This window comes from Hibiscus syriacus, unplaced genomic scaffold, assembly GCF_006381635.1.
Source record: "Hibiscus syriacus cultivar Baekdansim isolate YM2019G1 unplaced genomic scaffold, ASM638163v2 tig00112236_pilon, whole genome shotgun sequence".
NCBI classification, from domain to species: domain Eukaryota; kingdom Viridiplantae; phylum Streptophyta; class Magnoliopsida; order Malvales; family Malvaceae; genus Hibiscus; species Hibiscus syriacus.
The window spans coordinates 188,174-260,046 of NW_024063279.1; the positions used below are offsets into that span (position 1 = coordinate 188,174).

At 32.6% G+C, this 71,873-nt stretch overlaps 3 protein-coding genes across 3 annotated transcripts; all 3 read right to left on the reverse strand.

Annotated features, from left to right (window-relative positions):
• Positions 1 to 14,373: 14,373 nt before the first annotated feature.
• LOC120176340 (3-dehydrosphinganine reductase TSC10B-like) lies at positions 14,374 to 15,213 on the reverse strand. The gene is made up of 2 exons (XM_039182780.1): positions 14,808 to 15,213; positions 14,374 to 14,536 (listed from the first exon to the last, which is right to left on the reverse strand). The coding sequence occupies exons 1-2, from the start codon at positions 15,203 to 15,205 to the stop codon at positions 14,479 to 14,481; spliced, it is 456 nt and encodes a 151-aa protein (XP_039038711.1). The 5' UTR covers positions 15,206 to 15,213; the 3' UTR covers positions 14,374 to 14,478.
• Positions 15,214 to 25,659: 10,446 nt separating this feature from the next.
• On the reverse strand, positions 25,660 to 28,448 carry LOC120176362 (probable LL-diaminopimelate aminotransferase, chloroplastic). Its single transcript, XM_039182800.1, has 4 exons — positions 28,408 to 28,448; positions 26,386 to 26,659; positions 26,093 to 26,299; positions 25,660 to 26,019 (listed from the first exon to the last, which is right to left on the reverse strand). The coding sequence occupies exons 1-4, from the start codon at positions 28,446 to 28,448 to the stop codon at positions 25,660 to 25,662; spliced, it is 882 nt and encodes a 293-aa protein (XP_039038731.1).
• A 6,636-nt stretch (positions 28,449 to 35,084) lies between these two features.
• Positions 35,085 to 39,676, reverse strand: LOC120176381. Its single transcript, XM_039182812.1, has 7 exons — positions 39,391 to 39,676; positions 38,354 to 39,335; positions 37,599 to 37,654; positions 37,272 to 37,505; positions 36,883 to 37,174; positions 36,168 to 36,364; positions 35,085 to 35,439 (listed from the first exon to the last, which is right to left on the reverse strand). Exons 2-7 carry the CDS (start codon positions 39,305 to 39,307, stop codon positions 35,286 to 35,288), a joined length of 1,887 nt encoding a protein of 628 aa, XP_039038743.1. The 5' UTR covers positions 39,308 to 39,335; positions 39,391 to 39,676; the 3' UTR covers positions 35,085 to 35,285.
• Between the last annotated feature and the right edge of the window lie 32,197 nt (positions 39,677 to 71,873).

Below are 71,873 nucleotides of genomic sequence, written 5' to 3' on the forward strand. Positions count from 1 at the left end.
ATTTTAACAAGGTATGTAATCGAGTTGGTTGCAATTGCTTGATACATTATTAAAAGTTAAGGATTATTTAGATTATTTTTATTTAAGTTTGGATGCATTTTTCTTATTAAGGTGATACTAATGTATTTTATAAAATTATGTTTAAACTTCTTAAGCAAAAGTCAAGTACTTGAATCATATCGTTTAATAAAAATAATTAAATTGTTTGATAATTCATTTTTTTTAATCTCGAAAATTATAATTTTTTAATTTTACCAATACAATCACGACTAATAAATAATTAGATATAAAATAATTTGATGAATGCAAATTCTTTTTAAAAAAATTAATTTTTTAATATATTTTTTTAAAAAATTTCTAAATTTTCTAATTTCATTTTTGAAATTATTACTTAAAAATATTTTAAAAAATATCAAAAATAAAATATTAGTTATAATGAGAGTCAAATAAGATATTTCTTATTAATTTAGAATGACATGTCACCCCTTTAACAGTATTTAACGGTCAATATATATTTTTTAATAAAATATGGAATTTAATGTTTATTTTATAACTTTTAAAAATTCAATGACAAATGAAATCGTTTTAATAAACTTAATGATCATTTATGAATTTTTCTATATTTGTTTATATTAGTGGTGTATATCGATGTACATCATTAATGTACATCATTAATGGTGCATATCAATATGTTTCACTTTAAAGGGTTCTATGAATTATTATACACATATCTTTCATTTATGGTATGTATGGATAAATATTAATAAAGGAAATTGAACAGAAAGTTAAAGAAAATAAACTATACATTTAATTATCACTGAATTTATTATATCACATCATATTATATTTCGTCTAAATACATATCTTTCATTTATCTTAAATTTATACAAATATTAGTAAAATGAATAAAAGGTTAAAGAAAAGAAATGATACATTTAATTATCGATTGAATTTATCATATCAATTCATATAATTTTTCGTATCAGTCAATTAAATACATGTCTTTCATTTATCCTATTTAGATAAATGCTAATAAAGAAAAATAAATAAAACGTAAAAGACGATATATATTCTCATTTAAATTTATCGTGTCACTTTATAATTTATTTATATTCTGTTTCGATCGATAAAATAAATATATTAATTTATTTTATGTTTAAATAAGTATTAGTAAATGAAAATGAATAAAACGTTAAAAAGCAACCCATAATTCTCGTTTGATTAGTAAGTAATAAAAGAAATAAAAGGAAAGTAATTGTAATATATCTTGTTTGGGTAAACAATGGAAAACTTATTTTTTTTAAAAAAATCCGATTATATTCTATATATTGAAATATCATAGTAAAATTAAATTTCAAATTTAAAAATAATATTTTTTTAATAAAAGCATAATTAAAAAATGTCAGCATATTGACATATCCTAACTTAAAACAAGCCTATTTCATTATGTAAAAAAAACTTATTCATAAAAGTAACAACAACAAAATTCTTACCAAGTGAAGTTATTATTTTATTGGATACAAACACATATTAACTAAAGTCTATAACAAGTTGAAATTATTCTAATTACATTTTGTTACCATTTTATTTATTAACTAGTGTATTTAGATTCTTTTTTATTACAAAACAATGACGTAGGTTATTAAAACTCTAGTTTTCAAATTTAATGAGTAAAAATTTATAAATATAAAAGATAAGTGATTATTTCATAATTTACCCTATAGATATATATCATTAGATTATTGGTAAAGAAATCTCACTTGAAAAAGTTCATATATGGGTGATCTCATCGTTCTTTTCTTCAATGACCCTTCTTCATTCTCTCATCTGTTTATCCTACATTTCTGAATGCTAGTCAGTACAATGTCTTAGGTTGGTGTCAAACCACTAAAAAAAATACTCTTCTTCTTCAAAAAGAATCATCTGGGTTTTCTGAAATGGTTGTTCTCCTTCACAAGAAGCAAAGTTTCAACTTCTTCAGCGCAGAAAAAGAAAAGGTTTTTAACAGATAATTCAATCTATTGAGGATAAAAGGAAAACCGGTTTTTGTTGAGATTAGCGTGAGAGAGAGGAGATTTCATCTATCGCTGGAGAAGAATTGGTGGAGCTCAAATTCAGGCTTGCAGATGGAACTGACATTGGTCCGAGCAAGTACAGTTCAGCTACCAGAGTGGCATCTCTCAAAGAGAAAATACTTGCTCATCTTTAGCTTTTCATTTTCACCTGTTTATCAATTGTCTGTAACTGTACATAAAAGCTCATCAGAAATACTTTACCTGTTAGAATGCTACCGATATCTGAATTATTGTGGTGTTTATGTACAGAAACAACAACCGTGAATTAACTCCTGAAATTTTATCCAGAGTAACAGGATGATTCTCGAAAGAAATGCTGCTGTTTATGCACAATCTTGTAGCTGCCTAATGACAGAAATTTCTCCGTTATATTTGGACTCAGAGTCTAAAACTCAATACATTATTCTAAGGCCCACAGTTCATGTAGATAATGCTCCCAACTCACCAGCTTCCCCAACTATGACACTTGAATCAATATAAGCCTGTCCCAAAATTTGCTCCATCAATGTGGTTGCAAAAAGGTATATATATCTCGGTAGTTAAGAGAATGATTCTTATTCCTAAAGATCTTAGATTCGAACACCAACGACTACAATAAAGTGATTGAATGTTTATTATCAAACGGTTAAGAGTATTTAAAACATAATTACTATGTAATAAAAAAATAATTATAAATGTTACTTTCATTCAGTTATTCAATTTAATATTTATAATTAATAGTTTTGCTCAAGTCGGAAGTTGTAAGAGAATGTACTTTTCATGTAATACCCATAATATATACCTGTTATTAAAAAAATATTTTTATATAATTCACCGATAGATAGAAAAGACATACAAATTACACATGTAATATTACGACGAACATACAAAGAAGTCCAATTACGAGATTTATTTAAGATTATAGATTGGTATTTATTCTTTAAACAATTAAATGAGGTGAGGTTTATCTCCTTGATGTTTTTGAAGAAATTAATCACCGGACGCCTCTGGGCTCCTGAAAGCAAATCAAAGTAGAAAAACAACATCAATAAAGATTACTTGATTACAATGCTTCACATAAATTTTGTACACTTACTGGTTTTTTGTGTGGATTCTGGTGTTTTCGTATAAGCCCATAGAAGTTCCACAGTAAAAGCAGAGCCACAAAACGACAGAGACCGGCGAAAACCACTTCAATGGATGCCATAAAGAAACATCTCTGAGGGGAAAAGCCGGCAGTAGCTATGGTCATTAGCCGCCCATCAAACTTGCAGGAGATACTAAAAGTTGCGCTTTTAATGCCTTGAATTGTTTCCTTGGCAACTACTTCGGCTTTCGTAGGGGCTATTGCGGAATCCATTATGCTGCTTATCTCCGGCATTGTCTCCCATGCTTCAAATGTTTGTGTACAATTAATTCTTCTCTCATTCATAAACTTCAACTGTTACAAATTTACCACCTAATATATATATATATATATATATATATATATATATATATATATATATATATATGTATTTTATCATTTAGTTTACTAATTGGTTGCTTTTAATGAAAATAATACTTAAGTGTTAGATTTTACACAAAATTAATATCAATTTAATTTTTATTAATGGATTCATTTTAATAAAATAATAATAATAAAACTATTAAATTATATATAAAACTAATGTGATGATGTAAATGTATTCTATTAATTAAATAATATAGTGTTATGTCAATGTTCTTAAGATGTTATAAAAGTGATGCATACTTTTGTGTTAAAATAATATCATATTAATAATAAAAGTATAATAAACTCTTATATCAATGTTCTTAAGATGTTATATTTTGAGTTAAATTATAATTTGTGATTAAATTTAATTTTATTATAATTCTAGTGCTTAAAAATTATTTGATAATCATGTTTATTTAATAAAGTAAATATCTATTTTAGACAATAATTCTCATGGAATAAAAATTATTGGTGACTGTCGCAACCGTCTTTCGGTTGGGCCCCGGAATTGGGCTTCGACTTAGGAAAATGGATTGGAGTCGCCACCGATCATTTATTTAAAAATAAATGGGTTGATCGGATACCCTATTTCTTACCTGATCTGCGTCTTACCAGAAATATGTCGGGCTCGGGAGTCGGTTACGGTCAAGGAAGGATTAGCACCCTTGAACCGCCCTTTCGGTACTACGTAATTTCCAGTTGTCTTAATTAAGAAAAATAACAAGTTAAATTAAAAGGTAAAATTTCGACCCCAATTACTTACCCTTTATTGATTTGAAAATATCCTTAAAAAATCGAGAAATGTGTTAGATAAACAAGGTAAATAAAACAAATACGGTAAAAGGGAAAAATAAAATAAATAAAATAAATAAATAAGATAAAGAAAAAAATAGTAAAGTAATAATTATATATAGTAATATTTGAAAAAGGAAAAATATATATATATATACATCAAAGTATTAAAAATAGAAAAGTTACCCTCTCACTTCACCGAAAGTGAGGGGCTTTAGTCAGAAATAAGACAAAAAAATGGATCCTCTAGGTTAGTAATATATAATATAATGTTTAATAATAATAATGATAAAGACACAAGATTTTTTTAAAAAAAATAATATAATAATAATAAATAAATAAAACGAAAATAATATATATATATATAAAGTTATAAGATATATTATGTAAATAAAAAAAATTATCAAATAAAAATAATTAAGAATATATATATATAATAGGTATATAAATCAACCATTAAAGTATAAAAAATATATGACTAGATAAAGATAATTACAATATATATAATAATAATAGATTATAAGTAGAATATTAAAGAAATATATATATATATATACACATATAATAATAAACATAAATAATAAAAATAAATGAATAAAATATCCATATAATAAATAAAGGGACTAATATAGATTTTTTAAAAAGCTCTTCCCCTCCTTTAACCGAAAATCAAACCGGTTTTTCAAAATAAGCCTCGGGGTAGATCTAGGTTCGAAACTTCGAAACCCTACCCATTTTGGTCATCGGCTCAACCCACGTTTTGGGTTATTCGAACCAAATCTCAAGAAAAATAACGTGCACATGCAAAAGAAAGAAAAAAGAAAATGCTACCTTTTATTTCCTTTTCGAATCCTTTACAATAGCTTTGCCTTTGTATCTTCCCGTGCTTTCCTCTATGTTTTGTGTGTAAATCGTGTCCTCAAATGGTGAGTTACAATGGCTATTTAGAGTGCTTGTAGATCCTATCTTTAGAAATTTAAATAATAGTAGAACTCTATCCTATTTTTTGAATCCTAACAAAATTCTATCCTATCTTTAGGAGTTTGAATTCTAGTAGGACGAAAATGTATGTTGACAGCTACCCCTCTTTGCCCATAGTCGTGTAATGGGGATAGGGCAAAGATTAAAAGACACACTTTTCGTTCCGTGGAGTTGAAAATTGACTCTGATGTTTCAATAACTCCCTGTCGAATTGAGTTACGGATGACTCCTCCATTGTGAAGTCGAGTTCATCTTGAAATGATATGAAATTAAAGCCGTAGTTCGGAATTTGAATCAGCACGTGGCTTCCCGTTACCCTTCGGTCTTCTTCTCGGTTTAAAGACCTTGGATCGGAATCGAACTCAGAAATCTCCATTGACAGATAGCTTTTTCTTGACTTAAGCTATGCTGTTTGAAAATGGTTGCTTGTCACTAAGGCACGGCTAACCCATGTCCTCTTCTCGACTTGAAAACCTCGACTACAACCGGAAAGTAGTGTGATTGATGTGTCATCGAGCTGAATGGAGTCGAACTCGACAATTTTGATGGCAGATAATCTTTCTTTGAGTTGGATATCCTTCGTCGTGAAGTTGAAATCCAAGTAAGTAGCATTGTTCCAAGTCCAATATCCTCCGTCGTGAAGTTGAAATTGGCTCTGGAACCGGGAAATTGTTTGTTGACAACCATCCGTCCCTTCGTTGTGAAGTTGAACTTGTGTTGTCTCGAGTCCAATATCCTTCGTTGTGAAGTTGAAATTGAATCTGAATGAAATTTTGTTGACAAGCAGCGGTCCCTTCGTCGTGAAGTTGAACTTGCGTTGTCTGGAGTCCAATATCTTTCGTTGTGAAGTTGAAATTGGCTCTGGGATTGGGAAGTTGTTGTTGACAAACAGCGGTCCCTTCGTCGTGAAGTTGAACTTGCATTGTCTGGAGTCCAATATCCTTCGCTGTGAAGTTGAAATTGGCTCTGAATGAAATTTTGTTGACAAGCAGCGGTCCCTTCGTCGTGAAGTTGAACTTGCGTTGTCTGGAGTCCAATATCCTTCGTTGTGAAGTTGAAATTGGCTCTAAGATTGGAAAGTTGTTGTTGACAAGCAGCGGTCCCTCCGTCGTGAAGTTGAACTTGCATTGTCTGGAGTCCAATATCCTTCGCTGTGAAGTTGAAATTGGCTCTGAATGAAATTTTGTTGACAAGCAGCGGTCCCTTCATCGTGAAGTTGAACTTGCGTTGTCTGGAGTCCAATATCCTTCGTTGTGAAGTTGAAATTGGCTCTGAGATTGGAAAGTTGTTGTTGACAAGCAGCGGCCCCTTCGTCGTGAAGTTGAACTTGCATTGTCTGGAGTCCAATATCCTTCGTTGTGAAGTTGAAATTGGCTCTGAGATTGGGAAGTTGTTGTTGACAACCAGCGGTCCCTTCGTCGTGAAGTTGAACTTGCGTTGTCTGGAGTCCAATATCCTTCGCTGTGAAGTTGAAATTGGCTCTGAAATTGGGAAAATTGTTTATTGACAACCAGCGGTCCCTTCGTCGTGAAGTTGAACTTGCGTTGTCTGGAGTCCAATATCCTTCGTTGTGAAGTTGAAATTGGCTCTGAAATTGAGAAGTTGTTTGTTGACAACCAGCCGTCCCTTCGTTGTGAAGTTGAACTTGTGTTGTCTCGAGTGCCACGATATCCTCCGTCGTGGAGTTGAAATCGCGGATGGCCCCTTCGTTGTGAAGTTGAGCCTTGACTTGAATATCATTCGTCGTGAAGTTGAAATCCAAGTATTGTATGTTGCGGGGGACACAATTCCCTTCGCTGTGAAGTTGAAACCGTGGAGACCCCTTTATTGTGAAGTTTAGCTTCGAGCTAGATATCCTTCGTCGTGAAGTTGAAATCCACTCTCGAGCAAATTGTGTCGCTTTGAGTGCAATATCCTTCGCCGCGAAGTTGAAATTGACTCTAGCTAAAACCTGAAAAAGTTATGCATATATGTGATGCTATGGATGCAATGCTCTTAGGTGTGCCTAAAATGCATATGCAACATATGTTATCTTGGGGCTCTGGAGAGAAATCTCGATCTCCAGTTGCCTGTCTGGAATCTTGATTCTTGAATCTTCAAATTTTGATCTCTGATCTTGAATTCTTCAAATGTTCAAATCTGATGTGTACATTCTATTTTTGATTTGAGAAATGCTTCTCGACCATCTCAAGTATGTGCCTGAGCTGAGTGTAACAGTTCAGATGATGCTTCAAAAGAAGTTGTCTTGAAAGAGATAGAATTCGTTTCAAGGGAAACGATCTCAAAGATATCTGTTGTTTCAAGGGAAACGGTCTTAAGGGAGACAAAATTTGTTTTAAGAAAAACTGTCTCAAGAGAGACAAAACTTAGTTCCAAAAGAAATTGTCTCACGGGGAGATGAAATTAGTTCCAAGGAAAACATATTCAAAAATGATGCTTCAAGAGAAAACTATCTCAAGGGAGACAAAATTTTGTTTCAAGAGAAACTGTCTCAATAGAGACGAAATTCATTTCAAGGGAAATGTTTTCAATGTTTATGTTTCAAGAGAAACTATCTCAAGAGAGACGGAATTCATTTCAAGGGAAATGTTTTCAATGTTTATGTTTCAAGAGAAACTGTCTCAAGGGAGACAAAATTTTGTTTCAAGGGAAACTATCTCAAGAGAGACAAAATTCATTTCAAGGGAAATGTTTTCAATGTTTATGTTTCAAGAGAAACTGTCTCAATGGAGACGGAATTTTGTTTCAAGGGAAACTATCTCAAGAGAGACAAAACTCATTTCAATGGAAATGTTTTCAATGTTTATGTTTCAAGAGGAACTGTCTCAAGGGAGAAAAAATTTTGTTTCAAGGGAAACTGTCTCAATAGAGACAAAGTTTGTTTCAAGGGAAACTGTCTCAAGAGAGACAATGGTGAGCACGATTCCCTTCGTCGTGAAGTTGAAATCGTGGGTGGCCCCTTCGTCGTGAAGTTGAGCCAGGAATTGGATATCCTTCGTCGTGAAGTTGAAATCCAACTTGAAAATGCGAACTGGATCGGTTCTGAATTATCTCTCGAACTCGTCTGAAGTTGATTCTAAGATCTGTCGATCTTTCAATATGTCAAATTGGTTAAAGTGTAGCTTCTTTCTGCTGAGTTAAGCAACCAACATCAATCTTTAAAGGTGCTTTTGAATCGAGTATCCTTCGTCTTGAAGTCGAAACTTGACTCTAAAAGCTGCAAAAATTATGTATGTGGGGAAAAATGATGCTCTAAAATGTATGCATAAGATGCATATAACATGAATTGGTTATATTTTATCTCTTGAAAAATGCCTGATAATTCGCATTAGGATGTTGAATCCCCAAAGATGCCCAAAAAAATGCCCCAATATTTCATGTTGAATCTTCAAAGATGCCCCAAATGTTCCTCATTTCTTGTTTCAACATTGATTCTGAGCATGAGTTTTGTGTCTAAGAGTCACATGTCATTTACCAAGATCACTCTAGAGAGACTGTCTTGTTTGAAAAAATGTTTTTCTTTCTCTTTTAATATCAATTAAAAGAGTTTCAAAAAATGTTTAATCCCAAGTTTTAAAAATATTGCCCCTTTCACGGTTTTACAATTGAGACGAATCATAAAGCTAGAGTTCATTGTATATCAAAGAATTAATTACAATGTTAATCCTTCAATAAATTATAGCTATTTGACAAGTGTCAAGATCAAAGCTATCTTTGAGAGATGGTCAAGTAAGGAAAGGATAAAAAGTCTCAGGTCATTGTGTTTGGTCAAAGGTTTGGCATTTGATGCTCAAAGGTTTGGTATTTGATGCTCAAAGGATTGATGGGGTAGCTTGCATGCTTCTCTACTGGAAGTGTTCTCTGACTCCCAACCTTCATTGTCACACTCGGATTGTGCGATGCCTTATCAAGGAATTTGTGTGATCACCTCAGTTGCACAATTTTTATATTCGAGCCGCCTTTTCAGGTTTTCAACTCGAATCCTCCTTTGGTTTCAAGACGTTATTCATGATTTATGTCTTGAACCCCCCCTTTGTTATTTTTCTCTACCATACATTAATTACATTGTTTTTTTGCAAACAAAGATTAATCCTGATGGGCGGGATGAAATCTGAAGATAGTCTCTTCTGTTTAGAAATCTATGTATGATTAGAATGGACTTTTAAGGCACGTAATGTAGGCCAGGGTTCGTGGTTATGAAAGAAAAGGATAAATAGGCCCAAATAAGTGTTTCAGGGTATTGAACCAATGATCAATTCATTCTGATGACATCAATCTTGTCTTGCTCAAAATGTCTCTTTCTCTTGATGCTCTATGATCTTTGAGTGAAGGGATTCAGTGATTCGGGAATGATTGTGCTTGATCAATCTCATTGAAGCTTGATGCACCATTTGTCTTTAGGGAATTTTGCATGTGCTTTTTGTCCATTTTTTTTATTTTTGTTCTTTCTTTTTTGTTCTTGTTTTTTCCTTTTTTGCTTCTTTCCTTTTTTCTTTTTGCCCTTTTTGTTCTGATTGAATCATCGCACTTGGCATTTGGTTCACCTTTCGGTATCTCATCTGAATCAATGTCTTCACTCATGTGAGCAGATTTTCTCCACCTTGTCCCCTAGTGTGGAGGGTGATCCTTGGTTAGGGTTGAATCAGAAGAAAAAAATACTATAGGCTCAAAAGGGGACGCAAGGGATATATATTTTCTCCTGTTGTGAAGGGATAAAGAAAGAAAGCCGTTCATCATTTCATACATGTAAGTCTTCACAGAAGAGGTATCCCCAGGGGGATAGATTTTTAGGATTAATTCTATTCACATGAAAACAGTGCAATTAATGCATGATATAATTATTTCGAATGAATTATTTTTTCTGCTCCTTGCTCCCAACAGGTCTCAATGTTCAGGCTCCTGGCGAGATGCCCCAAACTGTATCTTGGAAGAATGCTGATGTTCAAATGAACAACTCAATGCCTTGGGTTTTAATGGTAAAAAAGGTTAATTTTGAGTCTAAAAAGATAGTTGTGTGATCTTATTGACTCAAAGAAAGGTGTGGGTGTATCAAAAAGATAAAGGTAATGTTCAAGAATTTCAAATGGAGGTAATGTCAAAATTTGGTTTTTTGATAATGACCATGAATTATTTTGGGTAAAGAATCAAGGTGTTTTATTCTAGGGTTTGAGACAGGGTAAGAAAGGTCTAATCTTGTCATATGTCAAAAATCTATAATTCTTGAAAGAATCCTTAATTCATTTAATATTCAAAGAACTAAAGATTAAAATTTGTTCAATTGCTCCACCTTAGAAAGTAACATGAATTCAATCGTTTAAAAGATGTGTTCAAACAAAATAATCCTCTAAGTGCAAATGGTATATGCCATGCCCCCTTCTTCGGCAAGCGCCTTACAGTTTTCAGAAGAATGTTTGGGAATCCTTATGTGGCAACAACTTCAACATCGTAGCCCTTAGGAGATGGGTACTCTTTTCTCAGATCATCTTGGCAGGCTTAGTCCTACAATCAGCTGATCCAGCTCCCCCTGTACTGATTTCAGTTTTTCTTTAATTGTTAAAATTTGGCTTCCATGTGGTGTAATGTGGTTAAGACCACTTCATCAAATCCTCCGTGATTTAATTTCATGTTTATGAAAATGCTTAAAAATGTAGATGAAGATGCAAAAATGCAAGAATGCATGAAATGTTCGAGGCATTGATCCAAGAAATGTGACTGTTATTATGAATAATCCTTATTGGGGACAAAAATATTTTATCTTTTAAGAGAAAAAATATCTTGACAGCTTCTGACATGTTGACTAGTCTTCTGCTTTCGTCTTTCACCGGTTGATTAACCTGTCGAACCGCTCCGGCCTCTCTGGATGAACCGTGAAAATGTTGAGTTGTTTTTTTGTACTGGTCCAAGAAGTCTGGAATGATCGCATCTCGAGCATTTACTTTTGTTGAGCCTGTTCCCAACGAATTCGTCATTGGAGCCCTTAATTGATAGGAACTATGTGAAGTTCATTAATCTGTTTCTTGAATTCGCCGATAATGGTCTCCAATTTCAGCTATCATTTTGCCATTGTTGTGTTCAAAGGGACTTCCGAGATACATAACCTTCATCTTGCCCCTGCAACCTCTGCCAGTCAGTTCTTCAAAGATAAGCTTTCATTGTGCTTGATGTAGACCTGGTTCATTTTGGGTCTTTTATAATGCAGCAGAGTGATATACTCTTCAATTGTGGGCACCACGTCTTCTGGATTGAATGTGACACATAGTCGCCTTGTAGACTATCCTCTGTATTTTCATCTCTTGTATTACAACCCCTCTGTCCATTAATGCAGATTATTCATGTTTGACAAACACGTTTTTGGTGGATCAACACCTCTTTCGAATGATGCAAATGATAAAAAAAATAAAATAAAATAAAGATGAAAAGAGTTAGTGAGGTGAAAAATAATCAAAAACGGTCATAAAAATGAAAGTCCTACCCCACATGATATCTACCTCACATGCTTATTATTCCTACCCGAACATGATCTCTATCCCGCAAGTTGATTTTGAACAAATCCTAATCGCATATTTATCTAGTTCGCATGCTTTGAACAGAAAGTAAAGCATGAAATAATTCTGGCATCCTAAGGTTTGAAATGAGGTTTTGGGGTAGGCTCTAATTCTTCAAAGTCTCCCGGTTTAGGTGCTAAAAATGGTACCCGAGTTCTCCTTGCTGGTGCCCCCTTGGGCTTGCCAGACCCTTAGTCCTAAACCCATCACAGGTTCATGTGGACTAAGTTAAACTCGAGAGGACACATTCCCTTATGTCTATGCGGAGAATAAATTCACACGAAGACATAAGGTATATGAATCCCGAAGGCTACTTGCTAGGCATATGCGGTGAATAAATTCACACGAATGCGTCGCTTTCACCCCCACTTAAAACGGGTTTGGAGCTCGGGTTTAGAGCCTTAGATGAAAAAAGACTTTAAGGGCTGAAATCATTGAGAAAACGGTTAGTACAACTATTTACGCGAAAAAATATAATCAAAAGTAAGCAATAAGGATCGAAATGTTACCTTAAAATTTAAACTTACCCTTTTCGTTGAAAAGACAACTGGAAATTATCTTAGCCTGACTCACTTACCTGTGTCCCCAGCGGAGTCGCCAAGCTGTCGCAACCGTCTTTCAGTTGGGCCCCAGAATTGGGCTTCGACTTAGGAAAATAGATTGGAGTCGCCACCGATCATTTATTTAAAAATAAATGGGTTGATCGGATACCCTATTTCTTACCTGATCTGCATCTTACCAGAAATATGTCGGGCTCGGGAGTCGGTTACGGTCAAGGAAGGATTAGCACCCTTGAACCGCCCTTTCGGTACTACGTAATTTCCAGTTGTCTTAATTAAGAAAAATAACAAGTTAAATTAAAAGGTAAAATTTCGACCCCAATTACTTACCCTTTATTGATTTGAAAATATCCTTAAAAAATCGAGAAATGTGTTAGATAAACAAGGTAAATAAAACAAATAAGGTAAAAGGGAAAAATAAAATAAATAAAATAAATAAATAAGATAAAGAAAAAATAGTAAAGTAATAATTATATATAGTAATATTTGAAAAAGGAAAAAAAATATATATATATACATCAAAGTATTAAAAATAGAAAAGTTACCCTCTCACTTCACCGAAAGTGAGGGGCTTTAGTCAGAAATAAGACAAAAAAATGGATCCTCTAGGTTAGTAATATATAATATAATGTTTAATAATAATAATGATAAAGACACAAGATTTTTTTTAAAAAAATAATATAATAATAATAAATAAATAAAACGAAAATAATATATATATATATATAAAAGTTATAAGATATATTATGTAAATAAAAAAAATTATCAAATAAAAATAATTAAGAATATATATATATTAATAATAGGTATATAAATCAACCATTAAAAGTATAAAAAATATATGACTAGATAAAGATAATTACAATATATATAATAATAGATTTATAAGTAGAATATTAAAGAATATATATATATATATATATATACACATATAATAATAATAACATAAATAATAAAAATAAATGAATAAAATATCCATATAATAAATAAAGGGACTAATATAGATTTTTTAAAAAGCTCTTCCCCTCCTTTAACCGAAAATCAAACCGGTTTTTCAAAATAAGCCTCGGGGTAGATCTAGGTTCGAAACTTCGAAACCCTACCCATTTTGGTCATCGGCGCAGCCCACGTTTTGGGTTATTCGAACCAAATCTCAAGAAAAATAACGTGCACATGCAAAAGAAAGAAAAAAGAAAATGCTACCTTTTATTTCCTTTTCGAATCCTTTACAATAGCTTTGCCTTTGTATCTTCCCGTGCTTTCCTCTATGTTTTGTGTGTAAATCGTGTCCTCAAATGGTGAGTTACAATGGCTATATAGAGTGCTTGTAGATCCTATCTTTAGGAATTTAAATAATAGTAGAACTCTATCCTATTTTTTGAATCCTAACAAAATTCTATCCTATCTTTAGGAGTTTGAATTCTAGTAGGACGAAAATGTATGTTGACAGTGACCAAGTATTTGACTCTATAAATAGAGATTATGTATTAAACTTTAGGGTTAAGTGAGAGAGAATTATTTTAGTGAGATGAAATCATTTTTTGAGATTTCTGTAACTTTTAGAGTTTATGTTACAGAGATAATTTTGTAGGGATGTTGAAATAGTGTTTCTGGGATCCATCCGGTTTTGGTATTTATTTTGGATTTTAGGATACATGTGATATCACGTATTTGTATTTTTCATATTTATTCATCTCGCTCGTGGAAGTAGCCAAGGGTGAACCACGTTAAATCTTATTTTTTTGTGTATGTCTTATTTTATGTTGATATCGCTTTGGTTATTTTTTTGCTCTCAAATTCCTAACATAAAATTTTGATATATAATTATTAATTGTATTAAAACTAAATTAATTTTAAAAAATAAAAATTTAATTTAATTTAATTTGAAAATGAAAGAATAAGAATTAAATTGATAAAATATAATTATTAAGATTAAAATTGTGCTTATAAAAAAACCATACCTCGTTGAATACCCGGAGTTTCAGTAAGGGGAGGGAAAACCACAGAGACATGAATATTATTCACCAAAACTTCCTGTTGCAATACTTCTGCTAATCCTCGAAGTCCAAATTTGGTGGCCGAATATGCCGTAGCACCATATGCACCCACCTATATTTATCATATTTTGTACATCATCAAAAAGAGCAACTTAAACTACAAATTTATATTTTTTATTTTTCCAAATGAAAAAAAAAAACCATTCAAGACTAATACGTCATTTGATTATTATTTAAAGAAAAATTATTTTTAGGTTGTTCGTTTATTTGCATAAAAATGGAATTTGTCATAATTAAGAAATTATTAAAACCTTTTTCTTTTGTTTTGCATAATATAATTGTTAAAAGCTAAAAGGTGGCAATTAAGCTGCAATTTATTAAACCTGGCCGGAGATTGAAGACACAAGAGCAATGGAGGCAGCCCCTTTGTGTTCTCTATCATTCTTTTCATCGACGGCAAAGCAGCTTTGATGACATTGAAACTTCCCATCAGGTTCACGTCTATCATCGACTTCACTACATCTAGTTCTTGTGTCTCAAGCTCCTCAACATAGTACACCCCATGGTTCACTACTAGAACATCAATGGGGCCGGCCTTATTTACAGCACGCTCAACGGCAACGTAGTCACGGACATCGGCAGAAAAGATCGACACCTCGACATCGCAAGCTTCACAGATTGATTGTTTGGCCTTTTCGAGCTGGTCCAGGGAGCGAGCCAGAAGGGAAATGCGTGCTCCCTCCGATGCGGCTTGTTTGGCAATGGCTAGGCCGATGCCCATTGAACCGCCTGTTACGAAAACGAGGCGGCCTTTGATAGGTATTTTAAACGGGCGGGGCTGAACTATGAAATACATTAGGAGGAGGAGAACGGGTAGGAGGAAGAGACCGAGGAGCAACATTGAAGTTAGTTTAGGGAAGAGAAATAATTAATGTTATGCAAGAATCTGTGCATATTGCACACGTATATAGGTTCAACTGTATTAACATTAGTAAATTAATTTTAGGGTAAAGTATAGTAATGGTCATTGAACTTTTCTAAAGCATTCATTTAGGTCCCCCAACTTTTAAAACTTGCAATACAGTCCCCCAACATTTAGTCCGTTTGCAATATGGTCCCCCCAACAGTTACGTTAGGGACCATATTGCAAACGGACTAAATGTTAAGGGACCATATTGCAAACAAACTAAATGTTGGGGGATTATATTGCAAGTTTTAAAAGTTGGGGACCTAAATGAAAGCTTTAGAAAAGTTCAATGACCATTACTATACTTTACCCTTATTTTTATTAGGTGGTTATGTATTGATATGTTTTTGATATGTTAGTTTTATATTCATGTTGTAAGTTATATAAATTGATAAGTATGTCACCTATGTGTGGTGCGTTATTATAGTTGGTAAGCATACAATAGGTAAAAGTAAGAGGTGTAGTGTTTTGTATGTTAAAGATATGTTTTGAATATATATATTTGCTATGTATGGTGATGGATTTTGTATGATTCACCATGTATGAGTATGTTGTTATGTTTATATTCTAATTTTAGTAGTGATAAATATTGTATATGACTTGCTCGATGGAAAATTTTATTGCATATTTGGTGTGTAATTAATTGATGTACAACCGAAAAGATGGGTGTAAGTGTGATGTGTTGAGTATGATTCTATGTGCATTTTATAGTCATGGCATATCCACATATCTTATACTAAATTTCATAAGGTTTAGGAGTGATTTGGGTCATCCGAGATTCATCCAAAGTGCTTAAAATATTATTTCTTACACAATTTCAATATTTTGAAGCATTTATGTATTAGTTCCTCAATTTTGATGAATTTTATAAATAAAAAAGTTCTTAAATGATTTAATTTGACTAGGGAATTTTATAATAATAATAAAAATGCTATAAGTATAGGATAAGTATTTAAAAGCTTTCAGTGACATCTTATTTCTTAGGTTATTGGTTCATTTTTTATTAGGAGTAAAATTTTACTTCCTCCTTTTCTTTAGTATAAATTGTTCAGTATAAAAGAAAAAAGAAATCGGAGAGTATTGATATTAATTGATGAGATAAATATTAAAAGTGTATATGAATTTAGTTCAAATATGTAATATAGTACATAAATTATAATAATATACAATTATATATAATAAACTCCAATATTAATTTTATTTGTACACATAAAGTTTTGATTTCTATTCAATTGTATATATTTTAAAAAGTAGTTATATATATTTTCTATATTAGATAAATAAAATTATTTTTGCATACAATGTATGAACATAAAATAATATTACATTGATAACTATATTAATACTTTTAATAAATATAATAATATTAACAATTTATGAAATTAAATTGGGATTTTATGTATATAATTGTATAAACTTCAAATCATGTATCATTTTATATATTTAACCGAAGCTCATATATAATTTTGGTATTTATCCCTATCAAAATATTAATATAATGTTTATTTAAAGTATAAAATTATTGTAAATTATCTTAAGTTTTATGAGCCAATTACTTCGTTAAAGTCTTGAAATATATTTACTTCTATTTATGGTGATTTTGTCACTACATCAAACATTTAAAGTAAAATAATGTTGTATCTTTAAAGAAGATTGTTAGGGAATTATTGTAATATAAATTTTAGGGTAAAGTATAGTAATGGTCACTGAACTTTTCTAAAACATTCATTTAAGTCCCCAAGCTTTTAAAAATTGTAATACAGTTCCCCAACATTTAGTCCGTTTGCAATATGGTCCCCCAACAGTTACGTCAGGGACCATATTGCAAACGGACTAAATGTTGAGGGACCATATTGCAAACAGAGTAAATGTTGGGAGATTGTATTGCAAGTTTTTAAAGTTGAGGGACCTAAATGAAAGCTTAAAAAAAGTTCAGTGACCATTACTATACTTTACCCTTAATTTTATGTATTTCTATAATATGTATTTATTTAATATGTTTTTATTTAATTTTCAAAAATATATTATATTTATTTATTATGACGTGAACAGGATGCCTAACAAAGAATCAATACTGATAACCAACAGGGGTTGGTTCAAGTCGTAAGTAACTTGATATCGTTTAAACAAAGTCTCGAATTTGAGTCATTGTGTATGCAGAAAAAAAAAACACTGATAATCATTTATGAGATTAAAAGAATAAAAGATGCCTTTTTCTATTTAATTATTATTAAATCCAAAAAATGAGGATTCTTCTCGGGATCTTATGAGGTGTTATACTCCAACAACGAGCAAAGCAGGTGAAACAACTCGTTTTGAAATATAAAAAAATTATAATCCTCATATAGAAGGCAGATGATAGTGTTTATGCAGTCAATTAAATCTTCTTCTAACTACCGTTGATAGGGGTTATATATTATAATCAAATATAGAATATACTTATTTTTTTAATTTGAGATTATTAAATTTATTTTGTGAAAAAAAGAAAATTATTAAATTTATCTTTAATCAATTATTTATTATTTTATTTATTTGAAAATTATTCTTTTTGTATAGCATGAAGTTTATACTAACAACAATGATTAAGATATAATAAAATAATATACAACATATCAAGGGCGAAACTAAGAAATGATTATATCAGAGGTTAAAGTATTTTATTTTTCGTATTTATAATTTTTTTAATTTGAAAAGGATTGGTAAAATTTTCTTTCTTTATTTTTAAAATTTTATATTTTTAATATTAATTAATATTTAATAAAAATAATGGACGGAGTCAAGGCTCCCCTTGGCACCATGATGTTCTGTCCTTGATGTCAACACGAATTTTAAATAAAAAATATATGCACATGTTATTGTCCCAAAAATACATATATACATAGTGGCTGAAGGTATAAAGGACTAGTGGGCATCATGATCTCTCCAGAAAAATATTAAAAAAATAAAATATAACAGTGTGTGTATATACATATTGTTTGAGTAATAGGAATAGGCTGACGTGGCTTACGTTTTTAAGGGGTAGTTTTGTTTATTATTAAATGGAACCATTCTCATTCAGCTTTGAATGCTAAACTGTTTAGCATTCAATATGTTTGATTCTCACATCTAAATGAAAACTATGCTAAATGAAACATCAAAACACTACTGAATGATTAAGCATTAAAGTACATTCTGAATCATTAAGCACCCGTTATTTTACCATAATATTTTTTTTCACATGTTGTCTTATTAAAAAATCATATCTTATAATATAATAAATCATTATGAAGGTAAAAATGAAAATATTTATAATTTAGATTGTACATTCAGAAACATTATTAAACAACATGTCATATTCAGAGTCAATTCATACAGAACCTTTGAATCATTCAGACTATTAAATCATTCAGCACTTAATCATTTTATTTTAATAAACAGCCCCTTAGTCTGCTGTAATTATGTTTCAGCTGCTGGCCTTTTCTGTTGTATTTGTGCTATATAAAGGACCTGGTATTCTGTATTTGGTTAAGGCTAAATGAAAATACAATTTGTTCAATATTGCGTTAATATTTTAGTTTAGTTTAGTTTAAAGACTTAACCGTCTTCTCTACTGTTTGGATTGTTTTGATATTCCGGTCATTGGAGTTTATGCTTTTCTTATATATATATATAACGGTGGAAGGTTTACAAAAATAGTGGAGGATATGGCCCAAAAATATTTAACAAATTTAAAAATATATTATAATATATATTAAATTATTAAGTTCAATTCTATAATATCGTGTATAATAAGTTATTAAATTTGATTAACTCAAAAAATATATATATTTTTAAAATTTAAAACTCATTTAAATATTATTTATTTTTTGAAAAGTTAACAATCACTTTTTGTAGTATTATTTTATTTTTAAATGAATAAAAATTTATTTTTTTATTATTTCTGATTTTAAGATATAAAAAATTATTTATGTTCTTTTATGATTAGTTGTTCATATTCTTTAAGTTGAAGACTTCAATCAAGTATTCAAGTATTGGACTTTTAGTTTCATTTAAATTAAAGGTAATTTTTTTAATATTTTTAATTCAATTTTTATTTTTATTTTTATTTCAAATATTTATATTTTTTCTTAAATTTTTATTTCCGATAATGAAAAAATAGACACACAAATATATATATATATATATATATATATATGGAAATATTTTAAAATACATCTAAATATCTTGATTATATAAATATAAATTTTGAAATTTATTGTTTAAGTTTGTATAGTGTGTGAATTTATTATAAAATTAAATTAATATATTTTTATAATTATATGTTATAGATTGTGTAAAATCATAAACAAAAAAAAGACTAGATTCTATTGTAAAAAAATGATTAGATTCCTTTTTCATAAAAAAGATGTTGATAGCATAGAAATTAAATGTTATAAAAAAACTCAAAACTTGGGCATTATATTTGTATTTAATTTTCCTTTTAAGTCTTCGGTTGTTGAGGTTAAAGACGTTAATATTTTATTTATAGCACGTGATCCTAGGTTACATAAGCCAATATAGGAATATTCGGTTAATTAACGAGATAAATTTTAATCAATATACATAAATTCTTTTATTAATATGATAATTTGATATATAGTTTACATTGATAGAAGTATTAAGATATTTTAACTAGTATACGTATGTTTTTTTAAATAGCCACCTCAAAAATTAATGTTGAGTTTCACTATTGTATACACATGAAGATTAGAAAGTTTAAATTTTTTCAACAATGACGACTTGATCTTATTAATAATGGAAGGAATTAAAATTACAACACATAAAAATAAAGAGATAAATTTGGAACAATAGTCTCCAAAATACTCAAACAAAAGTAAATAACAAACCTAAAAATACGAAGAAAATTAAAAGCTTCAATTGAGAATGACAACCAATATCAAAACCCAATAACCTTCATACAAACTCTGTGTCTCTGTCGAATGAGACTCTTGATGAAATGATAAAGGAGTGAAAAGTGAACCAAATAATCTGGCAGACTACTTCGCTACACAATTCAGATTACATCGGCAAACAACCTTTTACCAAAATAGGAGATCTGACTATACGTGACCACCGACTAACCAATTAGAAAATAAATGTTGTGATAGTTTATGTACAAGATCCAAAACAACTGAAAAAGTATGTGAAAAATGTATCAAAAATATGAGGATCGTTCCACAAGAGCAGAGGAATCGCATGTCACAAGAGTAGAGAAAAATCATGTCACAAGGATAGATATATTTATTCAAAATTAAAAAGACTCAAGAAAAAAATAATGGCATAATATAAAAATAAGAAAACTAGTATTAAGATTGGTGTCGGTGGCGGTTAAACAAAGATCAAAGAGAAAGAAGAAGGTGGCACAAAAATATTGAAACAAAATTAGGTTGAGGGAAAAGAGAGGGGCTAGGGTTTAAAATAAAATGATAGAAAAAATCAATTTAAATCAATTAATAAAGATTAGAATGATATCGCAGTTACTTTAACTAAGATGAGCTGTAAGAAACCTTTTAGCAATCCATACACATACACCTTCTGTCATTATAACTGATTCTCTAGTGCTTGTATCTTAGTATTAAGATTAAGGTATCACATACACTTTAACTATTATTAGGATTATGGAATTCTCAAATTACACATGAACTTTTATGATTCTTTAAAAAGTTTGTATCCTAATTTAAGAGATCAAAATTTTCAATAATAAAATATTTTAATATATTAATTGATAAAAATACATGTTCCCATCTAGTTTTTACTCTTAAAGGTCTGACATAATATTTTTTTTGTTACACTGACATAACATATTTTATGTTTTCAGTTTTATATAAAGTTTCTTTATTTACAATTTTAACAAATATCATGTTTATTTACTTTTTAAAATTTTAACAACACTTTAAAGATATTTATCATTGTCCTAAGACATCGTTTATTGTAACACCCATAACATGTATACATCTCGAAAATATGAGTTAAAGATGTTACAACAACTGATCATAGACACTTAAAAGTTTGTTTCATTTCAAAAACTTTCCTTTTTTAACTTTAAACTATTTCATCAATCGTGTAAAATCATAAAATAATATTTAAACGTTCAAAACGAATCCAGTTTTAAGCAATAATTAGGCAATTTAATGCTATATTCATAAACTGTTTAAAAACCTGCCAAAATATTGCTTAATTAGAAACCATTTTAAAAACATAAACGTACTTATGTATATTCTATTCAATTATGTCAACAAGTGTTAGCACAAGTGGTTGAGATTCAGGAATTTGAGCTTGTAAGGCTAAGTTCAAATCCCACCACCGTCACTCTTGGTGGGCAATCTGTAAAGTTCTATGTAAATCTCAATTGGGTCTTAGGTATGTCCTGGCCCTAGACTGGGGGAGCCACCCCTGACCTAAACTTTTGTGTATAAAAAACGATATATACTATTAATTATAAATACAAATATAACTAAACTAATAAAAAATAAATGGTCCTAGTTTACTATTACATACCATTTAAAACAATTCTGATAAAGCAACATACAAATATAATATACATGCTCAATAGGCTCCTCACTTCACGTTCCTTTCTCTATTTGAACCTACGCTTGAAAATTGTCACGAGCTAAGTAAAACTCAGTGAGGCAGTAACATTACTAACGTAAGGGAAAAAACATTAATATTATAATGTAATATAGACATAAAACTGTAATTTAAAGGAAAAAATTAAAACTTTCAAACCGAGCTATTTAAGTCGTTTTCCTCTTGAAAACCTGAAAATCATTATCTCATGATTTTTGATAAAATAACGTAAGTCAACATTAAAATATAACAAATAATTCTTATTCTTTTCATTCATACATATTTTAGAACTTTCATTTCATTTACATATTCTTTTCTTTCATATATTTGTAGTAACTTTCACATTTACTTTTATAGCCCAATGTATATGCAAGATAATGCAAGGTACGTGAGCCAGACGAGTGTGCACAATAAGCACTTCAGTGCTAACATCGTAATTAGAATATGCACTCCAAGTCATTCATATCATTTGCACCAACGGTGCTACACATAATGTACACAAATGTACCAGATCATAATCATAATCACTCCACCTCATGACATGCCAATTGTACCTACGCCTCTCAATGCAACATACAATGGGCTTTCAGAACATATCTTATTTGTTTCATAATCAATATTTCAAATTCAGAATTATTATTATTTTATCATTGTCAAAATAGAACTTGGGCAGTTCATACCCTAAGTCATCCATAAAACATTTATATAAACATTATGAAAATAATCCATAATTAAAATAGAAAACATACTTGAAAAATAATGAGATTAATTTATCGCAAGTCGTCCTCGTTAAAAAAACAAACAAACTGTACTCACTTTGACACTTTATGAATCAAAATTATAAGCCTTACTAAGCTTTGAGTTTAGTCCCTTGCTTTCGATTACTTCAACTATAAAATTTATCTAAATTTCATACTTTGACAGTTTGCACAACCTTCAAAAAGTATTATTTTGTATTAATCTACATACTTAAAAATTATTTTGTTTGTACCTTTGGAAACTATACTTGAATAAAAATCTAACCATATAAGGAACTTCTCTTAGTTCAACTTGTACAATTTATAGCAAATTTTCAAAGCTAACTTACATAAACTATTTTGAGCAGAATGTGTTGCTCTATTGTCTAACATATTCTCAATTAAAAATTCATAACTTTTTGTGTACACCTCGAAATTAGTAGACGTTTATTTTAAACGAAACTAGACTGATGTAAAAATCCAACGGTATAGAGTTCATCTTCTAATCACTTCTGTATAATTTATAGTGATTTTCTAAACTTATTGTTCAAATCAAAATTTCTAGACACTTACCTTAATTAGCGTCCGCTTATTCCATAATGATATTAGCTTACCAAATGAACTTATATGCATAAATCACAAATCAAATAATATTTAGGAGTCACTTCTTCCTATAGTAACTTCGTCACTGGCTCATCGCAAGCCAATGTTCGTTCAATAACATAAGTAAATATACACTCACCTTTGCCACACTATTGAACATTTTTTACGATAATCTTCTCAATCCCGCACTTTTTCCTTCCCTTTCAAGTTACTTGGATCACTAGATTTATCATGGTATGACGACGTCATATAATAACATAAAATATTCAAATTATATGTTAGTATTGAACTAACATAATCTAAGCTTAAATATAGGATTCGATAGAAATAAAATCGATGCCTAAATCAATATGAAACTAAATCATATTTCCATTATAATTTCAAACTTCTCAAAATATTCATTCAATTCCAAAAATATATTTATTGTCATCGTAAACCCTTCCAACTTTTTCCAATTCCACAATCAAGCCACAAATTATGAATTCTTTCTAGAATTCACCTTAACTTTTCCATTAACTTCATAATAACACTTCACCATTATGATCATTTCACCTTAATTACTAAAATTTCCAGCATCTTAATAAGATCCTCAAATCAATACTCTAACATTCCCAAACTTGAAATTTCATCCCAAAGTTTCTTAGACTTTTCGAATTCAACCATCCATCTTTATAAACTTGTAATTAAATCCCAACTCAATATTTAAATTCAAAAATTAGTGTACAAAAATAAATTTCCAGCATTTTAAGTTATTGTTTAAAATAATGCCAACACATTTTCAAACTTACAAACAAGTCCCCTAATTTATAGGACTTTTCGAATTCCACCATAAAAATTTACCAAATTTATAATTTGGTTCCAATCAACTTTCTAACTTAAAATTCCAGCATTTCAATATTAAAAATTAACATTGAACACCTACATTTTCACATTTATGCAATAATGTCCCACAATTCTGAAAACTTGCTAAATAGCCCTTTTACTAAGCTTCCAAATTGATCTCCAAATCACATAGAACACTTCTAATATCAATTCTAGATCATAGGAAAATTTTCACTATCCCCCCGCAAATTATCCCCTATGGTTGAATGCTTCATATTCTCTAGGGTAGACTCTTTGTTCAATTTCAATCATGAATTCAACTTCTTTACAACAAATGCATGTTATTATATTCATCACAACATCAAATTGCATCAAAATCCAATCTTTCCTTAAAACCCTAGCATGGATGAATCAACTACTAGGCTTTACAAATCATTTTAATTATCACACATGCCTTAGAATAAATCTTCAACATAAAAAACATAATAATCTTTCATCAATCATTCAAAATACATAAACCCTAATTCTCAATCTCATGAAATAGGCATGTTCACCATGTAATACCTATACCAAATGATAGAGAATTTCATGTAGATTAATTCTCTATCTAATAAATTAATCCAAAAATCAAGTATATAGCTTCAAAAATCAAAAATTAAATTTACCTTGGGGAGCTATGGTGGATTCGACCAAGAGAGCGTTTGAAACTAAAAATTTCTTTTTCTTGAATAATCTAGTATGATTTAATCATACACTTAGCTTAAAATCAATATAATTGAATATTAAATTCAATTAATGAGAATTTCCATTTTTACCATTAATGAACCTTGATAATTACTAAATGTCATTACATTATCCTCCACTAAAATATTCCATAGTCAAAGATAAACAAATTTGGCTTTGTCTTTCTACTTTGGCCATACAATTTTTAAAAAGTGCATTTTAGTCACTAAATTTCCATTGTTTGGCCAAATCTGAAAAAAAAAAATTACATTGTTTAACTAAATTTCTCTAATCTAAAATATGGAAATAATATTTACAACCCTTATCTATCATTTTTCAAATTTTCGTAAAATTTTGATTCAATCCCTAAACTTTTGGTCCCTAAACTTTTATAAAGTGTATATTTTATCCACCAAACTTTCAAAACTTACATTTTGGTCATTAACCAAAATTTGGGGCATTACATTTATAAATTTATTTTTTCTTATTGTGGTGTGCCAAATAATAACGTAAAAATTAATAAGATATAATTATATTTATATTTAAATAGAGAAGAGTTAGTGTATTTTTCATTAAACTAGATAAGTATTTTTCAAATGCTAGGGTAGATGAAATTTTAATCAAACCTCAAAGGTCTGTGTACTTTTCTCTATAAAATATAATACATAGGATAAATGAAAGAAAAAAAGTTATTTAGTATGTTTGATTTAACATTATGGTAAGAATTTAACATTCCTTCAACTTTGGAGACGTAAAAAAAAAAACTGAAAAATTCCCAGGAACATTGATTGGACAAAATCATTGTAATATAGAGATTAAATTCCCCCCCCCCTTTCCTCTTTCATCTTTTTGGAAATCAAATTGCACATATAGATACAATTTGAGTCGCCTTGAAGCCTCTAAAATGTGTTCTCTTTGGCCAAATGCACTGATTCTAATATACCCTTCGCCCGCAGGACCAAATCCCCTGCCTGGAACTGTCACTATGTTTGTTTTCTTGAGAATTTCAGTGAATACACTCCAGGAACTTGATCCTGGAAAGTGTAGCCATATATATGGTGCATTCTTCCCACCATACACATTCAAATCAAGTGATTCAAATCCATCAACCATAATTTTCGCATTCTCCATGTAGTAGTCAATGACATTACATAGTGCCTTCAACCAGGGGAGAAAAATGAACAATGCCGGGTTCGAGTAATATAAACTTTTCTCCAAAAGAGTGATTTACCTGGTAGCCATTGGTTGAAAGGCATGCAAGGCCTCCAGCCTGAGCAATACTTGATGCGCCATTAAAGCAAGTGCAAACAATGCGGTTGAAATCCTTTATAACAGGGAATCCGTTGGAGTATTTGAGCTCTTCAGGGACCACTGTCCATCCAAGTCTCACTCCTGTAAAACCAGCAAATTTGGAGAGGGATGAAATTTCAATGGCAACCTGCAATGAAACAAAGCCCTTGTCCACGTTAAGATTTGCATCAAATCTAGCTAATAAACTAAGACGGTCAAATAAAACTGACCAACCTCTTTGGCACCAGGAATCTCAAAGATCGACCTGGGGCTTATATCTCTGATATAAGCAGAATATGAGGAATCATAAACTATGATCGACTCATTGGATTTTGCAAACTCAACCAGTTGCTTTAGTTGCTGCCTAGATGCGGCATGGCCCATGGGATTGTTTGGAGAACAAAAGAAAATGATATCGGTCCTTGGAATCACGGATAGATCGGGGAAGAAATTATTCTCAGGCCCACAGTTCATGTCGATGATGTTCCCATACTTGCCCGTTCCTCTTCTAACTCACATTGTTGAAAGTCAAGCAATGCACCAAATTAAAATCAAAGTTTGGCACTGCCGAGTATGCTTGTTTCAACAAAGTTTGGCACCGATTATGCTTGGTTCAAAGTTTGGTATAATTTTGTTAAAAATTTAAATGGGTTAATTACACTTTAGTCATTGGACTTTAGGGTATTTTCAAATATTAGTCCCTAAGCTTCAACTATAAATACCCTAGCTCATTTAGCTTCAAAATCATCCAAAAATCTCAAATCATTTCTTTCTCTCAATACTAGAGAGCTTTCTTGTGAGTAGTGAGTGTTTTGTAAACACCTGTAGTTGATCGACGCTTATACAAATCACCAGCATAATCGGAATCAACATATCCAACCATACACTGACCAAGTGCTTCATCCTGTTCAAAAACTAAACCAACATCCACGGTTTGTTGGAGATACCGTAGAATCCATTTCACAGCTTGCCAATGTCCTTCTCCAGGATCATGCATGTACCTGCTCACAACTCCAACTGCTTGTGAAATGTCAGGACGCGTACACACCATTGCATACATCAAGCTCCCAACTACATTAGCATATGGAACTTTTGCCATATACACTCGTTCTTCGTTAGTTTTAGGAGATAATTGAGAACTAAGTTTTAAATGAGAAGCCAATGGGATACTTATATGTTTGGTATTTTCATTCATGCCAAAACATTGTAATACCTTTCTCAAATACTGCTTCTTTGTTAAACAAAGCTTCCCTCTCTGTCTATCTCTGTTTATCTCCATACCAAGAATCTTTTTGGCCTCACCTAGATCTTTCATCTCAAACTCTTGATTCAACTGAGCCTTTAATTTGTCTATCTCCTTTTGACTCTTCGAAGCGATCAACATATCGTCAACGTATAAGAGAAGATAAATTAAAGATCCATCTTTGAGCTTTTGCAAATACACACAATGATCATATTTGCTTCTATTATACTTTTGCCTCCTCATAAAGCTATCAAATCGCTTGTACCACTGCCTCGGAGATTGCTTTAATCCATATAGCGATTTGTTCAGCTTACAAACCCATTTCTCATAACCACCATCTTTGTATCCTTCTGGATGTGTGATATAGATCTCCTCTTCTAAATCACCGTGCAAGAAAGCCGTCTTTACATCAAGTTGAGCTAGCTCCAAATTAAACTGTGCTACCAAGGCCAACAATATTCTAATGGAGGAATGCTTCACAACAGGAGAAAATACTTTATTGTAGTCGATTCCCTCCTTTTGAGCGTAGCCTTTAGCTACCAACTGTGCCTTGTAGCGAACATCTTTCTTGTTATGAGATCCATCTTTCTTTACAAATACCCACTTGCATCCAATGGCTCTTTTACCTTTCGGTAATTGTGCCAGTTTCCAAGTGTCGTTCTTTTGGAGAGATTGCATTTCTTCATCCATGGCACTTTTCCACTTATCACTTTCCAAGCTTTGTATTGCTTCTTGGTAAGTGATAGGGATATCATCATCAACAACTGAAAGAGCATAGGCCACCATATCAACAAATCGAGCAGGTCTACGAATTTCTCTCCTTGGCCTTGTAACTACAAGTGTTTCTGGTGTCTCTAATGGTTCTTGGGTTTGAACCTCTTCATCTTCTGATTCTTCTATTGGAGTTGAAGAATCAGCTGCATCAACTTCTGGGATCATCATCTGCTGAAACTCCACCTGTTTTGGAGTATGCTCCACCTGCTGCGGAGTACTACTTGTCTGGACAGCTTCACTTGTTACCTTCTTTACTAGGGCGATTCATCAAAGGGAACATCTCTTCTACAAATTATCTTCTTGGTGTCTAAACACCAAAGGCGGAATCCCTTCACTCCATGGGTGATTCCCATAAAGAGAGCCTTCTTTGCTCTCGGATCAGGCTTGGATTCCTTCACATGATAATAAGCAGTGGATTCAAATACATGTAAGGAATCATAATCAGTAGCAGGTTTTCCAGACCATACCTCCAATGGTGTTTTCCTCCTATCGCTGATGACGGTAGACGATTAATGAGATGGCCAGCATATGTCACAGCCTCAGCCCAAAATGCCTTGCCTAACCCAGCATTAGACAACATACATCGAACTTTCTCCAATAGTGTTCGATTCATACGCTCTGCCACCCCATTCTGTTGTGGTGTATGTCTAACAGTGAAGTGTCGAACAATACCATACTCATGGTAAACGTCAAAGAATGTGTCACTTTTATATTCCCCTCCATTGTCCGTCCTAAGACGTTTGATCTTTCTACCAGTCTGGTTCTCGATCATATTTTCCATTTCAGGAAATTTGAAGCACTTCATCTTTATACTTCATCGGATACACCCAAACTCTTCTGGAAAAGTCATCTACAAAAGTTACAAAATAATGGTTTCCTCCCAAAGACGATGTCTTTAAAGGACCCCATACATCTGAGTGAATATAATCTACAATACCATTTGTATTATGTATAGTGGTTCCAAACTTCACTCTCTTCTTCTTTCCCAGAACACAATGCTCGCAAAAGTTCAATTTGTAAGCCTTTGCACCTTTCAACAATCCTTTCTTTGCCAGAATTTGCAAGGATTTCTCTCCAGCATGTCCCAACCGCATATGCCATAACTGGGTTGCATCCAAATCATCACCTCCGGAAGCTGCTGCAACTGCTCCAATAATTGTACTACCTTGGTAGTAATACAAATTATTTTTCCTGATGCCCTTCATCATCACAAGTGCGCCATATGTGACTTTTAAAACTCCATCTCTCATATTGACTACTGAGCCTTTGGATTCTAAGGCTCCCAACGAGATGAGATTTTTCTTCAAACTGGGCACGTATCGGACATCTGTCAGAACTCTGGTTGATCCATCTTGATTCTTCAATCGAATTGAACCTATCCCAACAGTTTTACAGGCATTGTCATTGCCCATATAAACAACTCCTGCATTTAGTTCCAGTAAATCAGAGAATCACTCCCGATTAGGGGACATATGATAGGTGCAACCCGAATCTAATATCCACTCATCGGAATGGAATGTTGTTGATGAAGCAACCAATGATATGTCAGATTCATGTGCATCATGCTCTGCAACACATGCATCTGGAGCAACTTTTCATTTCTTCTTCAGCTTCGGACAATCTTTCTTCCAATGGCCTTTCTCATGACAAAAGGCACATTCATCTTTTCCAGTCTGGACTTCGACTTTGATCTCCCTCTCCACTTTGGCTTTTGACTTTTCGAGTGACCTCTTTCCACCATGGCCTCTGCTGCTTCGTACTTGCTCTCCTTCTTGGTTTTCTTCCTGAGTTCATAACTATACAAAGCAGCAGTTACATCTTTAAGGGTAACATTATCCTTACAATGAAGTAACGTTGTCTCAAGGTGCTCAAATTCATCTGGAAGAGATGACAACAACATCAAAGCCAAATCTTCATCTTTGAAGGTTTCATCCATGCCCAATAAGTCTTCCACTAGCTCATTGAACGCAGTGATGTGTTCATTCATACTGGTGCCTGGTTGATAATCAAATCTAAACAATCTTTTCTTCATGTGGAGATGATTCTGAGAGCTTTTCTTCAGGAATTTTTCCTCCAAAGCTTTCCACATCTTACTTGCAGAAGTCTCGTTCTTGTAGCCATACTTCTGCTCCCTGGAAAGACAAGATCGAATCGTGATGCATGCTTAACGATTGATTGTTCCCCATTCTTTCTCCTCCATATATTCGGGCTTTTCTTCCTCAATGGCGATGTCTAGACCTTGTTGGAATAAAGCGTCTAACACCTCGCCTTGCCACATGCCAAAATGACTGGATCCATCGAACAACTCCACCGAGAAATTTGCATTTGACATCACCCTCCTCACCGGTCCAGATGAAGAGCTTGATGTCTCAACTGATCCGTATTTTGGCATTTTAATTCTAACGAACAATATTCAATATCACGAACTGTATCTTTTCAGTAACGGAACCACTAGGATAACCTCAACCGAAGCTCTGATACCAATTATTGGGGAAAACGGGTTATTTCCCACACAAACGTAGTTTTAAAATTGACCTAAAATGTCAAGATTAAAACCACCAAAGGTTGCACAACGGATAAACCTGTCAAACTATTGAATATTGAAACACAATAGAAAAGAACCGAATAAAAAACAATAAAGGAGAGAACACACCAAATTTACGAGGTTCGACGAGAATATCGTCTACTCCTCGGGCACCACACCGGATGATAACTTCACTATATCGCCAATATTACAACAAATGGAATTCTTTGGAATTCCCAAAGTGGGAGAATGAAGAATACAAGAGGAAGAGAGAACTTGTTTTTGGGATGATTTCTAATGGAAATACTTAGGCCTATTTATAGTTGAGTTTCAAGAACAATATGTTCAAAGTTTGGCCACCTACCAAAGAATTTTCCAATGTGTACAAGTTAGCCACCAAATATGAAATTCACATGTTCAAAGTTTGGCCACCAACCAAGATGAAATTTCCAATAAGTTGGCCACCAACCAAGATGAAATTTCCAACTTGTCAACTTAATTTCTAGACAAATCTAACAGTTACAAATAGGGAAGAATTTGAAGGAGAGGTTAAAGAAGATTGATATGTCAAAGGATCGCATCCGTTTGGATGGGTTAGAATCACACATAACGGCAAAATCGGCGGTGCCAGAGGTGGCTTCTCTGTCGATTCAGGAAACCAAAAAGTTGTTAAGGGTGGCGCAGCTGGAAGTGGTGAAAACGAGGCTAAGGGAGACTAGCATAACCTGGATTTCTTATTTGAACTTTTTCATATCTGCGGAGAGAGTTGTTCGGATCCGGAATAAAGACTGCAGTTTGCTAAATTGTTAGATAAATCTAGATCCGTTATCGTTCTAGGAAACGTAGTCGTTTTACGTCCTGATCAGGTAAATAAATTTTCAACCTAATAATTATCACTTGAAAGTTTCATTTGCAGATGAGATTCTATGCTTATTTTGGCAAGGTTTTGGATCTGAGATTTCATTGAGAGAGTGCGCGAGAAGAAGAAGAAAAGAAGATGAAGAGAAGGAAAAAGCTATAATATTATAAAGTTATCAGAGTTAAGTGCCACATCAACAAAAATTAACGAGAGTTAACGACAATGACCAAAATGAAAACCAACTAAAAGTTTGATGATTGTATTGTAAGTTTCAAAAGTTTAGTGACTAAAATGCAAACGCCCTAAAAGTTTGAGGACTATTTATATACTTTACCATTATTTTATTTAGGAATTTGTTATTTTATTTACTAAGAACTCTCTATAGGATTTTTAGTTTAATTCTTTTATCTTTATTATCATATTTTATTTAGGAATTAATTATTTTATTTACTTTGAACTCTTGAGTTATAAATACCCCTTAAGTTCAAGGGTCAAAAGACAGATTGAAATTTAATTTTCCTTGGTTAATTATTGAAGTTCTTCTTTTCTTTTATCTTTACTTTTCTTTAATTATTTTCTTTTCATAAGGTTAATCATGATCCAATCCACACCTAGCTAAACTTTCCAAAGGCTTTTGCAAAGCACAATTTTAATCATGAGAATTGGGCTTTGATCTTCATTCCTTCACACTGTATTCTTCGATTTTCAGAAAATTGTGAGTGGCAATCGAACATTCCCTTAAAAGAAAGTGCACGTTGATTTGAAGAATGTTTTTGCTTGAAGTTTGGAAGTCAAGTCGGTTGGTTGTAATTTAACTTCTTGTGAACAAACTTAGTAGCAATCCGCTAAGGGGAATCAAGATCGAATTTGATTCTCGATGAGATATTATAACTCGAGTCGGATTTTTCCAAAACTTAAAGTTGATTTGGATCTAACAACAATAGACGTGGTTAGACCAACAATGACCAGATTTCAGAGATACACTTGGAAATTTCGGTTAACCTAAGAGAAGAGTTAGCTACATGGGTTACACCCTTTTGACTGTTATTGGCGTACCACACGAAGGAAAAATTTTATTTCGATAATCGATTAAAATTTGAGACTAAATAAAGCCTGAGGCTATATCATCTTGATTGAGTTCTTTTACTTTATTTGCTTTATTTATTTTCTCATTATTATTTATTTTTATTATTATATTACTTCCATTATTTTTAAACTCTTATTTTTAATTTTATAGTTAAAACCTAATGATCGAAACAAGTAAATTATTTAAATTTCCTTAGTCGTGGTATATCAACCTCTACTTCTTTATACTATCTTTATTATTTATTTGAGATTAGAGTATTAATTTATTTGGCAAATTCGACTCTTGTCACCATTTGTGTAGTTTATATTTTTTAATTTTATATATTCACTGTGATTTGTCAACAATCCATTAAAAACCTAACAACAATTAACCCTCAATGACCACATATTCATTAATTAAAAACGAAAGTGACACATCTTGATAAAATAAAAATGAAAGTGGCCAAATATTTTTTTTAATTCATTGGAAAAAATAAACAAAACATAGACGAAAGTAATCCATCGTATTATTAACACATAATTATATGTATGTTTTTTGTTTTCGAATAATTAATATAGATATCAACTTAAAGAGTTTGAATGCAAATGCATGGCGTATCATGGGCTTCAAAAGGTCAAGCAGCTTGCGGACGCTTACTTTATACAGGAATTTCCACTTGTGAAACACGTGTTTAAATTAATGCTTACTTTCAGTTCAAATATTTCATTTTTATATGACGTAAACGTAAATATATATTAGAATTTCAATAATTTATAATATATTCGTGATTAAAATCTGGATACTAGGTAATATAAATAATAAATTATTAAAAGATGTAAAATTAATGAAAAAGAGAAAAACAAAAGATAATTATAACGACAATAATTAAAAGTATAGGAAAAAAATTAAACCACTCTAGTGTAGTTTTTTAGAGTGAAAATTGGAATGGACCAATAATAGATATAATTTATTTTTTAAAAATAAATTATTAAGGTAACCTTTAAAATATTTATTGTTTATTTCATAGTTTAAATTTTATGTTTTTCCTAATTGATTAAGTATCATTGAGGTAGGTAACACTACACTCAGTCATGTATATTAGTATTTGAGTCATGTGTAAATGTGTGTACACAATTACTTGCAGGGGTATTCAAAAATACCTAATTCGAATTATTTGACTCGTCAATCCACTGACCTAATATAAAATTATCGATTATTTTAGAGATAAATATCCAGTTTTGCAGGTCGAGTACCCAACCTGTTATTTTTAGCGAGTTTTCGGATTGGGTTAGGTTCACAAAATTATCTTAATCAGGTATCGATCGATCTGTCGACCTGGCTCTCCTTTTTATTTTATTACTATTTTTACTTTAAATTAAAAATTTTATTTTTAATTTTAAAATTATTTTATCCTAACATTCTAAATCTCTAATTTTTTTCAAATTGTTTCATCTTAACATTTAAACTGTTTCTTAGCTTATTTATTTTATTCTTAAATTATTTTAACTTTAGTTGTAAATTTATATTTTATTTTTTATTTATTTAAATTATATAATTTCAATTTATAAATTTTATGTTTATATTATGTATTATAAACTTCTAAAATTTATGTTTTTTATGATTTTTTTTTCTAAAAAATCAATATAAATAAAATAAAATAAACATTAACTAGGAACACGTGACCCAAAAATACGAGTATCCGAGTTTTACGAGTACCCAATTCACATGTACTTGCCTTTCACTGACCAGATCATGGGTAAAATTTTTGTAACCCAAAAATTTCGGGTACTTGACATTTTGGATACCCTACAATGTAGGTAACTGAATTTGAACACCCTTAATTACTTGTAATGAAGCATTTAAATAAATATATCATACATATAAAATTAAATAAAATATGATTTATATGTCTAACGAAAATATGTTTTTTTTAAATTTAATCTAATATTTAGACTTATATTAAGAATCCATCCATAGAGCTTAAGAATACAAATTTTGCAGCGAAAAAAATAGTAGAAAGTGGAAACCAAACTTAAATTAATTATATTTATGGATTATTATGTCTCCGAAATTTCTATTTTGACTGTGGTATATGAAATTAATTATTATTGGGTGATAATTATAATACATATCAATATGAAATTTGAAAAGAAACAATTATGTATAAAATTTATATTTTTCTTAAAAACTTATATTTAGTAGAATTAAACGGGAAAATGGTTGCAGGTGAAATGATAAAATGTATTTCAACGAAAGTTTTTTTATCTTTGATATTTTTTTATTTTCTAATTTAGTGCCAATTGATCTATGATATCAAATTCAGTTAGGAAATTTAATAACAGTATAAATACATTAAAAAAACTATGTAACAAACTAAATTCCAAAAATATATACAAATAAAAATAATAATGTATGTGAAGGTGTTGGGCAAATATTTTAAGATATTGTTCTTAATATCCAACAAGACTAAAAACTTTAAGCCACTTTGGTATTTTATTTGATAAAAGCTGCATCCTGGCTGACAGAAAAAGCTGTATGTATGTGTGTATCTTCAAGTTTCCACGACATAATAAATAGAGATTGCCCTTACTAAGATTATGTAAATCAGGTTAACCGTTGTGATCGTCGATCGAGTATAAGGGGAGTAGGAAAAAAACTAGTCAAAGGCCTAGCAGTTCAATCTCCAATCATACGGCTGGTATATCACCTTCAACTCACCACCAGCAATCATCTCCAGCAAAGCTTCAGACTCATATGGCTCTAAGTAATTCGAGGCATGTTTCAGTACCTCTAGCTCGGTCTTGCCAAAATCAACACTAAACCTGTTCGTCAATTAGTAGCAAGCAACAAAGTTATTTTTCCCTGAAGTATATAAATCAAGCTTACTGCATCATCCATCTACTGCTAATTCGAAGAAATATCAATTCACTGCAGCTTGGTGTTTGGTGCACAGTCCATGGCAGTATTGCACATCATTCGTTTACTGTTGAACTGAACTTCATCCGTACTGATATATAAAGGGAGGCTCTAATTGGTACCCGCTATTACCAACTCAATTTTGAAGTTTACCAAAATGTTAAACAAGACGATAGGATTGGTGTCATTTAGGTAATATGTCAAGCATCCATCTTATTATTACTATTTCCCTATGTTGTCCTGCATACATCGAGTTATATTAGCTCAAAAGAAAGCAGCGGTTTCTAGAAGTTCTTTTTTGCCTATGCCAATGAGTTTTAGAATTAAGGCTCTTAACCTTGTGGTCGTGAGAACGAGTCTAACGGTGGGCAATTCATAATTCTGACTGCCGGAGGTCTTCCACAGAAGCTGCTCTCAACCTGGCGTTGGGGGCAACCTACTACCTTACCTCCCCCTCACCCCATTACATATGGGAATAGGGTCAGCTAATTTTAATGAGTTTTAGAATGCTTATGTTAGTGTGCGTGTTTAGAGAAAATTTTAGAATCTGATTTTGTATTTCATAACAGTAAATAAAGGTCTAGGGAAGAAATATGATTTTTTTTCACCAAGAACTTGCTTGAAGTAAACTTACCATTTGAGGATCTTACTAGCATATGCAACCTTGCCGTTCATGTCAACAATAAGGCCACCAGCTCTTAAGAAATCCCGTGCTGCATCCATCAGCTCTTTGTCAATGTTCCCAGGAGAATAGCATCGAAGAGCAGGCCCTGATCGTGCACCAGAAACTAGGGCAAAGTGAACTAGAGGCTCAGGATATGGTAGAGCCACCTGAAAAAACATATAACAAAGAGTAAGATACTCTGAATTTCCACGAGGCATTCAACTCTTGAGGATGTTTTTTTTTCTTTTTTTTTTTTGGGGGGGGATTGGGGGGGGGGGGACGGGTTTGATAATGGGATGCTTTAACAAAACGAATTCAGGCCACACCCTTACAAGCCGGTTGTCAACATGATTAACTACATGCGAAAATTTACGAGGTGAAGTAAACATAATCAACAACCCCACAGCGCATTGCAAGGTCACTTCTTATGCAGGACCTTTGGGTCTTCCTTCTGAAACAACCGACTAAATTAGAAGAGCACCAAACTTTAAGGAACGAGAGAAATAGTCGCACAGATTCTGAAAGTTATATCCATTCCATAATTTCACTAAAGCTTTGTAGTTTTACCAGTTTGCATAATTAACAGTAAATCACATAATAAGCTAACCGAGAAATACAAGCATCCAAAACAGTGGATAGAATCACGCTACGCAACTGTAAGCATCAATTTCACTCACAATCATACCTGCGATCGTTTATCTTTTACACCAAATGGTCTCAAAAGATTGTATGGTGGCTTTTGATTTCCCCTTAAAATGCCATTCTGAATGGATGAAAGCGAGTATGTACACCCACCAACAACATACTTGAAATCTCCAAGCAGCTTCCTTCGTTCCAGTGGACCAGCAGGATGACCCCAGACTAATATTGCATGGATGGCCATCATATTGTACAAATTTATGAATAAGGCGAGCTTCTCCTCCCTTGCCATGTCCTGCACGTTCACTCGTTGGACCTCTTGAACAATTCTTAAGTACCTAAAAGTTTTTGCCATTAACAAAGAATGCTTGATCACCTAAAGGAAGTGAATAAACTTTACAAGATACTAGAGTCAGCAACATCATTGCCTCAAACCTTGCAAATTCCTCACTTTCATGAATACTTCTATAATCGATATGCCTTCCATCTTCTGATGCATAGGCTTCAAAAATTGCATAGGACAAAACTCTCAGCCTTGATGCAATTTCAGCAATGGGCTTCGGTTTCAGTTCAATTATACCCCCTGGAATGTTGTGACATTGAGATGACACAGTAGGATCATGTTCCAAGAACCGATACAAATGGTCACCATCCTCAAACAAATTCTCACTATTATTAAGCATCGCGGAAAAAAATGAGAATGATTTTCAACCACTAAAAGGGTTACAAAAAACAAAATAGACTGGGAGGACAGGGACTCACTCGAGAACATGTCGAAAAAAGAGCTCACTGGCAAGCTTTTGCCCGAATTCAATGGCCTGTGCCAAAATGAGAGAACAAGCAAAAGGGGAGGGGGGTTAGACGTAATATAATCACGTGTAAACATGTACAAACAGAGCAAGCACACAACCAAAAATTCTAAACTCAAAACCAGTGGTCCTCTGATTTGACCAGTTAAAAGCCAAAATCATGAAAATATAAAATCTCCAAAAGTCACCGATTTAAAACAGAAAAACAAGAGAATAAAGAAAAAGAGACTATTACTATTTTTCTTAAAAACGTTACCATGTGGTATCATAAAAATTAATGCTAAGGAATAAATTGGCATCTAAATATGTCTGCTTACCCATAAACTATCAAGTAAAGTACACTGTTGCTTTTTTTAATCAGACTGGAATAACATCAATAAAAGGTCTTATCTAGAGCACTTTTTAATATGCTACAATTAAATTGAAAGCCGTCTACTATAGTGAGAAGATGATATCATTTTCCAAGTTCAAAAATAGCAACACTATAACAAGCTGCAAAGAAATGTTTCCATGCCTTAACTTTGCATTTCACCATAGGAAGCAACTGAAAGAGCATTCTGATTGAGAAAAGTCTGATCCTAAGTCCTAACCCAATATGGCGAAAATAATAATAGTAATGATTGACAATGACCAGAAAGTATATAATCAGCACATGGCATTCACGATACCAATGGCAGTCTCATAAAACATAATTAAATCCAAACTAACCTCTTCCCTTTCCAGGTACTGATCTTCAGATAGAAAATCCACTGCTTCATAACCTAGGAAACAATTAGTGAACCTGCGCATCTTGTATAACCGATCCTTAACAACTATAGTTTCTTTCATTTTTCGAACAATTAGAGCTAGTTCATCAACAGACCCATCACCAGATACATCATCTTCACCAGAAAGAGGTGGTAAAGGAGCTTCAGTTGATGGTGCTTCAGCAATCAAAAAATCAATCTTCTCAAGAAACTTGCCAGACTCATCTAAGCCTTTCAGTTCACTCAAGCCTCCAATCAGCACTTCATTAAAGAAGACCTTAGGAACGGCACAAGACCCATAGACCTTCTCTAGCTCCAACTTTCTACTGGGATATATATCAATGTTGATCTCAACATATCTAAGCCTTTTCCTTTGCAAAAACAACCTAACTTCTCTGCAATCTTGGCATCCTAACCTTGTATATAATATAATTCTTCCTTTTATAGGTATAAGTGATTCTTCAAAGGTACTCTTCCCCTGATCAGCTTTGCTTCCTGAATCAGTATCAGGTGACACCTTAATGTAGTTTAAGGGATTCCAAGCAGATCTTTCTTCAGTCCTCGGCGACATTGCGATTTTCTCACCAAATTTAGAAGAATCTGAAGTGTCCTTATCGACATCAACGGTGGCATGTTCAACCACCTCTCTTTTTAGAGAAAGGCGATGCAGGACACTGGTCACTGCAGCACCCTTTACCTTAACAAAATTCTTAAGTGCCACTACTTTCTCAGGCCACATAGATCCCTCTTCCACTGGATCAGGATCCAAGGAATGAGTTGATGAACTCCGATTAGCCAGCATCTCAGGAACCTCTGTGCCATCAAAGACAAGTTCTGGCTCCTCCTCAGCAATATCTTTTGTACTTCCGTTCATTTCTTCTTGAACTTTGGAATCCAAATCCTCATCCTTATTCATCTTGTCAGTGTCACCTTGTTCAACAGCTCTAGATTCTGAGTCTGTATTCTGATCCAAGTAGTCATCTGAGCTGTATTGTCTATTACCCTCCTCTAACTTATTAAAATCGTCATTGTTGATGTTCATACTTTGCATCTCCTCCACGGGTTTTCCCTGATCTTCTTTGTGAATAGCATCAGTATTTCCCTCTAGTGTCTCATCCATTAGAGAATCAGTTATAATTTTGTAACTGGAATTACCCTTTCCCGCAATGTCAGAAAAAAATAAATATTGTCATTCAACTTGCAAAAACATGCCCCTAAAACCTTTTCACCAAGGATCGTTTCACAGATTCCTGTAAGAAGTTTACATATAGTCAAATTCAACAGAAGACCAAATCCAGTACAAATAAAAATTGGATATAAGACCTTTATACAGTACCATATACTGAGTCATATCTGAAAGTATAGAACCATACTAAAACTGCTTAACAAACAATAACAGTTTCACAAAGATTCATTACAGAAAAAAAAACCAGATAATATACTTTTAAAACAGGGGGGAAATCGCCGTCTAAATTTGGGTATAATAAGTTCTGATTCACTGATTTTCAGAAATATAAACATAATCCGAACCAAATCATGAGAATCAATTCATAATAAGAAATTGTCCCAAAGCACTAGATGCAATCCGGCAAGTCAAGCCCCGAAGGTTTAGTTTTTGACAATTCATAGTCACACAAGCCGGTCAAAACGGGATAAAAAAAATAGCAGCGCAGACAAATGCATCTGTGAGCAAAATTAAACTGGTAAAGAGTAAATACCAAAGAATTCAGTTCTTTCCACCACAGATGTTTCAAAATCAAATTACAAAAAGATTATAACTTTTAAGTTTTGCAGAGTTGGATTATGTTTTCATTTAATTATCACACTACTAAACACTCCAAAAAGAGGAAAATAATAATAAACACTGGGAAATTATCAATTGGATATCGCAACTTAATCGTAATGGAAAGGACGACAAATGAAAACAAGAGATGGAGAGAGAGCTTACAGATCCAGAGAGAGTCAAGAGTAAGAGTTAATTGAAAAAGAGTAGGAAAAATATTTTGGAGAGAGTTACAGAGCAAAAATATGAAGTTAAAACATAAGATTTGGAGTTACGATTCCATTGTTTTAATTTGAAGTTAGGAAATTAATAGGAAGCGGATGACTTACAGAGGAAGGTGCGAGCGGGAAATCCGTGAGCTTTTCTTTTCTTCGTTTTTGTTTTTTAGGACCTCCTTATTATGTTTTCAGAACCTGACTGGTTCAATCGATTGAATCGGTTTGATCGGTCAGAAAAATCGGACGACATCATAATTATTTAAAAAACTAAATAAAAATACCAAAAATATTTAATAAAAAATAATTTTTTATATCACGAGTCATATTCAAAGCAAGTCATAACATATATAAATTAAAAACCATAAAGTCAAGTGAAACAAAATGATTGAAATTAACTACAACATAATATTTAAGGTAAAACATATTAAATAATAAATATAATTATATAACTATAATTAAAAAAATAAATTTGTGACTAAAAAAATCATAACAAAATGATATTGTTTGGTTTAATTTTTTTTAAAAAAAGAATCTCACATGGCTAAGAAACATAGTAGAGCATCCCAAAAGTCTAAAGAGTAAAATTATGAGGAAAAAACAATCTCATATTGCTAAGAAACATAGAAGAGCATCACAACTAACTTCTATAAATAATAGAGGTAATTTGGCATTCAAAATCATGAAGCCTTTTGGTGAGCATTGAGTGAACTATTCTTTCACTTCAATTGAGCTTCTAATTTGTTTTTTAGTTCAAGCCTTTTTGAGTTCAAGTTTCAATATTATATTTTGAGTTCGAGTTGAACTTGATAATTTTTAACTTGTGAGTTTGAGTGGAGTTGAGCTTACTTTTAAAGTTTTCAAGTTCGAGTCGAGCTCAGCAATACTCGAGTTCGACTTAGCTCGTTTAACAAACGACGTTTGGTTTAATTTTTAAAAAACAAAAACAAAATTTCTGGTTTTTTTCGGTTTTCAGCCGGTCCGGTTCGAACGGTTCAACGGTTCTAGCCGGTTCACTAGTAGCGGTTTAACCGGTTTAGATTGAACCGAACTAGACAACGATTCTCGGTTGAATCGACCGATCTGGTCCGGTTTTCAAAACAATGCTCCTTATCCTTGAGTTTACTTTCAAGTCAAAATTACACATATATCATTATAAGAAGGGTAAATTACAAAGTTCATCCCTGAACTTTATTCTCTCCTATTTCACTTATCGAACTTTCAGTTTTTCAATTTGCTCACTGAACTTTACAGATTGATTTTTTTAATCACTCCTCTGTTAATTATCTAACAGCGTTATGATGTGGACAAATTAACTTATACTTTTTCTATTTATATTTATTTGACTTTTCAACATAAGATCTTTTATTATCTTCATCTTCCTTCATTATCGCCATATTCTTCTGATAAGATGCAGCGAAAACACTTGCAATATTTATTGTTCGTGGAATCTTAGATTATCTTAATGAATATAAGACATATGAAAGGTAGAGAGAGGAGAACCGACAAATAAAAGAGAGTTTTAGGGCTCGTGAATTAGAGTTTCTACAAAAGGCTGAGGAATATGAAATATAACACCTTTAACTCGTACAATGCTTAAATACGAGTTAAGCATGTCATACTGACTTTTATAACATTCCATACTTGAAAATCCATAAAAAAAAGTCTTTCCTTAACATTTGTAAAATTTAAAGCTTCTTACTAAAATCACTTATTCATATAAAATCAAAATATTATAAATTATCATATAAACCAAACCTGATTTTAGCTAGAGTTTTAATAGTTCATTACTAAATGATACTGCTTAAAAACTGTCTAATTTCAAAATATTTATTGATTCAAGTAAAATATATTTTCTATATAAAAAATAAAACTTAAATTCAAAATTTTATTTATAATATGTATCTTAGATATTTCATATTCGTATGCATGCCATCTAGAAAATTTAAGATAGTAGGATCTCATTGTAGATACTGTAACTTTCTTTGTTGATTGATGCCCACTCAACTCTTTACTTCACTTGCTCTTCTTTACCTGCGTGAAAATCAACACACACTTAGTGTGACATTATAAACAAACTAAGAAGATATAAAATATTAAACAACTTAACAACATCTAAACCATATATTTCCCTTTTATAAAACTTAAAAATATCATAATAATTAAAACATTAAACTTAAATTCAAAGAAAATCATTAAATATCCAAACCGACTTATTCAAGCCATTTTTCCTCATAAGAACCTAAAAATCATCATCTCATGATTTTGCTAGAACCATGATAATCAATAGTAGATTTAACAATCATGTCTTATTCTTTTTCATTCAGATACTTTTCAGAACTTTCACTTTCATATTTATTTACATAACCAGTACTTTCACATTTCATAATTCACTTTCTGATTCAGAACTTATTTCCATATTCATAACTTAATTTTTTCTGATTCGTAGCCCAATGCATATTTATGAGAATGCAAGGTACGTGAGTCATACATAATGTGCGCACTAGGCACTATACGGTGCCAATCATGATCATAAGATGCACTCCACGTGCAAACCATATCATGTGCACCAACGGTACCATACGTAATGTACACGAATGTACCATAACTTAACTTGAACTTTGCTCAACTTCCTGACATGCCAAGTGTACCTACGACTCTCAATGTAACATACAATAGGCTTTTCCATTAATTATTTTTATGTTATTGAATTATCAAAGATATCAATATATCAACACATCCAACCATTCATATAATAATGTAATGGTCAGTTCATACCCTGTTGAGTTAATCGATTGACGAATATGGCCAAGAGGGGGGGTGAATTGGCAATTAAAATTTTGGTGAAAGCTTTTGCAGAAAATTGAAAGAAATTTGCACAACGAATTAGAGTTGTTCGACTTTCTCAGCCAAAGTCTATGTCCACTACCTTAGCTATCCACACTAAGGATTTTCGACAAATTCACTAATTTGTCTTTCTTTTGAGGACAAAGAGTAACCTTACAAACCCTCAAGAATTATACCCCAAATTCTTGAGAACACTCTCTCCCAAAGAGAACAATACAAATTTGCAAACTTACAAGGAAATCCTCACAAGGTAGATTGTTTGCACAATTCTAGAACAAAGAAAAGAACACTCAAGAATGAATACAATTGAGCACAATAAGTGTTCTTGAAAGCAAAATAAATATTGAATGAAAAATAGGCTTGAAATGCTCAAACTTGAGGTTTGATGCTTTCTCTTTGATTTTCTCTTGATTCTAGTTGCTTGATGTTTCTTTTTTTTTTTATCAATGGCTTCTAAGCTTGCTTAAATACACCTTGAATCACTTTTTGAACGTTGGGGATCATTAATGAAGTTTTTGGAGCCGTTTAAGTGTGAAAACAATTAATATTTCTACTTGGAGCGTGGGGGGATCGATACCCCTCATGGGGAATCGGTTCCCTAAGTGTAAAATTCAAATATTTCGACCGTTGAACAGTGGGGGGAATCGGTACCCCCTGGGGGGAATCGGTTCCCTCCGAGCAAACAGGAAATCTCGGAGCCAAACCATTCAGGGGGGAATCGGTACCCCCTTGGGGGGAATCGGTTCCCTCTGAGCAATATGGAATTTTTGGCTTTGAAATGGTTCAAAATATTTTGTAAAATCGTTTTGAAATTATTTTAAGATTAAAACTTAATTTTACACTTGAGTAAGGATTTAAAATGAACTTTGAAATACTTTGAGTAATATTTTGATATTCGATTTAATATATCGAATATGCTTAGAAAAATCATTTTCAAAATTAAAATTCTTTTAATTTAATTTGTTATATCGAAACATCAAAATGTTTTCAAAAATCTCCCCCTTTTTGATATAACAAAACATTTTAAGATTTTCTAATTTCAAAATGAATTTTGATTTTGAAAAATACTACTCCCCCTTACTTTAACACTACTCCTCTTCAAAAACTCTTCAAAAAGCTTTTAATAACATTTCTCCCCCTTTTTGTTAAATCAAAAAGACCCGTAAAAGATTTTAAACAAGGTTTTGAAATCATTTAGTCAATTGATTATATATATAGTTTAAGCTGTCAAGATCACAATCAAGAGAAACGTTAGCCATTAGTTTCATAATCAATATTCATAAACAATGTGACATGGCAAAATTGGTCATATATATAATATGTTGTAAATTATGCAAGAATGAAGAAATTTAACCACACCAAATATATAAGTTTAAACATCCATAATCCATCAAATAAGTTCAAATATCCAACAACAAAAGGAAAACAATCCAAAAACATTCAAAATGTTTAAACAATAAGCTTTAAGTTCAAAGTACTAAAGCAAAACACAGAATCAAGCATCCGTAGGAGGATCGGGAGAAGGAAAACAAGCACGCATAGCGGCCATCTCATGAGTGAGTTCATTAATACGAGCGTTGATTGCTTCATTGTTTGCACGCATCTCCTGAAGAATTTCCAATTGTTGAGCTCCCATTGTGGATAAATGGGACTCTATAGAAGTAAAGCGCGAATCTATGGTAGCATATCGGAAATCGAATGTCTCCAAAAAAGATTGAAAATATGGAGGCATTTGATTCATTTGTTGTGCTTTCTCCTCGGGCTGCTCATGCTCATCTTCGGCTTCATCTATGTCTCGCATTAATTGTTCAAGCTCGAGATCGTCGTCAGCTTCTGGTGGAACTCGTGAAGAACTAGCTCCCAGAGTATTTTCAGAAGATCGAACCCATTCACCGGTTTCCATATCCTTTATCCATCCCGCTATCGTTAAGGAAAGAAGATTAATTTGTTTCTTTAAAGGAAAGACGGCATCTAGACATACTCTAAGTCCGGCTTTAGAAAATAGATTACTTAGAATGCAACCATAAACTAGAGAGGAACAAAGTTTCTTATTTGGCACTAAGTTTATGGTTTCAACGATTTCAGCAAAAATAATCTCAGGAAGATTTATTTTAATACTGTTTTGGAAACAATGTAACCACCAAAGATCTAAAGCACGAAGAGTAGAGTAACGACCTCCGGATGGTCGAAACCACCAAGAAATCATTAGATGAAGAAAACGATCATGAAGGTCTAAGACACTCGCAATATCCCTTCTTTTATAACGAGAACCTAAACCTGTTTTTCATTTGATATACCATCATTATCTAATCCTAATGCTTTGGCAATGTAAGCCGAGTCAATATGTAAGAATTGTCCTAGGAGGTAGGAACGAACTCCTATGGTTTCAGTTTGAGCTCGGTTTTTTACACAAAAGGCATTAGAATAAAAGATGCGAACAAGTTGATGGTAAACTATAGGTTCAAGGTCACAAAGTTTATCAAATTTCCACTATTGTAAAAGAGGAAGATATTTAAAATCGATATCTATCATAGCTTGACGAGAAGGGATACATTCTTATATAATTTTGTAAGAGTTAAAATATTGATAATACCAAAAACGATGATTTCTAGGACCAGGATGATTGAAGCACGAGTTTTGGATAGTCATATTAGGATCAATGGGATTAGGATTAGGAATTGGAATTTCAGGAATAGGAGGAGGATTTGGAGGTGGGTTGGATTGACGGTTTGAGCGACTAGATGATGACCTAGCACGTTTAGGATTGGACATGGTTTAGGAAATGGAATAGAATGATAACCTGCAATTTAGAAAACACATGTATGCAATTCAATCAATCCCAAAACTCAATTGAGTCCTCAATATTTCAAGGTTCTCTAAACCAATCCTAATGGGCAAAGTTTTTGAAAACTATTGAAAAATAAGATTTTGAAATACAATATATGTATAGTTTTCATAACAACAACATAATTCAATTAAAACACAATAATTTGAAAAACATTTTTTTTATTTCGAAAATTTTAAATTTTTTGGAAAATTCTTGTGTTTTTGATGAAATTAGTTGTAATATCTAGTTTCTAATCACTAAACAATCAATGCCCGATCACTATTTCTATCTAGAACTAATTAAAACTAGTCTTATGTTCAAAATCAATGAAATAGAGAGTTTAAAAAAATTTACCTTGAAAGATGAGATTGAGTGGATTTTGATGTTGTTTGCACGATTTTAATGATGCTAGCAAGTTTAGAAGATGATATTTGAAGAGAATTTAGATTAAAAACGTTGTTTTGAGGCAAAGTGGAGATTTGAGAGAGTGGAGGGGAAGAACGGCGTGAAGAGAAGAGAGGATTTGAGGCAAAAACAAGGGTTCTGCCCGATAAAACCAGAACCCCAGAGGGTATCGATTCGCCTAGGGGAATCGGTTCCCCTTCAAAGGGGGAATCGGTTCCCTCATGAGGGTATCGATTCCCTCTGCACCAAAATGCTAAAATCCGATTTTAAACACACAAAATGCTAAATTAACTCTCTCTAGTGGTATTGGCAACTCATATATTGAAAATTAATCATGTTCAAACAATCAAATTAATCTTTAAAATATATTTGAACATAAAGTTAATTTTCATCAAGAATCATAAACTCCCAATAGCAATGAATGCAATAAAAAATTACCATTATAAGCATTTTTTTATTTATTCTTAAAAGTGCTAAAATTATTTTAAACACTAAGTGAAGATAGGTTGGTCAAACCTAATTCTCTCCTAAGTGTCCAAAATCTTTCCTTGTCTAAAGGTTTTGTAAAGATATCCGCTAATTGGTGCAAAGTATCAACAAATTCTAGAACTACATCTTCCTTATTGACATGGTCTCTAATGAAGTGATGTCTTATTTCAATGTGCTTAGTTCTAGTGAGACAAATAGCACTAGTGTTGTCACACTTGATAGGAATGGTACCTACTTCAATTCCATAATCAAAAAGTTATTGTTTCATCCATAAAACTTGTGCACAACAACTACCAGCTGAAATGTATTCGGCTTCAGTGGTAGACAATGCAACACAATTTTGTTTCTTTGAAATCCAAGAAATCAGCATATTTCCAAGGAATTGACAAGTACCGGAGGTGCTTTTCCTATCTAATTTGCATCCTCCATAATCCGCATCTGAAAAGGCATGCAAGCTAAAGCTAGAGTCTCTAGGATACCAAAGTCCTAAACTAGGAGTGTCCTTAAGGTATCTAAAGATTCTCTTAACAGCTAGTAAATGTGATTCCTTAGGGCATGATTGAAATCTAGCACATATGCAAACACTAAACATAATGTCCGGTCTACTTGCAGTTAGATAAAGTAGAGATCCAATCATTGACCTATATAATTTAACATCTACACATTTACCTCCTTCATATAAGTCAAGCTTTGTTGAAGAGCTCATTGGAGTGTCATGAGGTTTACCATTTTCCAGTCCAAACTTCTTGAGCATATCTTTGACGTACTTAACTTGATTGATGAAGATGCCATCTTTTCTTTACTTGATTTGGAGTCCCGAGAAAAATGAGAGCTCCCCCATCATGCTCATTTCGCTTTGTATTAGCTTACAAAATTCTTGGCAAAGAACATCATTAGTAGAACCAAATATTATATCATCAACATAAATTTGAACTACTAATAAATCTTTACCTTTATGTGTTGAAAACATTTTGATATTTCGATATAACAAATTAAGTTAAATGAATTTTAAGATTTCCAAATGATTTTCTAAGTATATTCGATAGAATTATTCGAATATCAAAACATTACTCCAAATCTTTCAAAGATCATTTTTAATCCTTACTCAAAGTGTAAAATTAAGTTTTAATCTTAAAACAATTTCAAAATAATTTTACAAAGTATTTCGAACCATTTCAAAGCCAAAAATTCCAGATTACTCAGAGGGAACCGATTCCCCCCCTAAGGGGGTACCCATTCCCCCATGAATGGTTTGGCTCCGAGAATTCCAGTATGCTCGGAGGGAACCGATTCCCCCCCAGGGGGTACCGATTCCCCCTTGTATAACGGTCGAAATATTTGAATTTTACACTTAGGGAACCGATTCCCCATAGGGGGTATCGATTCCCCCTACGCTCCAAGCTATTTTATTAATTGTTTTCACACTAAAACGGCTATATGATCTTCACTAATCATCCCCAACGTTCAGAAGTGATTCAAGGTGTATTTAAACAAGTTTTGAAGCCCTTGATCAATAAGAAATCATAGAGAAACAAGAGAGAAAGCATCAAACACCAAGTTTGTGCAAATCAAGCCAATTTTCCTTTCAATATTCATTTTGCTTTCAAAGAACACCATTTGTGCTCATTTGTGTGAGTGTTCTTTTCTTGTTCTAGAATTGTGCAAACATCTTACCTTGAGAGGTTTTCCTTGTAAGTTTGCAAATTTGTAATCTTCTCTTTGGGAAAGAGTGTTCTCAAGAATTGGAGTATATTCTTGAGGGTGTTGTAAGGTTATCTCTTTGGCCTCAAAAGAAAGAACAAATTAGTGAATTTGTTGGAAAATCCTTAGTGTGGATAGCTAAGGTAGTGGACGTAGACTTTGATTGAGAAAGTCGAACCACTCTAAATCGCTGTGCAATTACTTTCAATTTTCTGCAAAAGCTTCCACCAAATTTTTAATTGCCAATTCACCCCCTCTTGGCCAATTCCGTCAATCGATTAACTCAACAATTGGTATCAGAGCCTAACTCATTTGAAGGTTTAATCGCCTCTTGAGTCGATCCGGGAAGAGTTAAATCGATAAAGATGGCGTCCACTTCCGGTTCATTCTCCATGGAAGAATCCAGACTAATTGACGTGCCTCCACACTTCAATGGAACAAATTATCGTCATTGGAAGAGGTGTATGATGATATTCATCAAAGCATTTGATATGGAAGCTTGGATGATAATCAATAAAGGATATTCCTCTCCTACTAAGAAGGCAAAGAAGTGGAGTATTCAAGAACGGAATGAAGCTCAACAAAACTCAAAGGCTATGCACATGTTATGTTGTGCAATTGATCCTAATGTATATAAAGGAGTTTCTTCTTGTTCAAGTGCCAAGAAAATATGGGATAAGCTTGAGGAGATCTATAGAGACAATGAAGAAGAAGAACCAATAAAAGTGATGTCTCTATTAGCTCTCACAGAGCCAAAGGTATCTTCTAACTCAAATATATCAAATTCAAAATCTTTTAATGAGTTACAAGATGCTTATGATAAATTATTTTCGGAGTTTGAGACCATGAACTCCAAATACAATAAATTGATTTCTAAATTTATTGTTAAAAATGATCTTCTTTTGAAAGCTAAAACAGACTTGGAAAATCAAAATGAAATGTTGAGAAAGGAGTTAGAGCTTTCAAAAATAAAATCTGAAAACTTTGAAAAAGAAATTTTCAAATTAAACAAACTTTTTTCTAGAAATGAAAATGGATTTTGAAAATCAAAATGAAATCTTGAAGAAGGATTTAGAACTCTCAAAAATGAAATTTGAAAGTATTGAAAAAGAAAATTTCAATTTAAAAGATAAGCTTGAATGTTTAACTAAAGAAAAAGAGATCATTCTAAATAATTCATCTAGTTCAATAATGACAATATGTTCACATTGTCATTATCATGGTCATAAGGAACATACTTGTCCTTTATAGAAAGGAAAATGATTTAAAATTAGACAAGTATGGATTCCAAAAGGAACAAGAGACATTGAAACCAATGTTCAAGGATCCAAAGCAATTTGGATACCAAAATCTACTTAAATGTCTCTTGTAGGTGTGTGGGAGCAATGGTGATGAAGTTGATGATATTCAAGATGCTCTAGCCACACATGAAAAAGTAATGGGTAACCTCTAAACTTAATTTTTTATATTTGGTTGCTCATTTATTTTATGCATGCATGAGGTTTTAAATGTTAAATAATTCTAAATGATTATGTTTTGTCTCATGTATGTTGAAAAATATTGTATGATGAACATGGTAATTTTTGGTAATTTTTTTAAACTATAGTTCATCATATTAATTTTTGGTCAAAATTGTTTTTAAAATGTAATTGATATCTCTTTAATAAATGATATTGATTTTTCAAGAACTTTGGTTTTGCAAAATTTTGATATGAAATTTTTAATGTTTATGCATAGATTTTTGTTTAAATATTATAAAGTTTTAATGCATAACATTTTCAAAAACTTTATGCATGTGCTCTTACTCTCTATAATCAACAGTGCATAATGTTTTATATGTGAATGGGTTAAAAGCATAATTTTTTGAAAAAATTTTTTTTGATAAAAGATACAATGTTTTATTTTAAATGATTACAAAATTGATTGACATTGCATCTACTTTCGATTATGCTTATTGGTCATAGAATAGGGATATCTACATGGTGCATTTAGATTCTATTGATATGACTAATTTGTGCCTAGTTGCTAAGGATGAATATGATAGTTGGTTATGGCATAGGAGACTAGGACATGCTAGTATGAGTGTTTTGCAACGGCTAATTCAAGGTGATTTAGTTCGAGGGTTGCCTAAGCTTAAATTTGATAATGATAAAATCTGTGATGCTTGTGCTAAAGGAAAACAAAAGCGAGTTTCTTTTAAATCCATTAATGATGTATCAACTAGTAGAGTTTTACAATTGATCCATTTAGATCTTTTTGGGCCAACTAGAACTACTAGCTTGGGTGGAAAACAATATGCATTTGTCTTGGTAGATGACTATTCTAGATATACTTGGGTTCTATTTTTAAATACTAAAGATGAAGCATTAGAACAATTCATCACATTTTCAAAAGTAATCCAAAATGAAAAAGGTTACTCTATAACTAGTGTTAGGAGTGATCATGGAACTGAATTTGAAAATCTTGGATTTACTGAATTTTGTAACTCTAACGGTATTAGCCATAATTTTTCAGCACCTAGAACCCCTCAACAAAATGGAGTTGTTGAGAGGAAAAATTGAACTTTAGAAGAAATGGCTAGAACCATGCTTTGTGAAAATAATTTGCCAAAATATTTTTGAGCGGAAGCCACAAATACCGCTTGTTATATTGTAAATCGAGTAATGATTAGGCCGATTTTAAAGAAAACTCCATATGAAATTTTCAAAAATAAAAAGCCTAACATTATTTATTTTCATCCTTTTGGATGTAAATGTTTTGTTTTAAACAACGGTAAAGAAAACCTTGGCAAATTTGATGCTAAAAGTGATGAAGGAATTTTTTTGGGTTATTCCTTAAATTCTAAAGCCTATCGTGTATTTAATAAAAGAACTTTAGTTGTAGAAGAGTCTATACATGTTGTTTTCGATGATAATCCCCTTCCGAGGAAGGATTCTTGTGTGAATGATGATGTAGGTGTTATAAATACAAATGACGTTAGACATGACGTTGGAGAACCATCATCAAAGGAAGAAACGAAAAATGAGGAAACTCATGATCCTCTTGAGAATCCAACCATTGAAGAAAGGGAAGTATCTTATCCAAGAGAGTACAACTATATCAAGGATGGTGAAATTATAGGTGATCCATCAAAAGGGGTAACAACTCGATCTTCTCTTAGAAATATTTGTAATTATGTTGCATTTATTTCATGCATAGAGCCTAAGAATATTAAAGAAGCATTAAATGATGAACATTGGATTATGGCTATGCAAGAAGAGTTAAATCAATTTGAGAGAAGTAAAGTATGTACATTAGTTGACAGGCCTAGAAATAAATCTACTGTAGGTACTAGATGGGTATTTAGAAATAAGCTTGATGAGAGTGGTAATATAGTGAGAAACAAGGCTAGACTTGTTGCTCAAGGGTATGCTCAAGAAGAGGGCATAGACTATGATGAAACATACGCTCTCGTAGCTAGGATGGAAGCAATTAGAATGTTATTAGCATTTGCATGTTTCAATGAATTTAAATTATATCAAATGGATGTTAAAAGTGCATTTTTAAATAGTTTTATAAAAGAAGAAGTGTATGTGGAACAACCTCCAGGTTTTGAAGATTCAAAATTTTCCGGATCATGTTTTAAAATTGACAAAAGCTCTTTATGGTTTAAAGCAAGCTCCTAGAGCTTGGTATGAAAGATTGTCAAATTTTTTAATTAAAAAAGGTTTTTCAAAAGGGAAGGTTGACACTACATTGTTTTTGAAGCATAAAGGTAAAGATTTATTAGTAGTTCAAATTTATGTTGATATATAATATTGGTTCTACTAATGATGTTCTTTGCCAAGAATTTTCTAAGCTAATGCAAAGTGAGTTTGAGATGAGCATGATGGGGGAGCTCTCATTTTTCTTGGGACTCCAAATCAAGCAAAGAAAAGATGGCATCTTCATCAATCAAGCTAAGTACGTCAAAGATATGCTCAAGAAGTTTGGACTGGAAAATGGGAAACCTCATGACACTCTATTGAGCTCTTCAATAAAGCTTGACTTAGATGAAGGAGGTAAATGTGTAGATGTTAAATTATATAGGTCAATGATTGGATCTCTACTTTATCTAACTGCAAGTAGACCAGATATTATGTTTGGTGTTTGCTTATGTGCTAGATTTCAATCATGTCCTAAGGAATCACATTTACTAGCTGTTAAGAGAATCTTTAGATACTTTAAAGACACTCATAGTTTAGGACTTTGGTATCCTAGAGACTCTAGCTTTAGCTTGCATGCTTTTTCTGATGCGGATTATGGATGATGCAAATTAGATAGGAAAAGCACCTCCGGTACTTGCCAATTCCTTGGAAATATGCTAATTTCTTGGTTTTCAAAGAAACAAAATTGTGTTGCATTATCTACCACTGAAGCTGAATACATTTCAGCTGGTTGTTGCTGTGCACAAGTTTTATGGATGAAACAACAACTTTTTGATTATGGAATTGAAGTAGGTACCATTCCTATCAAGTGTGACAATACTAGTGCTATTTGTCTCACTAAAAATCCCATCCAACACTCTAGAACTAAGCACATTGAAATAAGACATCACTTCATTAGAGACCATGTCACTAAGGAAGATGTAGTTCTAGAATTTGTTGATACTTTGCACCAATTAGCGGATATCTTTACAAAACCTTTAGACAAGGAACGATTTTGGACACTTAGGAGAGAATTAGGTTTGACCAATCTATCTTCACTGAGTGTTTAAAATAATTTTAGCACTTTTAATAATAAATGAAAAATGCTTATAATAGTAATTTTTGATTGCTTTCATTGCTATTAGTTAGGGGGAGTTTATGATTCTTGATGAAAAATTAATTTTATGTTCAAATATCGTTTAAAGATTAATTGAATTGTTTGAACATGATTAATTTTTAATATATGAGTTGCCAATACCACTAGAGGAAATTAATTTAGCATTTTGGGTGTTTAAAATCGGATTTTAGCATTTTGGTGCAGAGAAAATCGATCCCCCCTTGAGGGAACCGATTCCCCCTTTGAAGGGGAACCGATTCCCTCCACAGGGGAATCGATACCCCCTGGGGTTCTGGTTATACACGGGCAGAACCCTTCAAAATCCTCAAAAACCCTCTATTTTATTCCTTCCACCGTTTCTCACCCTCTAAGCACTCAAATCTCCATTTTTGCCTCAAATCAACATTTTTAATCAGAATTCACTTCAAATATCATCCTCTAAACCTGTTGGAATCATCAAAAAACGTGCAAACTTCATCTAATCTCACTCAAATCTGAAATCATTCAAGGTATTTTTCCAAAACTTCTTTTTATCAATTTATGAACATAGAACTAGTTTTAATTAGGTCTAGGTTGAATTTTTGATCGGGCATTGATTATTTAGTGATTAGAAACTAGATATTACAACTAATTTCATCAAAAACACAAGATTTTTTCTAAATTTTCTAAATTTTCGAAATAAAAAAAATTAATTTTCAAATTATTGTCTTTTGATTAAATTATGTTGAAAAGTATACATATATTGTTTCTCAAAACCATATTTTTCAAAAGTTTTTCAAAAACTTTGCCCATTAGGATTGATTTAGAGAACCTTGAAATATTAAGGACTCAATTGAGTTTTGGGATTGATTAAATTGCATACATGTGTTTTCTAAATTGCGTGTTATCAATTCTATTTCGATTTCCTAAACCATGTCCAATCCTAAACGTGCTAGGTCTTCATCTAGTCGTTCACACCATCAACCAAATCCACCTCCAAATCCTCCTTCTATTCCAATTTCTAATCCTAATCCCATTGATCCTAATTTGACTATCCAAAATTCGTGTTTCAATCATCCTGGTCCTAGAAATCATCGTTTTTGGTATTATCAATATTTCGACTCTTACAAAATCTGGGAAAAACGTATTCCTTCTCGTCAAGCTATGTTAGCTATCAATTTTAAATATCTTCCTCTTTTACAAGAGTGGAAATTTGATAAACTCTTTGACCTTGAACCCATCGTTTACCATCAACTTGTTCGTATTTTCTATTCTAATGCCGTTTGTGTTAAAAACCAAACTGAAACCGAAACTATAGGAATTCGTTCCTACCTCCTAGGACAATTCTTATATATTGACTCGGCTTACATAGCCAATACATTCGGATTAGAAAACGATGGTATTTCAAATGAAAAACATATTTTAGGATCTCGTTATAAAAGAAGAGATAGTGCGAGTGTCCTAGACCTACAAGAACGTTTTCTTCATCTAATGATTTCTTGGTGGTTTCGACCATCCGGAGGTCGTTATTCTACTCTTGGAGCCTTAGATCTTTGGTGGTTACATTGTTTCGAAAACAATATTAAAATTAACCTACCTCAGATTATTTTTGCTGAAATTGTTGAAACCGTAAATCTTGTTCCTAACAAAAAACTATGTTCATCTCTTGTTTACGGTTGCATTTTGAGTAATCTGTTTTCCAAAGCTGGGCTTAGAGTCGGTCTAGATGCCGTTTTTTCCCCTTAAGAAACAAATTAACCTTCTTTCCTTAACGAGAGAGGGATGGATTAAGGATAAGGAAACCGGTGAATGGGTTCGATCTTCTGCAAATACTCCGGGAGCTAGTTCTTCACAAGCTCCACCCGAAGCTGACGAAGATCTCGAGCTTGAGCAATTAATGCGAGACATCGATGAAGCCGAAGATGAGCCTGAGCAGCCCGAGGAGCAGCCCGAAGAGCAAGCACAACAAACGCATCCAATGCCTCCATATTTCCAATCCTTTATGGAGACATTCGATTTTCGATACACTACTATGGATTCACGCTTTACTTCTATAGAGTCCCATTTATCCACAATGGGAGCTCAACAATTAGAAATTCTTTGGGAAATGCGTGCAAATAATGAAGCAACCAACGCACGTATTAATGACCTCACTAACGAAATGGCCGCTATGCGAGCTCGTTTTCCTCCTCCTGATCCGGATATATGATTCGATGTTTTGTTTTGAACTCCAAACTTATTGTTTTAACATTTTGAATATTTTGGAATGTTTGAATTTTTGGATTGATTGATTTTGAATTTGTTTGGATTTATGAATGGTTAGAAATTATCTATTTGGTGTGATTAAATTTATTCATTATTGCATCATTTACTTCATGATTAGATAAATGACCAATTTTGCCATTTCACATTAATTATGAATATTGATTATGAAACTAATGGCTAACGTTTCTCTTGCTTGTGATCTTAGCAGCTTATATTATATATAATCAATTGGCTAACTGATTTCAAAACCTTGTTTAAATTCTTTAAAATGTCTTTTTGATTTAACAAAAAGGGGGAGAAGTGTTAAAGTGTTTTTAAATTATAAATGGGAGAAGTGTTAAAGTAAGGGGGAGTAATTTCAAAACTTGATTTCAAAATCTTAAAATTACTAAAATTTTGTTATATCAAAAAGGGGGAGATTGTTGAAAACATTTTGATATTTCGATATAACAAATTAAGTTAAATGAATTTTAAGATTTTCCAAATGATTTTTAAGTATATTCAATAGAATTATTCGAATATCAAAATTACTCCAAATCTTTCAAATATCATTTTTAATCCTTACTCAAAGTGTAAAATTAAGTTTTAATCTTAAAACAATTTCAAAATAATTTTACAAAGTATTTCGAACCATTTCAAAGCCAAAAATTCCAGATTGCTCAGAGGGAACCGATTCCCCCTAAGGGGTACCGATTCCCCCATGAATGGTTTGGCTCCGAGAATTCCAGTATGCTCAGAGAACCGATTCCCCCCAGGGGTACCGATTCCCCCTTGTATAACGGTCGAAATATTTGAATTTTACACTTAGGGATCCGATTCCCCATAGGGGGTACCGATTCCCCCCACGCTCCAAGCTGTTTTATTAATTGTTTTCACACTAAAACGGCTATATGATCTTCACTAATCATCCCCAACGTTCAGAAGTGATTCAAGGTGTATTTAAACAAGTTTTGAAGCCCTTGATCAATAAGAAATCATAGAGAAACAAGAGAGAAAGCATCAAACACCAAGTTTGTGCAAATCAAGCCAATTTTCCTTTCAATATTCATTTTGCTTTCAAAGAACACCATTTGTGCTCATTTGTAATTATTTGTGAGTGTTCTTTTCTTGTTCTAGAATTGTGCAAACATCTTACCTTGAGAGGTTTTCCTTGTAAGTTTGCAAATTTGTAATCTTCTCTTTGGGAAAGAGTGTTCTCAAGAATTGGGGTATATTCTTGAGGGTGTTGTAAGGTTATCTCTTTGGCCTCAAAAGAAAGAACAAATTAGTGAATTTGTTAGAAAATCCTTAGTGTGGATAGCTAAGGTAGTGGACGTAGACTTTGATTGAGAAAGTCGAACCACTCTAAATCGCTGTGCAATTACTTTCAATTTTCTGCAAAAGCTTCCACCAAATTTTTAATTGCCAATTCACCCCCTCTTGGCCAATTCCGTCAATCGATTAACTCAACATTATGTTTTAAAAACAATGTAGTGTCAACCTTCCCTTTTGAAAAACCTTTTTCAATTAAAAAGTTTGACAATCTTTCATACCAAGCTCTAGGAGCTTGTTTTAAACCATAAAGCGCTTTTGTCAATTTAAGAACATGATCCGGAAATTTTGAATCTTCAAAACCTGGAGGTTGTTCCACATACACTTCTTCCTTTATAAAACCATTTAAAAATGCACTTTTAACATCCATTTGATATAATTTAAATCATGAAAACATGCAAATGCTAATAACATTTTAATTGCTTCCATCCTAGCTACGGGAGCGTATGTTTCATCATAGTCTATGCCCTCTTCTTGAGCATACCCTTGAGCAACAAGTCTAGCCTTGTTTCTCACTATATTACCACTCTCATCAAGTTTATTCTTAAATACCCATCTAGTACCTACAGTAGATTTATTACTAGGCCTTTCAACTAATGTCTATACTTTACTTCTCTCAAATTGATTTAATTCTTCTTGCATAGCCATAATCCAATGTTCATCTTTTAATGCTTATTTAATATTTTTAGGCTCTATGCATGAAATAAATGCAACATAATTACAAATATTTCTAAGAGAAGATCAAGTTGTTACCCCTTTGGATGATCACCTATAATCTCACCATCCTTGACATAGTTGTACTCTCTTGGATAAGATACTTCCCTTTCTTCAATGGTTGGATTCTCAAGAGGATCATGAGTTACCTCATCTTTTGTTTCTTCCTTTGATGATAGTTCTTCAACGTCATGTCTAACTTCATTTGTATTTATAATACCTACATCATCATTCACACAAGAATCCTTCCTCGGAAGGGGATTATCATCGAAAACAACATGTATAGACTCTTCTACAACTAAAGTTATTTTATTAAAACTCGATAAGCTTTAGAATTTAAGGAATAACCCAAAAAATCCTTCATCACTTTTAGCATCAAATTTGCCAAGATTTTCTTTACCGTTGTTCAAAACAAAATATTTACATCCAAAAGGATGAAAATATCTAATGTTAGGCTTTTTATTTTTGAAAATTTCATATAGAGTTTTCTTTAAAATTGGCCTAATCATTACTCTATTTACAACATAACAAGCGGTATTTGTGGCTTTCGCCCAAAAATATTTTGGCAAATTATTTTCACAAAGCATGGTTCTAGCCATTTCTTCTAAAGTTCGATTTTTCCTCTCAACAACTCCATTTTGTTGAGGGGTTCTAGGTGCTGAAAAATTATGACTAATACCATTAGAATTACAAAACTCAATAAATCCAAGATTTTCAAATTCAGTGCCATGATCACTCCTAACACTAGTTATAGAGTAACCTTTTTCATTTTGGATTATTTTTGAAAATGTGATGAAATGTTCTAATGCTTCATCTTTAGTACTTAAAAATAGAACCCAAGTATATCTAGAATAGTCATCTACCAAGACAAATGCATATTGTTTTCCACCCAAGCTAGTAGTCCTAGTTGGCCCAAAAAGATCTATATGGATCAATTGTAATACTCTACTAATTGATACGTCATTAATGGATTTAAAAGAAATTCGCTTTTGTTTTCCTTTAGCACAAGCACATATTTTATCATTATCAAATTTTAGTTTAGGCAGCCCTCGAACCAATTCTCCTTGAACTAACCGTTGCAAAACACTCATGCTAGCATGTCCTAGTCTCCTATGCCATAACCAACTATCATGCTCATCCTTTGCAACTATGCATAAATTAGTCATTTCTATAGAGTCTAAATGCACCATGTATATGTTTCTATTCTATGACCAACAAGCATAATCCTATTAGATGCAATGTCAACGACTTTACAACCATTAGTTTCAAATATGACATTGAATCCCTTATCATATAATTGACTAATACTCAAGAGATTGTGCTTTAATCCATTCACATATAAACATTCTTAATTTGTATGGAAGAGGTATTACCAATAGTACCAATACCTTCAATATGACATTTTGAATCATCACAAAAAGTCACTTCTCCTCCATTTTTGGCATTAAGCTCACTGAACCGGCTTTTGTCTCCGGTCATGTGTCTTGAGCATCCACTATCAAGGTACCATGAATTTGGATTTGTTTCCCGTGCCTTGTAGCAATGCTCATTTTCCTACAAACATAGATTAATTTCTAATTTTTGGTACCAAATTCTTTTGGGTCCATATCCATTAGTTTCCAAAATCATAGTCCCCTTAGGTATCCATTTGTGTAGGATATCCTTATCTTTAGTAGTAATGAGCTCTTTAGGAACCCATATACTTCTAACGATTTTTCATTAAGGTTCTTTGGGGACCTCTATAATTGTAGTTTTTAAAACTTTTCCTAACAAAGTTGGATTTTGAATTTTCTCCATTTTCAAAAAGTTTTGTTCCAACTTTATCAAAAGAAGCTTTAAGATCATCAATTTTCTTTTGATGATCATCATTGACCTTTGAAAGTAAATTTTGCAAATCCAAAATTTTCTTTTCAAACTCTTCTAGTTTGATTTGCAAATCTTTGATTTTACTTTCAAGATCGTTGTTGGTTTTGGATATGAGTTTATTTTCATTTTTCAATTTTGAAACATCATTTTTATATTTTAAAAACAATTTCTCATAATCCGAAGCCAACCCATTATATTCCTCTAATAGCTCATCATAAGATATATCATCAAAATCAGATGAGTTAGAGGTTACCTTAGAATCTTCCCCGAATGCCATCAAGCACAAGTTTGATACTTCTTGTTCTTCTTCATCGGAACCTTCTTCATCGCTCCATGTAGCCACATGAGCCTTGTGCTTATTCTTTGATTGACCCTTTCTCTTCAATTGTGGGCAATCATATTTGACATGGCCCGGCTTTTTGCATTCATAGCAAATGATCGGGTCCTTCTCTTTTGGTTCATTTTTTAGGCCTTCATTTCGTTTGAATTTTCTCCCTCGGTAAGGTCTCATCATTTTTCTGAACCGTTTGGCAAACAATGCCATTTCCTCATCATCGTCATCTTCATCCGAATCACTCTCATCTTTTGTGGATTTTAGAGCAACTCCAATGTTTTTCTTTTTCTCCTTCTCTTTTGGTGTCTCTTCAATCTTATCAAGGTCCACCTCATCTTCAAGCATCATTTCATGAGTGAGGAGTGAACCGATTAGCTCTTCAAGATTTAAGGACGTTAGGTCCTTAGACTCGATGATTGCCGTCTTTTTTGATTGCCACGATTTTGGAAGGGAGTAGACTAACTTCCTCACAAGTTTTCATTTGAAATGATCTCTCCATATGATTTGAGACCATTGAAAATCGTTGAAAATCTATCCGTCATAGCTTTGATAACTTCATTTGGTTTCATCCTAAATTTTCATAGCTATGCGTTAGAATACTAATTTTAGATTTCTTTACCTCATCGGTACCTTCATGAGTGACTTGAAGTTTGTCCCATATTTCTTTGGCGGTTTACAAGATGAAACTCTTCCGTATTCATCTGGTCCAAGAGCACAAAATATGATATGGATGGCTTTGGAGTTGAGCTGGAACATTTTTGTCTCTCCTTCACTCCACAATCTTGAATCAGTGAGAGGCTTGATATATCCTTCTTCTACGACATTCCATGCTCTCATGTCACTTGCTTGAATGAAGTACATCATCCTATTTTTCCAATAGGCATATTTAGCCCCATTGAAGAAAGGATGCTTGTTGACGGGCATCGAATCGAGACCAGAGGCGAAGTTTGAAGTAGAGGCCATTGATGACTTTGATTATCGATGTAACTCTTCCCGAATCGACTCAAGAGGCGATTAAACCTTCAAATGAGTTAGGCTCTAATGCCAATTGTTGAGTTAATCGATTGACGAATATGGCTAAGAGGGGGGTGAATTGGCAATTAAAATTTTGGTGGAAGCTTTTGCAGAAAATTGAAAGAAATTTGCACAGCGCTTTAGAGTGGTTCGACTTTCTCAACCAAAGTCTACGTCCACTACCTTAGCTATCCACACTAAGGATTTTCCACAAATTCACTAATTTGTCTTTCTTTTGAGAAAAAAGAGTAACCTTACAAACCCTCAAGAATTATACCCCAAATTCTTAAGAACACTCTCTCCCAAAGAGAACAATACAAATTTGCAAACTTACAAGGAAATCCTCACAAGGTAGATTGCTTGCACAATTCTAGAACAAAGAAAAGAACACTCAAGAATGAATACAATTGAGCACAATAAGTGTTCTTGAAAGTAAAATGAATATTGAATGAAAAATGGGCTTGAAATGCTCAAACTTGAGGTTTGATGCTTTCTCTTTGATTCTCTCTTGATTCTAGTTGCTTGATGTTTCTTTTTTTTTTTATCAATGGCTTCTAAGCTTGCTTAAATACACCTTGAATCACTTCTTAACGTTGGGGATCATTAATGAAGTTTTTGGAGTCGTTTAAGTGTGAAAACAATTAATACTTCTGCTTGGAGCGTGGGGGGAATCGGTACCCCTCATGGGGAATCGGTTCCCTAAGTGTAAAATTCAAATATTTTGACCGTTGAACAGTGGGGGAAATCGGTACCCCCTGGGGGGAATCGGTTCCCTCCGAGCATACTGGAAATCTCGGAGCCAAACCATTCAGGGGAATCGGTACCCCCTTGGGGGGAATCAGTTCCCTCTGAGCAATCTGGAATTTTTGGGTTTGAAATGGTTCAAAATATTTTGTAAAATCGTTTTGAAATTATTTTAAGATTAAAACTTAATTTTACACTTGAGTAAGGATTTAAAATGAACTTTGAAATACTTTGAGTAATATTTTGATATTCGATTTAATATATCGAATATGCTTAGAAAAATCATTTTCAAAATTAAAATTCTTTTAATTTAATTTGTTATATCGAAACATCAAAATGTTTTCAACATACCCTAAACATTTCATTTCCACATAGCATAAACATAACATGATCATCATCAATTACTTTTCTTTTGAACATATACACATTATATTCATCATGTAATAAATATCATAAATATCATGAAAATTATAATAAATTTAACTCATTTCGAGCATTTATAATAGCATATAACATAAAAGTAACATGCAAACACAATAAATGACAAATTTCAAATGTTGGCAGTTTGCACTACCTTTAAAGAAATATTATTATGTATTAATACGCACACTTAAAAATTATTTCATTTATACGAATAGAAACTAGACTCAAATAGAATCTAACCATATAAGACACTTTTTCTAGTTCAACTTATACAATTTATAGTGAATTTTCAAAGCTGACTTACAAAGGTTATTTTGAGCAGAATTTGATGTCCTGTTTTCTGACCTATCATCGGTTAAAAAATCATACTTACACGTTTGTTATAAATGAAACCGGATTGATATACAAATCCAACGATATAAAAATAATCCTCTAATAATCTCTATGGAATTTATGGTGATTTTCTAAACTTATGTTCAGAACACAAATCTAGGCAGATTTTACCAATTTGTATTTTTAACTTATTCACTAATTCTATTAGCTCACCAAATGCACATATATGCATAAATCACAAAATCACACAACATTAGGAGTCACTTCTTACCATAGAAATTCCGTCACTGACTCATTGCAAGCCAATGTTTATTCGATAACATAAGTACAAATTAAATATGCACTCAATTGGTATCCTTAGCTTGTAAACCTTCCTTAGAAATTCACATTCCCTTAAAAAGTAATATTCGATGATATGTACTGAGAAAAAATAACACTCTCCGATCAAGGCTTTTACTAGGGAAATCTTGAAAGAATTCAAATCGCTAACCTTATTTTGTTGTCTTCATTTTCTCTATCATCAATCTCATAAAATTACTCCATCTCCAAAAATACCTGGTGATTTTAAGCTTCAATAAACGTCATCATACTCAAGAATAGCGAATGAAGTTTGATCAATTTTTTTTATCTCCTTAATAGTATCGTGTGGTTCTTGAATCTAAAAGATATCGGTGTCCATAACTTGACATGTTTCACATATATTACATACATATTTTTATAGAGTTTGTATTATTTTTTCTTAAGTAAAATTCTTTTTCATTATTTTGGTGTTTTATTTTTTATGGGGAAACAAATGTAGTTTGTCCCACTTTTATTCCAATACTTTTGATAAACAACCCCTTACTGATTCCATTGTTATGAATCTACCCGGTTTCCTTCTCTAGTGATCATGAAACCAATTCCACATTTTCTATGTAATTATTTTGGTTATATCAATTATTTTCTTAATAAGATAAATGTATCATCGGTAAATCTTTGCGTAATTTTATCAAAGTGGAGGCCCAACCGTCACCATTGACCACAGGACGATTTAGTTAATAGTATTTAAGAAGGCATAATTCAAAAACTAATTTAGCATTTCTATTCTAATAAGACAACTGTTAAGGTAAACAAATTTGAGGGAGTCAAAGGGAAACCAAGTCCCTTCTTGACCATGAGATAAGAAAAGTGAGAAATCTACATGTTACATATACAATATCAATGACAAAAATAACAAAATATATTTTCTAACATTAAGATCCTAAATATCAATTAATACATATAATAATATGTTAATCGCATTAATCATATTTAAATATATCATTTCATATCTAAAATTTCTTCATGTATATATATTTCGACATAACTTATTGGAATAAGCTATTATATATACCGCTCAATATTGAACATAATTTGTCGATTGAAACTACTGTACAACTTTTGATTTTTTTCCCTTGGTATTTTACAGCTTTCATGTTGTGGAATTTGTCAAAGACAAGGACACGTCCATGAAAATGTTTTAAGTTATTAAGACGTATTCTTTGTGTCATACAACGAATTGGATTACCAAGAAAATAAAGTTGCAGTCTTTGTTGATTGTAAGTATCTTGTCAAACACGTTGAGTGAAATGGCTACATGAACTTACCTATCTCTTTCTCGGGCATCGCATGTGAGGATTACACAAAAAGCAGGCTCCTAAGCATTGGTATCTGAATGCAGTCATAGTTCGGTAATCGATGAGTGGGGAAATTTTAAAATTCCCTTGCAAACCAAATAGTAACAGAACAGACTATACAGATAAGAGAGGATGAATGATGGAAGTGTCTCAGAAACATCATCTTTTTAGTTGTGAATATGAAGGTAATTTACATGGTGTTTACAAATAACATGTCTACCTATACGTACCTGTTACTGGAGTGATATTCGGTGTTGAACATGACCGGAAAGGTCGTAACATTTAAAAGCTTCGAACAAACAGTATTGGCGTTCATATTTTCCATCTTTCTTCTGCTCTTCTACTGGAGTGACTTTCTTAGCATTCTCGAAAACAACGATAACGCCTCCTCCCCATGTCCTTGTTGAGAGCAAGCAGTTATCATAGCTGTCCAACAAACCAAATCCTTCTCTGCCATCCCATGAAACACACTGAAAGCCTTCGACAACTCCCCACATTGCGTATAAAAATAAACAACAGCACTATCGACAATCAAGTTCCTCAAATTCGCTTTCAGGATACGCCAATGAGTTTGTCTCCCTAGCTCAAAATCCGCCCTCCTACTACACAAATTCATCACACAAACAAACATCTTCCCATTCCCTTGAACCCACTTGAGATCGAATCCCCAAACAACCTCAAAGCTTCATCGTCGAAACCCAACTTCGAATACCCATTAATCATTGCCGTCCAACTGAAGACATTTCTTTCAGCCATTTTATCAAACACCATTCGAGCTTCCACTAACTTCACGAATCTTAAATACGAACTTATCAAATTATTCTCAACAAAGGTCACCGTTCTCTTTAAACGCTTCAAAACAATCGCATGGACTATCCTAACTTGTCTGGCATTAGTAAAAGATTGAAGCAAAGTCGCCAGCTCATCAGAACCGACACTTCGACTAGCAAATTAGAGTATTATTCAGATATGGTTTGTTGCAAACGTTTTACTATTCTGTTGGGCTCCTAGTTTGTTGTAACTGTTTTACTATTCTGTTGGGCTATTTTGTTAGCCTTGGATTGTTGTATATATAGTGGGCCTGTCCACTATTCCAAACTAAGCAAAGTAATCCATTTAATAATATTCAGCAGTTTAGCTATCGTCTTCTTCCTTTTTGGACAGATCTTGTAGCTAATGTTCTATAATTCTTGTCATAGCAGACGGTGGACTTATGTCCGCGAAATCAGCATCTGGTTTTTAATGGGAAGTTGAGATACTGGTTAAAATATCGAATTCGGGTGAAAAACGTGAATCTTTGGATGCAAAACAAGAAAATTGGGGTTGATTTTTGGCGGTCCTTAGTTTGGACTCGATTTTGAAAGTCGAATAATGAAATGATGGACTTTGAATGGTGGAAAAGGAAGGCCATTGAAAGAGTGTTAGTTGCGGTGAAATCACTGTCAAAGAAAGCATTGGCTAAATCTTTTGCCTTCTTCAGAAATTCCCGCCAAAAAACACCATCCAATTTCCGAACTTTCAGTTCTCATTTCTGTTAAATCCTGATGGTTTCAAAAACTCCGTTTTGCCACCAAGCTAGAAAAAACATCATCTCTGCCCACCTTAGACTCCTTGTTTCCTGCACATCACCAAGTAGTCACACCTTTCTCATTATATAGCACATTCACAAATTAAAATGCAATGGCAAAACACAACCACCAAAATGCAACTATATGAAACTATATGCATCCTTTTTACAGAGTTATCAAGTATCGATATTGCCCCTTTAAAAATTGCATATTTTATGCTTGACCGAATAATAATATTGATACTATGCTACGGGGTGCTCTATCTTGGCATGAAAAAATCCTATCTTTCTACCCAAAAAGTCTCATTGAGGACCCCAACTGATGTTTAAGTCTTTTTTGTGATATTATGGGTCATAAAGAGTCTGTAAACATGATAAAAACACTCAAATGATGCATTATACCATGGAATGCTTCAAGTTTATGAAAACTATCAAACCCCATCTAGATAAGCTACATATGGTATAGAGAAGTTAGGAGTGAGTTACCTAATATCTAAGCTGCTGAAAATGTCAATTGCTCAACCCAAGGTAAGCATCTCCTTTCCTCTAGCTTGAGAGCTCTCTCCAACTTCTCTCACTAAGCAAGAGTCAAAGAACATATTACTAATTGAATTTAGAGGTTTTGAAGGGTTTAGAAACACTTCCTAAATCTAGAAAATCACTAAAAATGGGCTAAAACCTTGAAATCTCTTAAACCCCACAAAACTTTTTCGGTTCCCATGGTGAAATGGTGAAGTTGAGGGCTCAAATGAAAGCTCTAGAGATGCTGAAATTATTTCTTACCTTGATGTTGCTGAACTAGAGTTGTAAGACTACCAAGTTACCTCTTTAATTATAAAACTAGAAGGAAGAAGAGAATAAGAAAGATAAAAGCTAGGAAAAAGACAAAGGAGGAGAAGAAAAAGAGGGAGCTTGCTTAGACGATGATATCACCAATTTTTAATGAAACCCAACTTTAATTTTGAACCAAGGTAAAACTGCTTCTTGGTCTCTTTAATTTTTGACATCAAACTAAAAAAATATCCTTTTTTGCTTCTTGTTGGGCTTGAACCAAGCCCAATTCTTCTTATGCTTGTGCCAAGGCTTCCTAAAAGTAAAAAATTAATTCAAGGCCCATCTCGGGTTAGCTCAAAATCCTAACTCGGGATCCAGGACGTTCAATCAGGCCACATGTGCCAAGTCCAAGTCCAAGAAGAAATCATCGTCGTCTTTTTCTTCTACTTCAGCATCTGCAACTAAAACTTACTATTATGCATCTCAAGCTAGTTTCTATCCTCCATATCATACTTCAATCGAGACTCAATTGGCTAGGGTTCAAGGTTCATGGGATACACCGCAATACACTCAAGCATATTCGACAGAACATGCGGTTACGATGAGTGGTATCACATCCTATATGGTCTAAAAAAATAGCCAATTCGAATCAGCTACGACAATGTCAAATACCATAAGCCCATCATCGCATTTCAAAAGTGGATCTCAGAGTATGTTAAGTACACCTCATTGGCAAGATGAAGAAGACGACGACAACGATCAAGGCCTACACCCCATCGTACTCGACGAGGCCCACACCATTATCATTTGACAACTCCTCGGCGCCGTCAAGAACGAACTTAGAAAATATAGATAAATTTTCTTTGTAATTTTTCTGTAAACAATTTATTTTTTTAATTATTTATTTACTTTGTATTTTTAAAATATAAATAAATTTATTTTTCTTTTATTTTTAATTTTTTTAAATTTTATTTGGTCGGACTTGTCATCTCGAGGTGACGAGTTCCAAAATGACCATTGCCCATTTGCCCATTAACCAACAGCTAGCAAACAACTAGTTTTATTTTAATTTGAAGGAATGTAACCCCCTAGACCCGACCTGGACATTAGGCTCGAAGCTAGGTGGTCACATATCGCATTCAGAATTTTTTTCATATTTAAAACAACGTTAAAATCCATAAGAAGATTCTTATGATAAACATATATGTATACATATGTCAGAAAAATGTATAAAACATATACATATCAAAATACATAGAAAACCGTATAAAACATTTACGGAACAAAATATCAGTTATACACATATATCAAGAAGGTAGCAAAACATATGTCACCAAATTATAACTGAAAGACATATAGAGATATACAGTAGTACAAAAGTAGGAGTAGTCGATCCTCCTGATGCCAAGTCTGCTAGTCTAGTATGCTATTATCTGAAAATGTTAAAATTTACGGAATGAGCTAAAAACTCAGTGTACTCTTTATGGTGTATAAAAACATACAGATAAAATATTTCAGTAAAATTGGTTTATCAAACATGTTTTAAAAACATGAACACTACCCTCGTCCAATCACCAGAATGTGTAGGTTCCCAGAACCATACACCCACCTGTACACCAAGTAAGGGCTTAACCTGTGCACAAAGCAGAGAAGCCTGCAGTAAGGACATACCTTGTGCACAAAGCCGAGGAGCATGCGGTAAGGACTTAACATGAGCACAAAGCCGAGGAGCCTGCGGAAAGCGATAAGGTCTTACAAGTCATAAACTAGGCCTGAGATACTTCCTCCAACTATAACATCCCAAACTATGGGTTAGTGACTAAATTGTAAAATTTTAGAATTTGGTGATTAAAGGGGAAAATTTGAAAAGTTCAATGATTTATTTGAAAATAATATCTGAAGGATTATTGGTAATTATTAAAAGAATTAAATGGAAAAATGGTCATTTGACTTGAAATGATATATAGGTATGTGGGGATAAAGATGAGGAGATATTTTCTCCATTTCATCTTCTTATTCTTCATGTACGAGAGAAAGAGAGAGCCAAGCTTGCAAAGGTAAGTTTGCAAATTAGTTGATTTAAAGGTTGGGTTTTGATCATTAGATGATAACTAAGCTTAAGGAAAGCTTAAGTTATCTTAAAATCAAAAGATGAATAAGTTATGAAAGATTAAAGAAAATGGGTTTTTAAGTGAATTTTGGAAGAGATTTGATAAGTTGAATTTGAAACTAAATGTGAGTTGTCATCAACTTAATTAAGAGATATGAAGTGATAGAATTGGATTTAGAGCATCTTGAAAATTTATTATGATTATTGATTTCCATATGGAAGATGAAATTTTAAAGTTAAAGGTGTATTGAATAAGTAGAAATTAATTTAAGTATATGTACTTGAGTTAAGAATAGAAAAGGGAATGAAATATGAAGAATTTTAATGAAGAGTTATGGGATTTTTGGGAAAAATCAGTTTATAATTGGCAGGTGCATCGATGCACTATGAGTGTGTACCGATGCACTAAGACAAAATTTGAAGGTGCATCGATGCATTAAGGGGTGCATCGATGCATGGAAATTTTGAAGCTATTTTGTGTATCGATGCACCCATAATGCATCGATACACCCCTAAAGGAAAAATGGAATTTTAGTTCATTAAATTAGCCTAAGTTATTAATACCAAGTTATAAGGTTTAGGCTTCTGAAAATCGTCTTGAAATTATGTTTATGTAGATATTGAGCCTAAACAAATTCTGGAACAATCAAAGAATTAGGATCGAATCAAAGCAAGGCAAAGGTGAGTACAATTTATTTTGTACTTAGGTTATTGAATGAACATTGGCTTGCGATGAGTCAATGATGGAGTTACTATGGTAAGAAGTAACTTTTAAAATGTTATGTGATTATTATGTGATGTATTGGAAACATATGAGAACAAGAGATGACATGATTTGTATGATGTATGAATTCATGAGTAAAGGTATATGTGAATATAATTTGTATGATTATACGTTATATGCATCATTATACATGAGTTATGTCTGATGGGTTATTCTATGTGCTAGGTGATATATGAGCATATGAGATTAAGTGAATGAATATAGATGATATATATATGATGAAATAAGAATAAGACATGAATTACATGAAAGAAAACTATGTGATTATATGCACATGTGATATGTGATCATAAGAGCAATGATATAAGTACATGAATATTTGAAGCAAAAGAAAAATGCCCATGTTATATAATACGAGAGCTAGTGGTATAGTTGGCATGCCAAGAGTTGAGGGTTTCATAGGTCCTTCGGGACAATACAGTGGTCCTTCGGGACAAATTTCATATGCCACTCAGTGGGACTTATACGAGCTGTGGTGACAACATTAGTGCACAACCTCAATGTACTCACATACCTTCAGTTCTCACCAGTGTATCATGGGCTAATAAAGAGATATTATCAAATACAGTATATAAATGATATATATGTGTTCCATGATGTATATGGAAATGTTCAATATATGCTTATATGATAAAAAGGAATTTAGTGATAATAATATGTTCATGATAAATGTATGTGTGCATTGGTTATATAATGGAGATATGCTTTTATATGATGTGATAGTATTTTTCGATGTATGCCTTTTATTTATATGAAATGGTATATAGTTATACTATATGTTTTATATGCCTCACTAAGTCATCGACTTAGCGTGTGATGGTTTCACATGTAGGTTTGGAAAGCGAAAAAGAGAAGATTGATAAAGAGTTATGCAAGACAGGTCAGTTCTGCTTTCCAAAGATCAGATCAATAAAGAGGTTAATAGTATGTATTTTGTAATACTGATAGTAGTTGGCATTTAAACAGAGATTTGAATCCGATATATTTTAAGCGGTTTTGTAAAATCACATAATTGAGTTTTTTTAATGTTTCAAATGTGTATATGTAAATAGAAATTTTATACGGATGAAAGGTTATATTTTTTATATGAATTTATATGTATTTTTACAAAGTTACTGTAGCAGTACTGTAGCATTTATATTCGAAATTTTTCACTGTTCATGGTATTGTTCATACGGTATTGTTCACTGTTCATACCGTATTTTACTGTTCATAAAATGTATATTTTCTATATTGGTTATAACAAATATGATTCAACAATATATTATCGTATTTTCTTAAAAAGAATTCAAATATTTGGATATTTTGTAAGAATATCGTTTTTAAAAGTCAATGTGATATCTCGGACTCGTATTCGGGTCGGATACGGGTTAGGGTGTTACACCAACAATACCCCCAATGACAGTAATAATATGTATATATTCGAGTGAAAACGATAATTAATCCATTAAAACATGAAAATGTTTCATGCTTGGAAATCATATACAGAAATATGGTAATCAGAAATCAAATCAGTAATATACGATAAATCAGATGTCGGATAAGCAATATTAAGAAATCAGGTGTCGAATAAGCAGTATTCAGAAATCAGGTATCATATCGTAAAAATATTCAGAATTATCACAAATCTGAAACAGTTCAAATGGACTTTCCCCACTCTCAAGGGTGGCGCACGGGGGAGCGTGTAGGGCCGTAGAGGGTCGGAAAAATTCCGAAAAAAATTCATATAGCTATTTTAAGGGGTTTGGAGACACTTATCAAACTTGGTTCACAACGGTGATCAGCAGAGAGCTCGATTTTAAAACGTCAGAAGCTTGATATTCCTCATCCCCTCACACGTCGGCAACAACAGAGATAATAAGGATACCGGTGGACTCGGGACGAGGCAAGGAACACGATGGTATGAGAAGTGTCGTAAACGGAGCAACGGTCAGTGACGAAATGACGATCAAAGATTTCTTTCTATAAAAAGAAAATATTGAAGAGAGAGAAAAATAATTAATTTCCCCATAATTGGGGTATATAAACCCTTAAAAAAGAAAATAAAAAAATCACACTATAGGTCCTTCACCTTTAGTTACTTTCTGAATTTGGATCTAAATTTAATCAAAATTTTACTTGTCCCCAAAATTAATCAAAATTCAATTTAATCCTCGATACATTTTTAAGAGAATTTTAGGCCTTGTTTTAGAGTATGACAACTCGTCACCTCAAGTTCCTCTATTTTTTAAAATTTAAATATTATAATTTTATATAGTATTGTAAAAATAATAATTTTTAATAGAGGTGACAAGTCATATTAACGACAATAAAATAATGACCCACGTGAAACCCACTACTCGAGGACCATTAAAAAAATAATATCCTAGGGAACTCGTCACCTCGAAGTGTCGAGTTCCACTGTATCATTTGCCGTATTTCCCAAAATAAAATTAGACCAGCCTAATACCTTAATTAATTAATTAACCCGCTTGGGTATTGGGGGAAAAAAACCTCGTTCCAACCTTCTGTCGTCTTCTTAATCGATTTCCTTGAATTCTGTCTTGTTTGAATTATCTCA

Bases quoted from the DNA above. Each gene is read 5' to 3' on its own strand.
- LOC120176340 (XM_039182780.1), bottom strand. From the start codon at position 15,205: ATGGGCATCGGCCTAGCCATTGCCAAACAAGCCGCATCGGAGGGAGCA. The intron at 14,537-14,807 runs GTTTAATAAATT...TGATAAATATAG, and splicing joins TGTCTTCAATCTCCGGCCAG to GTGGGTGCATATGGTGCTAC.
- LOC120176381 (XM_039182812.1), bottom strand. From the start codon at position 39,307: ATGAATAAGGATGAGGATTTGGATTCCAAAGTTCAAGAAGAAATGAAC. The intron at 36,365-36,882 runs GTATGATTGTGA...ATGTTTTTTCAG, and splicing joins TAAAAGATAAACGATCGCAG to GTGGCTCTACCATATCCTGA. The intron at 35,440-36,167 runs GTAAGTTTACTT...ATTGACGAACAG, and splicing joins GCTAGTAAGATCCTCAAATG to GTTTAGTGTTGATTTTGGCA.
- LOC120176362 (XM_039182800.1), bottom strand. From the start codon at position 28,448: ATGTTCCCTTTGATGAATCGCCCTAGTAAAGAAGGTAACAA. The intron at 26,660-28,407 runs GTGAAGCTGTCC...AATGTGAGTTAG, and splicing joins CCTAGTAAAGAAGGTAACAA to AAGAGGAACGGGCAAGTATG. The intron at 26,300-26,385 runs GTTGGTCAGTTT...GTTTCATTGCAG, and splicing joins AGATTCCTGGTGCCAAAGAG to GTTGCCATTGAAATTTCATC.